Source organism: Calonectris borealis, chromosome Z (assembly GCF_964195595.1).
Source record: "Calonectris borealis chromosome Z, bCalBor7.hap1.2, whole genome shotgun sequence".
NCBI classification, from domain to species: domain Eukaryota; kingdom Metazoa; phylum Chordata; class Aves; order Procellariiformes; family Procellariidae; genus Calonectris; species Calonectris borealis.
This window is the reverse complement of record NC_134352.1, coordinates 10,495,411-10,557,472: the sequence shown is the minus strand read 5'-3', so window position 1 is coordinate 10,557,472 and position 62,062 is coordinate 10,495,411. Positions and strand designations below refer to the sequence as shown.

The 62,062-nt window shown below is 44.5% G+C and overlaps 1 protein-coding gene across 1 annotated transcript; it reads left to right on the top strand.

Moving 5' to 3' along the window:
• The first annotated feature begins 5,295 nt into the window (after positions 1-5,295).
• On the top strand, positions 5,296-58,883 carry KIAA1958 (KIAA1958 ortholog). The gene is made up of 3 exons (XM_075136332.1): positions 5,296-5,320; positions 36,797-38,064; positions 57,655-58,883. Exons 2-3 carry the CDS (start codon positions 36,909-36,911, stop codon positions 58,698-58,700), a joined length of 2,202 nt encoding a protein of 733 aa, XP_074992433.1. The 5' UTR covers positions 5,296-5,320; positions 36,797-36,908; the 3' UTR covers positions 58,701-58,883.
• The last annotated feature ends 3,179 nt before the right edge of the window (positions 58,884-62,062 follow it).

Below are 62,062 nucleotides of genomic sequence, written 5' to 3'. Positions count from 1 at the left end.
ACAAAGGTGCTCTCAGCCTGCTCGATGGTTTTTATTCTGGTGCTGCCTACACCAGAGTAGCTCTGCTACACTATTACTGAAAACTCAGGGATACAAAGCCCTCTGCACGGGCCATGAGAGAAGGACTCCTCCTCCTTACTGCCGAACCCCCAGCATCACAGGAGAGTGTTGTAATACACCCCCTCCACTCGTCACACCAGTTGGCAAGTCAGACCGCTTGTCTTCCTGCGGGAAGGGAGGAAACTGCCACCCACCTTGCTGTCTTTGACTTCCAGTCCTCGTGGCTGGGTGTCTGGAAGCTGTACCTGCCCCGCAGACCCACCTCTTGCTCTGCCCCTGCAGAGCACTGATGTCCCACCAGGGAACCCACCCCTCGTCCAAGCCATTAACACGGACTTGCGGGCGCCGGCCTCTCACCAAGCCCTTTCGTCCGGAGAGGTGCGTGAGCTGGGCTGAGTGGGTCTACCTTGTGTTTAGTCCTCTGAGAGGGGACTGCAGGAGTGCTCCAGACTGACGCACGGGCATCTGGGGTGGGAAGCTGGCTCCCTGGATTTTCTGTGCTCGTATCTTTGACTCAGCTGGAGGCAGTCTCAGTGCAGATCCAGCTGTCTGCCTGCGCGCTGGAAGGCTGCCTAAAACAGGCTCCCCTCACAGTGGTACAGAGGAGGCAGCGTGGCACACCACAAGGTTCTGCCAGGCATTGCAGCTCTTCTGTGACCCAGATATTACTCTCTCCATGCTCCGGCTGACTGATGGGGTCAAATCTTTCTTGGGTCACAGCAAATGAAGTCTGAAAAGGAAGACGTTTCTTTTAACTCACACTGTTGTCTCAAGGGGCTGCCTTCTTCAGCAAGCTACTGGCTGTGCAAGAAATTTTTCCTGATTCAAAAGTGGTTGTAGCTTAACTTCTTGCACTGCAGGAGCTAGTTTGGTTGGGCACATGTTCCTCTGAGGAACATACCTTTGAAAAACATAGCAAAGTATTCCTACGGTGAGGAGACACTGGTTCGTGATCTGCATTTGGCTGGTGCCAGCTGTGATCAGCAGGCCTCGGAGGAGACATGCCAATGGCAACCTGTGGTGAAGTGATGCAAGAGCCTGGTGTGGCAGTGGCCTGATCCTGCCCCTCTTCCTGTAATGCAGTCAGTCCTGATTAAAACCTACGTGTGGTCAAAAGCATCATTCTTGGCCTTCCTCGTCTTTCACTCTCATCCCAGACGCTCTTGTGGTCCCTAGCATATGGGCAACCTTCTGCTAAAAGCAGAAGTATTTTCTGATTGCCCCTGTCTCCCTCCCAGCCTGTTCAGCACCTCCCAGAGCAGCTTCCCTCCTGCTGGGAGAGCTGGGGGATTTCACAGGGGTGCTGATTCGCCTTTGTGTTTCAGCTGGCAAACAAAGCTTCTGGCACAGGGTCAGGTTCACAACCGCTCGTGAGGGCTGATGGAGAGTGTATGTGCGTGCTGGCACACCCTGCTCAACTGGGCAGGAGCGAGCAAGCACGGCTGGGGCACAAACTGTAGGGATGTGACTCATTAATTGCTTCCTTGCTGCCTGGGTCAAATGGAGGGCAGAGCTGGGCAGCAGACACAAACCTCTCAGCATGAATCCCAGCTCACCTGCCAGTCCTGCACAAAGGGGAACAGCCCTTGCCCGTGCCACCGATGTGAGTCGGTACCCGTCTCTTCTCACAGAGGACGTCCCTGGGAAAAGCCAAGCTCCGCTCTGTTACTGCTTGAACAATGCGGTGCTGGAGGGATGCTGGGGGAGCTGAGCAGGTTCATAATGAACCCATGTGGTCATTGGGTGTCCGCGTGTTTTCTGTGAGGTGGTGGCATCTCTGCTCTGATGTAGCTGTCACTTGCCGTGACCATCAGACCTCTCTTCAAGCAGACAGGCAGGTGTTTCCAAACAGGAGGGCAGTGATTCCTTTCCCTCCTGTTTGGCAACTTGTACGTCCTATTTCACAGCCTACTGGTCCAGCCAGTCTTTCCCTGAAGACGACGCAGTTCTTGTGGGATCTGGGATGCTTTTGCCTTTGCCCACTGTTTTTGGCCTACTGGTGGCATTGGTGTTAGCGGGATAGCTAATAGGTATCCAACAGGCTGCCCAGCGGTTCAGGAGGAGAGAGCATGAGCTTCTGCTGAGCACCACCAGCAGTAGTTTTCCTGGCACTGGGGAGTGAGCAAATTCCTCCTTGTCACACAGCCTGATAAGGCTGATAAATGGTCATGGCACAGACGGGTAAACAGAGGTTAGTGAGTTGCCCAAGGTCGCAGAAGAAAGTCTATGTTAGGTCTGGGATGAGGATGTGATATACCTTCTTTCTCAGCCCACTGCATTAATGACAGGACCCTGCTGTCTCCTCCGAGCATGCGGACCACCTATGAAGAGATGCTTAGCACCTCCAGCAGGTGTCCATGCCAACAGTCAGAGCTCTGCCTCCATGTGTTTTATGTCAAGTGAGGAATAGAAGAAATGACCAGCAATAACACCACCTCACCGCGGCAGTCCCTCGGCTGTGGAGAGGCAGGGCAGTCTGTCCATCCACCCGCCCTGCAGCGGCCAGCATGGTCCTGTTAAGTCAACACCAGCAGCTCTCCTTCCCGGAGAAAACCTTGCTTTTGCAGGAACATCAGCACACACTGCTTGCTGCCCTTCCAGCGCAGCTACTAATACAGGCAGTGAGCTAAAATGAGTTCATCTAAAATTGCAATTCAGTGCTGAAGTGCTGGTGACATTACTAGGCTAGCTGAGCTTTTCGGCTGTGCGTACAACACGAACTAGAAACCTCTGATGCAATTACAGCCCTCTATACAACGCTGTGATGATAATAGGGCACAATAGCCAAGCAACCACGTCAGAGGTTTGAGAAGCATTTTCAAACCCTCTTTTTAATTAACGAGTGTAGACACAGCATTGACCTGGGGCTGCTCCTAACGATGAAGAAGTGAAGAAAGAGTAGAAAGAGGTGGGGGGAGAAGGTGGTAGGAGGGCAGGTTTTGAGACTACTTTGTCCTGCTGCCACAGAAGAGAATGAGAGAAAAAGAGAAAAGCAAAGAAAAAATGCAAAGTAGTTGGGAGAAAGGAAGGAGGGATCAGAAATGAGAATGAAGAAGCCATATAAGTAAGACACGTAATGGCTTTCAAACTGTGGCTTGCAGACTGCTTCCAAGTGCTCTGCAAAGTCAACTGCAAAAAGCAAGTTCACGTGCAATTCAGCAGTCTACACAGAAGTTATGGCTAGCAGAGTCAGCTCCTCTGCTGCAGAAAGGAGGCAAACAACAAGATTGAAGACTGGCAGCGAAAGCAAGCCCCTTTGGTGCCTGAGTGCACATGATGTGCCTGGTGTTAAGGCCCCCAGAGACGAGGAGTGTTTGTTTAGAAGGCAGTTCTCCTCTTCAGGAATTCCTTATTGCCGTAATCTGCGAAAATGTAGCTATTCGATCTTGAAGAGAGCTGAGCAGCCCCACCTCCGAGGCACACAGAGCACTGGTTTAAACTGTACGCCCCGTGCAGCTTCTGCCCAGGAGGTGTGTTTCATGGCCCGATGGGTGCTGCACGGGCATATCCCTTAAAGCAGCCCATGCCAGCTCCTGGCAGGAGCCTGTGGACACAGCAGAGTCCAGGAAGGTGGTGGTCTTGTCCTTGGTGTTGCCAGTGCTTTGACTCCGGGTCCCCGCACTAAAAGTGAGAAGATGTGGCAGCTGGGTGTCATGTGTTTGATCATTATGGATGGAGGCAGACTCTCCCTTTACTCCCTGGAGTAATTACTTCTTCCATTTAGGGTTCTCCATCTTTAGGAGTCTAACACTGAACCCTTAATGTTAAAGACCTCTGCTGAGTTGCAGTGACAATGACATCTTATTGAAAATAACAAGAGCAGAAGGGATGGCAATCTTCCCCAGGCGAGGTTAACGCTGCTACCAAATTCCCCTGCTGCATCACAGGCAAACCCGGAAAGAGCATTATTTTTGGCACGAATACACTTCCAGATTGCCTCCATTATACTCTTGCGTAAGCATTGTTGCCATCGTAGCTAGTAGCATGTGTTAGCCCATTCAAGTTTTGCAAATGTTGGCATAAGCAACATGAGGAAAGGAAACCTCTGGGGCATGAAGCAGCCGGCTTGGAAGGCTGATATTCTCCCAGCAGCAGCCAGGCCTGTCTCCTTCTGGAGTGATGCAAGAAGGCAGGGAAAAAAGCCCAACTGAGGAGATGAGCAGAGTTTGCTTTGGCATGCGCCTCGCTTATTGTGGGAGAACCAACACCCAGAGAAAATGCTGCAAGCACGTGGTGAGCCCTCCCATGATTAATTGCAAAAAATTCCTAATATAAGTAATGGTGCTGTTGAGATCTGTACTGGCAGACAAATCAAGAAAGTCGCAGTTTTCACAACAGATAAATCGCCATTTTTGTTCTCCTATATACAGACGAGGGAGGAGTGCACATATATGCGTGCATATGTATCAACCCCACATAAAATTAATAAACACATGGTGCTGTACTGATGATGTCATGCAAGAAAGTGAAGTAACAGTAAATTGCTTCTCTCTGTATCTGCACAAAACAACTGAGCAGCAGTCGTTTGGACACAGCTACTTCGAGTAACTCAGCTGGTGTAAGTCGACGGATCTCCATCAGAACAATTAGATTACATGATTTCGTGTCAGTTGAAAATGTTCCCTGTGAACACATCCTGGGTTTGTGTGCACGCGCTCCTCTCCCTGTTTTTAGGGGTAAACACCGCTACCCACGGCAGTGCAGGTGAAGCAACGCCCCGTGCCCGCTCCCACGCGGCGTCCATCACCCGTGGGGTTTCGCCGCCTTGTGCCACGCCAGAAGGCGCTGGGGTCTCCTCCGGACAGCCTCCGGTTCGCTCGTCCTCCCAGCCGCCCTTCGGCCGCGCTCCCTCGCACCGGCCGCAGCCCGGCCCGGGGGCGATGGCGGGGGCCGCTGCCGGCAGCGCGGGCGGCGGCGGGGCCGGTGTGCGGGGCGGCCTGCGCGGGCTGCCGTTGCACACTTCCTGCGGTGTGTGCGGCCGGCGCCGGTTTCCGGTAGCTGACAGGAGCCGGAGCCCGTCGCTGCCTCCTCCGGCGCGGAGTACCAGCGCGCAGGGCAGCGCGCACACACGGGCGGCGGGGAGGGGGAGGAGGAGGAGGAGGAGGAGGAGGAGGAGGAGGAGGAGGAGGAAGGGGGCGGAGGGACCAGAGCAGCCCCCCCTCCCCAGCCCCCGAGCAATATCACGGTAATCCCCCCCATGCAATACAGGCGATATTGCACAGCCTCCCCGCCCCACGCTCCCACGGACAGGCACCTGCAGGTACGTGACCCGCCCGGCTGCACCGTGTGTGTGCATGCGTGGGTGTGCGTGTGCGCGCGCGTGTGTGCGTGTGCGTGTGTGTGTGTGTGCGTGCATCCAGCGCTGCCCGCCGGTGGGGCGGGCGATGTCCCCCGTCTCTCTCTTTGTGCGCAGCGGAGGGCTCTCCGGGAAGCTTCCCCGGGCAGATACGCGGCCCCCCGGCCCCCCGCCTTTCCGCGGGGCAGCGTGCCGTGGCAGGGGGAGTTATGCCCCCCCGTGCTGCACCGGAGGTGCCGCTGCAGGGGGAGGTGGGGGGGCAGGAGTGCCTGGGGGGGGTCGGGGTTTGGCACAGCATAGGAAGCGGGGTCACTCCCCCACCCCCCCGTTGCATCCTCTTGCAAAAAGAAAAGCGACCCTTCCTGCCCCCCGCCTCGCTCCCGGGCTGAAATAGAGGTGGAGAGGGGGGTGCAGCCGGAGAGGGGGGTTTGGGGACTCTGGGGTCTGGGGGCTGCGATCTGGGGACCCTGGGGTCTGGCAGCTGCGCCGAGCTGGGGGCAGAGGGGCAGTGCCTGGCGGTGTGGTTTGGGCCCCCCCCCGAGGGTTCAGCTCCCTCCCCCCCGGCACCTCCCGCAGAATGGTAGGGGGGTGCCGGGGGGTCCTCTCGCCCCCAGCCCGAGCAGGCAGTGGGGTGCGTGCTGGGAAAGGCAGCCCCTCGCAAACTTGGCTTGTCACCGAGATGAGGCAGGAGCGATAAGGGAAGCCAGAAAACTGTGAAACAAGCTTGAAAAAGATGGTTAAGTGCAAAGGAAAAGAGTGAAAACGGTGGAGAGATATATTAAGCCTTCCGCAATTTAATTCCGGCTGTCAGAAAGAGAGCCACTTTCCAGCCAAAGGAATAACTGTGACACATACGTTAAAACTCACCTTCCATCTACAGTGTTAATGGTTATAAATATCCCCTGAACACAGCTGGTTATTCAGTAGTACTAGATGTAGAGTAAGGCTGCTTCCATTCGAGTGAATGAAGATCTGTCATAGAAACACAATACGCCGAGTAAAGATGAAGTCCTCGTATATGCCTGGCTTTCAACATTTGAATTGTTAATCCATGAAGTTTGCTTTTGCCTGCCTTCTCTGCCATTCCCCCACTATCCTTCTCAGAAATACAACCTCTGCAAGTAGTTCTGCAATGCTAAAACTGTGATAGATGCTAAAGCTTGACAGTGAACTGCCGGGGACAGTAACGTTTTTCCTTTTTTCTGTTGATTTGAAGAGAAATGGGACCAAGCCCTTAGTGTGCCTCTTAGCAGCAGTGAGAATTTGCATAAATCAAATTATTATATCCCTTTGCTACATTCTGGATGACAACTTTTCAGGACAGGGACTAGGCTTGTTTTTCTTAACTTTTTTTCTTCTTTAAACAGAGTAACCCCAAAAGGTCATTTCAGGTCAGGAGTGACCAGTGTCTGTTTCCCCCCGCGGCTGCTTCTGTTCCCCTCCATGTAATTCAGAGCTCTGACCAACAGGGCTGTACTCGTGTGGTACTGCAATTAATCTAATCACCCCAGCCAGCACCACGCTGGGGCTGCACGCCTGCCCCACAGCACATGTGCATCGGTTCAGACTGCTTCCAACTGACTGGCATTACCAGCAGCCAAGTAAAACTGCCTTGGGGGTCAGATCTGCCAGTTGTCTCAGGCTGATTCTTCAAACGTCATTTCAGGCTTGGCTAAACCTTTTTTTGCCCACTTCCAAAGCCACACAGACGTCAAAGTCAGAAGTCACACGGTTCGTGCACTCACCTGCTGTCCTGTGCTGAACCTGGCACGCGACCTGGCTGAGTGATGCCCACAGCCCCTCTTCCCCCTCTGCCTGTGGCTTTCAGCAAAAAGCTATTTTTCAACCTTGTGCTCAAGTTTATCAGCTCTTTGAAGTCCTTTATAGGTAAACTAACAAACCAACCTGACGGTTTAAAAACCTCGCACCCAAATGAGTAATAAAGAGATAAGAATTGGCAAAAAGGAACTAAGCATTAACACAAAGTGTTCAGGGGATAATAGATGGTTTTACATGCAGTGTAAAGCTTGTTGTGAGAGAGCGACGCAGTGGAGTTACTCTTTCTGGTGTTGCCAGTAACTCATCTCAAGAGTGTAACATAGGTCTTCTTTGTATTCCACTAAAATAGCTAGGTTTCCAGGAGGTACCATAAAACTCGTGGAAAAGCTGTAACAGCTCAAGTACTTCTCTAGCCATTGGTAACAAGTTAGTGTTTTGTTTTGTTTTGTTTTTTAAGCAAATATATATTGATGTTGCTCCTGTACTGATGCATCTATGCACCGGTAGTCTCTGTGCAACACCAGGAAGTTTCCTGTAACTGAACTTACTGAAAGTTTCAAAAGCACAGTATAATTCTGTTTCATTCACGCGATGATAACGGATTTATAGTCACCGAGTTCCCAAAGTGGTAGCGGTTCGCTTCGTTCACAGTTCACACCTGGCAGTCACCAGGCGCACCTTCGTTAAGTGGCCACCGATCCTCGCCTTGGTGCCAGCTTGACTGGGCTGCGCGTCCCCGCGCTCCTGCACAGCGGAGACTCTCAGAGTTTGGGCAGTGCCATCTTTCGGTATTTTCAGTCTCCCAACCTTGTGCCTCTCTGCCTCCCTTCCCTGTTAGTTATAAAATGCAGATAGAAGAGGTCTGAGAGTCTTAAGTGTGGGCAGACCTTGGCACTCATTTCCTCGGTGCCACTGTTTTTCCACATCTGCGCTCTGGGAGTGATAACCCATCCATGCACAGCTCACAGAGGTGGTGCGAAAATTAACTACTGTTTGTAAGGCACTTCACAGAAACGTATATGGCAATTAGTCCTCTCGAGGATTGTTATGCATCTGGTAATTCAAGTGTAACTAGCTGAGCATAAGGCTCCGCTTTCAAAGGTTATTGCTGCACACCTTTCTGTGAAGTAAAATGGGGTGAGATGAAGGTTAGTGACTTAAAGTAGTGCAAATTTTTATCGGCTTTTCTTGTTCCTTTTTTGTGAAAAATATTCAAAAAGGTGTCTTAGTTTGAGTCAAATGTTTCCATGATGGATCTGTATAATCGCCTAAAGGAACTTGAAAGACTTATACCTTAGTACTATTAATAATGAAGAAGACCCATGGACCACGACTGCTTCATCTTGAGTTACTTGACCTTGGCTCTGATTTGTTGATTTATGAACTTTATTTACTGGCAGGGTTGGTGAATTCTCTTGCAAGACAGAAATTACACTATGCCAGCCCTTTCTCGTTTCCATGGTAACGAGTACACTGCACAGATTCCCTAATGAAACCCTTGGCTGGCCACTGATTGTCTATGTTTTTCTGGTTTGGTGATTCTGGGCCCTGAAGTAAATAAAAGGTCTTGTTCAAATGACTGTCCAAACTCAAGCAGTCAAAATGGAAACAGAAATAAAATAATAGATGCCTTCAGCGTGGTGAGAATGTATTGCAATTTAGCCTCAGTCGTACATACATGGATGGGATATAAGCAGATAACTTTCAATATTGTGTTTTCTTCTGAGAAGGGTATGGTGAAGGACCCATCTCAGATCTTGTGTCTGACTGATGTGTGTGCAAAAAAGTAAGTTATTTTGCATCATCTGGGGGCTGTTCTCAATTACAGGTGTTTCCCACATTTTCTCGTCTGCCAGTTTTTATCACAGTCCTTGTACTGCTGGAGAGTTTCTTCATATTGCTCCATTCCCTTTTCTTATTTATTGTTTAGCAACAGGCAGGATCTGCAAGCTTTTGTTCACTTGACTGATGTTAGCTCAGAGACATCACATGAGTCCTGTTGGACCCAGGCATCTTAGGGTTTTAGTCCTGTGAAAAGTTACAGGAACAAAAGTTTTCCTGTAAGTGTGAAATCACAGGATTAGATTCATGGTATTCACCGAGCGAGCACTGTGACCTTCTGCAAGTTTTTATTTCCACTGCAAGAGTTCAAAGTAATTATTTTTAAAAAACAGTCACTGTACCTAAAATATTTTACATACGTGGTTTATAAATAGTACCTAAGATAACTGGAAGAGATAAGGGGAGGGAAGAGGTGCCTCTCCCTTTTTCTTTCCAGCTTTGTTTACTTAATCAATTTTCCCACCCTTTTTTGTATGGTCTGTCCTATTATTTTCCTCTTGACCTTCAGTAAAGTGAGTGTCTTTGGTCAGTGTGGACAATCAGGCGAAAAAACACCTCCAAAATGTTTTTTAAAAACAGGAACATAAACATATAGCAGTGGGCAAACATCCAAACACACATGTTGCTTAGCTTTGGCAGCTGGACTAGATGAGAAGTAGTTTTCTTTTTTCAAGTCACCAACGCTATAGTTTGAAAGCTTTATTGTTTAGTCACTTCACCTATGAACAGCTGCATCTTAAGAAAAGAAATAGACAAGAAAGGTATCCATGATATAATTATCTTCTATAGCAGCTTTATTCAAAATATGTGTAAAGCTGGCAGCAACTGAATTTAGTAATTTCAAATTTCAGCTATCCTGTCATGGGTTAAGGCTGGAGAAAAGAAAAACCGCTGATGGTCTAGGAGTTTACATTGAAATTCTTTCTGTGCTCTGCCAGAAGCAGCCTCTGAATGACCTGTGGTACTTAACTGCGTATTAACCCATCCTGCCTTAAAGATTGCTGGCTGGTGTGACAAACAGAATAAAACTAACTGGAACAAGTGGCGGGTTAGAAATCCGTCTTAAAGGGAAATCTCCAGTGGAAAGCTGTGAAATGGCTAACAGCCAGACACCACGCTTATTTCTGCTCCTCATCACTGAACATCTTTAGTTTTACAGGTAGCAGCATTTAAAAGCAGCGTTCTCCCCTGTGTGGAGGTGTGCTGGCCTGCCAGCAAGGGAGCTGCTGCTGTTAAAAGCTGCTGTTGGGTTCTGCTGTTTCGGCTGCGGGTGTCAAATGCCGTCCCCTGCCCCTGCACGCCCCCCCCCCCCCAAAAAAAAAAAAGCAGAACTTCTAATATGCCTCTGCTGACCCCAGCCATTTATTTTGTGGAGGTAAATTTCCACATGGTCAAGGGCTGTGGTTTACAAGCTGTTTTGGGAAATCACTTAACAGTTTGCCCAGAAGTGTCTCAAAATAAGTGCTGTTACATTCTATAAATATATAAAGATGTATCATATACAAATAATAATAATATACAAATATAAAATTGTGCTTATTTATAAATATATATGTAATATAAACTGTCCTGGACATATATAATATTTGTACTACATATAAATAATATAATTTATTTTGATATTGTATTATTATGTATTCTGTATTGTTTAATATATTATGATCTCTTATATTAATATGATATATATGTTTTTAATTATTGTTATACGTTATTATTATTATCATACATATTCTATTCTGTAGTCAGATGAGAGAGAAAAGATAGGTCTCACAGAGAGGTGTCTGACTTACGGGGTGAGGGAGCTGTAGTTCTGCTGGGATCTGTCCTGCTCCCGGTCCTACCCAGTGTTTTCCGGAATGATAGAGTGGAAGGAATAACGCACCTCCCTCCGTATTCCACCTGCGCGGAGCACGAGGCCGGAAGGAGCCGCAAAGACGTGGCAGCACAGAATCAGATTTCAAAATCATCTCAACGGGTTGGAGATCTGGGCTGGAGACAACAGGGTGTGAGGTGTAAAACGCAGGGTTCAGCTCTGTGGTAGGATTAGGGAAATGCTGAAATTACAAGCTGGGTAGCAATTTTTTGGCCAAATTTTTTTTTAGCAAAAAAAAAAAGCTCTGCAAAGGGGAAGGGAGTAACTTTGCTCCATGGCCAAGGTGGATGGGACAGGAAACAATAATTTTCAGTAGGAGGGAAGGTCAGGGCTAGGCATCAAAATGTGCTCTCTGAGAAGGCGGCTCACAAAGCTCTGGGATAACCTGCGAGGATGCTGCCATGAGAAGTCCTCACAACCAGGTTCCATGAGTGTCTGTCAGCAGGGAGCGGGGAACTGTCAGTCTGCTTAGGAGGAGCCCTAATTTTTGGTGATTTTTCTTTCGTGATTAAACCCCTAGTCTGTAGGAAGTTTTTCTCTGTAACAATAGTGTAATGGATGTTTCCCAATAGGGCTGAAGACAACCAGAAACTCCATTTTTTTCATAGGAAATAACGGGGGGAGAAAGGGTGCCTGTCTGAAGTTGCAAGTGACTGCAAAGCACCGCCTCGTAACCTAGAGCAGCGTGGCCCGCTGCGATGTGTGAGCGGGCGCGCGGAGGGATGTCAGTGGCATGAAGAGGAAAACGCCGCGGCGAAATGAAAACGCTTTTCCATTGGCATATCTTCAGCTTTGTCCTTGTCACGGTTACCGACACCTCCCTAGAAGTAGTCCCGGTGTAGGAAAGTGCTTGAACAGTTAGACACCTCCTCCCTTTTTTGAACAGCACGCTAGTATGGTGTTTACACCTTATCTGGGCTACAATCAGATGCTTCCATGCGGTCGTGCACAGGGAGTTTCCAGAATGACAGCCAAAATTAGGGAAAGATCAGCTTTTTGCATGCGCTTAGTGTTTTCTTAACTTTTCTGTTTGTTTCCTCTCCTTAAACCTGAAGCCGCTGACTGTAATTTCTATACTTCTGGTGTCTCTGCAGTCTATGGAGGGGAGAGGATGTATTTATGTTCTCTGCTAAGTGTTCTCCTGAAGCTGTAGAGAAAACCCTCATCGCCCTGTGATAGTTTGCAAAATCCGCTGCAACACACCATAAGGAGCCAACATATTTTAGCTGGTAACGTTCCAAATGTCATAGCTTAGAATTTGCAAAATATTGCAGGATGGAACAAAATTAATGAACGATTCTCAAAACGTAGAAGCTGACACTTTTTTTTAATTTGTGAGATTTTGATCCTTGCTGTTGAGCCAGTTTTGCATGGAAGATGTCGATGTACTCATTCAGTGGAACATTTTCTGTTCCCCATCATGTGAATTGTCCCCCTACAGCAGCCCATAGTTATACCAGGTCATGCCACTCTACGCTGTGAGGTTAAATATCTGCTCAGATTTTATTGTAACTGAAAGCTTTTTATAGTCTTTTTTTTGTGTGTTTATCCAGGAAAGTGAGTATTTCCTTTCTGAAATTTAGATTTCATACTGTCTTTTTTTAGCTTTGTTAGGGGGAAAAATCATGTCTGGCTTCTTTTTTTTTTTTCTTTTTTAGTTAAAGCATCTTTTAACCTTCTTGTCTGTAACTATAAAATCAAGGGTGCCTTTTTAAAAACTGAGCTGTTACTCACAGACTCAGCGTTAAATTTTTTAGACCCAAGAGGCACGCATTTATTGTGCAACCAGTAAACTACAATTGAAACTGTTCTTAAAGTGCTTGGCATAGTCTGTGCCAGATGTGTGAATACTAGCAATTTTAGCAGACTTGATTTGGCAGACAGATTTTACAAATCTGTCTTGATTTGAGGGAGAGAAGATGGTTATTGTGGGGGTGAGTGAAGAAAGCCAGAAAATTATATATGCTATATACATAAATCTGCAGTATGTATTTTTTTTTTTTCCCTTGTCTTAGCCTGGTCACGGTTACTTGCTTACCATAAATACTCGAAGGGTTCAGTCCTATAACATATTAGATGTTATGGTGCAATCTAGCAAAACACAGGTGAGTGATCCTCCCAGAAACAGAAGCACTAGTCAATTAATGCTTGCAAATTTTAGTAGATAATTAACTTCCATGCATTTTTTTTTCTATATTTTTGCCCAAATTGTCTGTGAATATGTTTTTCTTTCAGATAGGTTTTTTGTTTGATTAGATAATCTATTCGGAAAAAATGAGACTGATTTCAATATGGAAATGTACAGCAGCCCTTCTTTGTAATGCATTCACATGTATGAGAAAAAAGGCTGCCTGGCAGAGAAAAAAATTAAAAATTTTAAAATTTGGATTTACAATTTCTTTTGGACTGCAAGAGAATACATTATACTGAGCATCACAAATAAGTCATGTTTTGAAACAGCTTGACAACGTAGTGGAGCATTACTGGAATAAAGCATCAGGCAATTTATATGGAGGGTGGTTATTCACCCAGCCCTTTATTTGCAAGAAACATTCGACACTTTAATTGAGCTCTCTTCAATATGCTGCATCTGCTTTAACGCACTGTATTTGCTGTATGCATTTGAACAGTCTCATAAAGATGGTTAAAATTTGCTTTGGTCTAGCCAGGAGTCAAGGAAAAATAGCAGCTCGGAGCCATATAGCAAAGATATGCACTATTAACCATTGCAATTTAATTTTGTGTGTGTGTGTGTGTTAACATTCAATACTTTCCTGTTGGATAGTTAACTCTGTAAAGCTAAGTGACCTCTTTCCAGTCAGGCATCTCTAAAACTGTCTTCACCTCTGCTGACCTCCTAGATACTGATTAAACTGTTCAGCTGTGTTTGATTAGCTTAGTTTACAGACCATTTAACTGGTGCAGAAGTATTTACATGGGATAATACTGTGAAGATTAAGATAGGGGAAGCAAAAACCTGGAACCACTTCGGCAGGTTTTATGAAACAGAGAGGTATGAATCCCGTGTGTGTGTGCGTATTTTAAAATCTCAGGGCTTGCCCTTTGGGTTCAATGATTTATTTTCCTTCTGGAGGAGAAGTCGCTCCTGCAGTGGAAGTGATGATTTCCCTCATCGCAGCAGTTCCCCTTGTGGCCGTATCCTGCCCCTGGCTGTGAGATTCACACTGGGCAGGAGGAATACGCTTTTTAACAAGATACGAGCAGAGCAAATTGCTGTGTGTTTTACTTCATTAGTATTGATGCACTACCACTGTCCTGGCACAACTGAAAAGTGGAAAGTCTGAGTGAACACATCCAGACTCATTGTTCAGTGTCTTTCCTTGGCTGCCTCCACCTGGTGAATTTTACTACTTGCCTGCACTGTGCAGTGTAGGAAGACAGGTTTTCTTGTTCCCATTGGCACAGCTGGGTAGATTTGTAATATTACATTATATCCATCCTTTTCATGCCCTTTTTTCCACTACTGATGGCCACTGGACAGTGATCTTCATTGACATCTTCCAAGGGAGTTGCCAGTCTTTTTTTTTTCTCTCTTGCTTTTTTGGCAGACTGTAGCTTTTCAGAAGAAATTGGGATGACCAGTGCATATTCCCTTTCCTACCCAGTCATCCATCAGGAGGGACTTCATTGTGCCTCTCAGTGAGGAGATGGAGGAGCATCCGCATGCGGCTCTTGAGACTCCTGTCTGGAGGAGGGAGCTGGAATCTTTGCTCAAATGCAGTTTTGCCCTGGCCCCCAGAGATGTCATTGTCAGGCTTTTGGGTCTGGGTTGGCAAGTCGGTAGGAAGGCTTGAAGGACAAACCTGCTTGCCTTGGCGGTACTATACAAATCTTACTGTAAAACCAAGGCAGCCTTTGGTAGCCTTGGGGAGGGCAATAGGTGGGGACACCCTGGCTGGGCAGAGGGACCAGGACTTTTGTGCGGATGAACCTATCGTTCCTCTGGGTTTTGTGTGAGTTATCCGTCTTGCACAGTGCACGGTTTGGAGGTGCAGTGAGTTTCCCATGCAGGCTTGCATGGGCTTTTTGTCCAGGGCTGATGTCCCAGGACATGTGCTTCGTGGGCCGGGTCAAGCACAGGTCTGCAGCGCTGTCTGGTGTAAAAGCCTCCTCCCAGCCAACCGCCGACTGGGAGAGTTGGACCCAGGCCCCCATGACTAACACCAGAGCCTTCTGACAGCAAGGTCCTTCTCACACAGTGGGAAGGTCCGCTGTTCCCACTGCATACTGCTTTTAGGTGAATTAATACATGCTCTCTAAGGCATGATGTGTCTTATTGACACTTTATTGATGGTCAAGTAAATTAAGTCATATGGGTCATTTTCATCTGCTTGATTCACCTTTCCTCTCTATTTAATGACTCCTTTGAAAGACTCTCACAGCCATCAGGGGTCTCATGACCATTGGACAAGTGTGATCCTATCTGGTTGCATTTGTTTTAAGTGCTGCACTACTTTTAATTATGCTCTGCCTGTGCAAGATACTTTCTCAAAAATAATAGAAGTGTATCACTTTTGCTGTATTTGTAATTATAGTACAAAGAATTCAGAAGCATGTCAAAGTAAAATTCCTGCTGATATGACATGCTGTTTGAGAAAGCGTCTTGGTTTTGTTGTGTGGGGTTTTTTTTTAGTTGTTTCAGGCATTACCATTTTTCACATGGTTTGACCCATTAGATTGTTTGGTAGAAAGTATTTGAGTAGGCCGCAAATTGAATTTCTTTTACATTTTCAAGACACTTAAGATAGAAATAGAAAAGACAGCACTAGATAAACATGCTGCATATGTAATAATATTACTGCCAAGGAAATTTAATTCAGTCTTCAGTGATGGGTTTGGGCAGATGTGTTGCATTCAGCTAGAGATAAGGTAATGCATGCAGTGCAGTCTCAAGTAAGTAGGAACAGAATGAAACTGATATTTTGCATTAGTTGTGTATTATTTATTGTATCTGATATAAGTGTACAGCAGACACCTGATACTACCACCATCTGCCTGGCATCAGATAGGCGTCTGCATGTGGAAAGGGTAGGGTGGTGCTGTCTGGACTTTCTGTACAAGAGTTGGCTCAGAAAAGCTTTTATTTTGTAAACAACTACTTTGCTAGTGCTTTTCTGGGTAATTAGCTTTCTTTGCTAAGGCTATAGTTTTGTCATTAAAAATCAAGATTTGCATTAGTAGGTGGCCACTAGTGTGCAATGGACCCAGTATTTTATCTCAATACAGTGAAAAGCAGCGGTTATGATCAACTGCTGTAAGAAACCAATATTCCTGTGCTCTGAGGGTCGGAGGCAGCAGGAGGACAGTTTTGGGATAGTTCAGTGTCAGAATATACTGTGAAGGGGATGAAAGTCTCAAGTTTTGAAAAAGTACTTTGCCTGAGTGCTCTGAAGAGAGAGATGTCAGTTACATCCTTACATGGTGAATGCGAGAAGGAAGAAAACAACACAAAAAATGCAGAGAAGTTTCCAGCCGTTCAAGTAGGAAATAAACTGATGGAAGAAGCTACCTGGTGCACCAGGTAAGCTGGTGGTTACACACCTTGGTGCTGTTTAGGTGGGAGATGAGGTGGGACTCTCAAACTTGAGTTTGCCTCAAAAGCTGCATAACTCCTGACTGGTGCTTCCAGAACGAGCTTACCATGTTTTGGTATAAATCTCTCAAAGGAAAACCAAGTTTTGAATCAGATACTCTAGGCAGGAGACTACAGTTCCTTCTGAAATGGTGTGGTTAGCAATGGTCTGCCTTGGTCCTGTCCGCTCTCCATCCAGCTGCCCCTGAAGACCCCAAGGAGGGCCAGGTGGGCTGCCCACAGCGTGCTATCCTTTGCACTACAGAAACGTGGCTCCCACTTTATGGAAGGAGAAACTGAGTCAGAGAGACCTGGGCTAAAGGGTGTTTTGCTGCTGAAGGGCATTATGTGCAGAGACCACGGAGCTCCTGACTGCGCTCCAAGACGAAACACACCTCCGGGGCGATGAGCCGGGGTTGCCTTGCTCTGCCCGAGAGCGCTGACAGCCACAGTGGTTTTCCTTTCTGCCTGCAAAGGGAAGAGCTCCAGAGGATGAAAGAAGGACGTCACAGCGTTGGGCTCGAGCTCTGCAATCCTGCTGTATGTGTCTGCCCCGGAGTTTGGAAAGGTTTGTGTTTGAACAGACCACCTTCCCCAAGGCTGGATGCAAGGACAAGACCTCTGTTTTTTAGGCTTTTATCCTAATCATATGGCTTGGTTTTCAGCTTGCTCAGTCGTATCAGGTTTATCATTAAAGGAGAACAGCCTTTTTCGCCACTGCCACCCCATTGCTCCAAAATCAGGGTTGTTTCCAGAGCGCAAAACCAGTGATCCAGTCCCTGAGGAATGGGGACTGCGGGTCTGGCAGTCTAACAGGTCAGAGGGGCACAAAATGGGGAGAATAACCTCTACCCTCCCTCCTGCACTACCGACTTCCCCAAAGTCATGTGAAAATGGCTTCTTTTAAGGGGAAGTGTGCGAAATGCTTGCTCAGCTACAGAGGTGGGCAAAGATAATGAGCAATGTGTTTTGGTAAATGCATGGCTCCGCTGAGGAGTGTCATGTGCTGCAGCCCGGATGAAAGCTGCACTTCTCCAGATGGAGGGAAAAAGTGCTCAAGAAAGAAGGTGCAGGAATGGTTTGTTATCTTAACGAGCGCCTGAGCCATCACGGTTGGCTTCCAGGCGATGCCCGAGGTCAGGAGCAGGCTGAGCCCTGCTGGGTTCATGCTCTTGAGCTATGTCATGGAGGACACATGTGGAAAAACAAGGATAAAGGACGGGGGACGTGAATGAACAGCTCCAACCTGCACCTGGATAGCACCATGAGCTGTCCTGGCAGTTCAGCAGGAACCTGCTCCTGTTGCTTTATTGGCTCTCACGTCTGCGAGGGCTGGGATAGAAGTGAGACACAAAACACCCTTCCCCACAGACAGGGTCAAAGCAATACGTTTTTTTGGTAAGAGGAGGGAACAATATTCGACAGTGTCTTTTGGGGGATGATACCTTACCCAGTGATACCTTGAGGAGAAAGGGACTATAGCTAGTCAACAAAAAGGCAAAAAATGGGCAATGGAGGATCTAACCAGCGCTGCCTGATGCTCGTCAGGAAATGCAGCTTGCTGTGTGCTGCATGTGGACCTCGTGCGCTCTGCTGCACCTGCAGCATGCAAGCCACCAGGCTTGCCTATGTGAAGCAATATGCCTGCATTTTGCTGACAGAAAGTTTTTTTGCTCTTCCTTGTGGGATGCATTTGCTTGTTATGCTAGGGAAGCATGGAGTAACCTGGGCAGACAGACAGAATGACTGTGCATACCGCGGGGCAAGGCACAGTGTTCTGACAAAATCCTATTTTATTCTGGTTTGTTTTGTGTTCGTAAAGGCCTCTGCAGTGCGTGCTAGGGATTGGGTGGGCTGGGTGTGGGAGGTTGCAGTCTGCTGGGGAGAGCAGTTTTTCAGGAACTTTTGCTGCTGTAAATGAAACCCATGGCCTGTCTGGTTGCCAGCTTCTTCTTCACAGTTAACAGAGAAGGTTGTCTAAAAACTGCCATAAAGGGCAATCTTGATTTTCTGTGCTAAGGGTGGTTTGAGAAGATTTACAAGCATTGTGAATTTAATTTTACAGGCATCTGTGCATGCACTACTCACCAAGAGTCCTCCCAACTGCTCCCTCTCTGCTGTGGGGAGCACACGCTGCTCCACCTCTTGCACCCTGACCAAAATCCCCCCTGATTTCAAGACCGTGCAGACTATCGCACTAGTGAAATACATCTTGCTTATGTTAACCTCAGTGACAAAGGAGTTTAGTGTGGCGTGAATGGGGAGGTGCAAGGAAAATCAAGTGAGTGCCCTCACTGTGCATCGCTCAGGATCTGGCATATGACTGGGAACTGGGAATCCCACTTGGCTGTGACATGCATGGCAGCAGCACGTGCCGTGACGGTGCAGGAGCTGGATGGAGCTGATGAAGTTGACCCAGGTACGAAACCTTCACCTTACCTTCCACCAGTCCCTCTGGACGGGTCTAGATGTCTCACGTATTTCTCTGGGCCCTTACGCCTAATGGTAGAACTACTAGCATTGTTGGGGCAGTCAGATGCTACGTGTAAGCATTAAGAATATGTGAGCCTTGCTGGAACTGGCAGTGAGTATTTCAGTTAGACAGTTGGGTAAAGAGTGGATTTCTTAATAGTAATTATTAAAGGTCTTTAACTTTCTGTGGAAGCACTTGTTAAAGCAGAGGCAGGTGATGGTGTTCCTCTGTTTCACTGAACAGTTTAGTTCAGTGATAACATTACCACTTGTATTCTTCATGGACTTTGGTTGAAAATATATCTCTGTTTTGGTTTTTTGGGGCTTTTTGCTGACATTCATTTCTTAATGTCTTTTCCTAATGTTAACTGCTGGTGTCATAGATGTTGTACATTCCTGGCATCAAAAATATTCCGTAGGTAGCAGAAATGAGCTGGTTGTTTTTAAAGCGTGAAACTAATAAATACAGAGTGACACCAGGGAGCCCTGAACGTACCGCTCTAGCCAAGCCCAACATCGCATGTTGCACAGCTGTGGCTGTGGTTCAGATCTGCACCGTGTTCCAGTGATAATCACCCCACATTTGCAGCCAGCCAGGTGAGCAGGCCAGTCTCACCGAGCACCGCCTGCCTAGCAGCGAGGTAGTCCCTGCTGCCGTCTCCCTCTCTCACCCTTGCCGCTGGCCTGAACTGGTCTCCATGCATTGGAGGGCAATGGGAGAGAGGGTTGCTTCTGTATGTCTTGTATCTTCACAGGGCTGGCTCAAGTATCACTTCTAGTTGCTGGCACAGGACCAATGCTGCCTGCCAAACGATGTATTTGTCCCAGATACTGGGACCCCCCAGTCCTCACCACCCCGCCCTGCCCCGCTTCGTGTTCTCACTATTGGATTGGACTCCAAATGTGAACAACCTTACCTTTAAATATCTTTTTTCTCATGGCTAGTTACCAAACACAGTGCTCTTAGCTATGAAATGTTTAACTTCTGCAGCTGTGCTGCAGAGAGAGAAATCTTTTGACCGCCCTTTCCCTATCTATCATCTTTCAAAAGTGTACATCCAAGAGATTTTAATTTCTTGCCTTTTTGTCTTTGGCAGATTTATTCTCATGCTGCACAGCTATTCTAAACATAAGCCTTTTAAAATGCTCTGCAAGGCTCTATCTGGTTTAGAAGTATTCCTAGGTCCGTTTGTTCCAAGCTGGCAGACAGTAAGTAGGTTAAATTTCCCCTCACATCCCTGCATGTTTTGCTTGCTTTAGCAACCGTAGGGTTAGACTCCACTGTAATGTGATGTTGGTGCAGCTTGAAATGAAACCTGATTTTAGCAAAGGTGGCTGCACCTCCGAGGGCCAAACCGGAGACCATACTTTATGTTTTTACCTGATCTAAGAGCAATGACATAAAAGATGTTTAAAGGGAAACAGAGCTGTTCAGTTTTATCTCCTGCTGCTGCTGGGCTTTATGAAGCTGGTAATGTGGAGCTTGCCCTTTGCAAATATAATTTGGAATGCCTGAACTTCTCAGATGTCCTCTGTGTTTTGTAAAGCCTTTGAGTGCTTTGCTTCAGTGCAGTTGTTTTCATGGACGTTGGCTGTTGTAAGTAATTTGGTTACGAACAGGCGTGGTTACAGAAGAGCTAGCATTCGTGCCCCATTAGAAGCAGCATTTCAGCACTTGGGTTTCCACTCTAGCAAAATGGCTAAATTTGAAAAGGTGGTTGCAGAGAGATCAGCTTGTCAATATTGTAGATGACATAAGGAAAAAACATGTATATCTGTCCTGCAAGACTAAGTGTGTTCATCTGTTGGGTGTGGGAGCATTTCTTTTTCTATCACTACAGGAAAGTGTGGGTCAGAAATTGCTTCCAACCTTTTGTCTAGTCAGGACAGGGGCATGTTGTGTCCCCGCGGGACACTAAGTGAAATGTGCCCTTCCATTTGGCACACCAGCAAAGTCCCCACGTAGGGGTCTGCGTTGCTAAGGGCTGGTTTGCAGTATTGTTGTTGGCTTTGTACATGTAATGGGACTCCGGCTGGAGGTGCCAGCTCGCTCTCACCCTTCAATGTAATCTCAGTAGACAAACGCTATTGAAACCTTAGACTGAACTGGCAGCATCAGCAGGGTTAGGAAGCTGAACGTAGCAGGGAAACTGTCACTTTTTCAGTAATTTCAGTGATAACACTCAATCTTAACTCCCATCCTTCTCTTTGGTGCCAGCATGCACCTTTTACTTGCAATTGGGCAGGTGGAAGTGGAGCAGGGTGGGAGGACAGGGACTGCCCTTCAAATCTGGCGGATCTTGTTTTCTCCTGTCTTGCACGTGGCACAGTGGCTCTTGAGATGCATGCAGGTGAAGGTGAAATGCCGTCAGTGTCAAGCAGGGGTGTAAATCAGCTCAAGGCTTACATCTGGTGTGAGGCAGGGGGGAATTGTCCCTCTGGCTTCTTTCTTGGGTTGCTCCAGCATTGAGTATGGATATTGCAATTTGCAGCAGAGTGAAAGGACATCTTGCTTTGGCAAAGTCAGAATAAGGGCTATCCAGAGGGAGGTACCAACAACATCACTGCTGAGTTTGGTGGTAGTATTTTTCACTGCTCCGCCCGCCATCTCTCTCTCACTGGTGATGGTTTGCAGTTGGAAGAAGCCAGCCGTGTTCGCAGACACCTAAAGAATGGTGCAAGGCATTAATACAAGAATACACAATACAGGTTTTTTTTTGTTTTTGACTCGCCGTAATAGTAAATAATCAGCAGCTCTGACTGGAGCAGCTTTTTCTGAGGGAAGAGGAGATGAAGCTGTCCAAGCGCATTGCCAAAGAAGTCCTTTTGGAAGAACATCAGCAGAAATTAAAGAAAGCCGGTCAGGGCAGTTCAATACACTTAGCCCCTGTATTAATGTCAGCATGTTCTTTTTCACCCTTTCTCCTTTTTGTTTGGTTCCTAATTTATAAATAAAAGCTTGTGTCATTCCTCAGTATAATTCCAAAATAGCCCTTCTAGGTTCTGCTTTATTCCTCCAAACAAGACATGTCCAGATATCTGCTGAATATGCATAAACAGTTATGTGTAAGAGACCCGGCTGGCTTCAAATGCACACACACTCCATGACACGGTTGCATGAATGGGTATCTAATCTGTCCATGTCCTTGCTGAAAATGTTTACAAAAATTAGATCAGTAATTACATATGTTAGAAAGCTCTGTGTTACCTAGACTGTGATCTTCAGTTACTCTTGGCATGTATTCCAGTGTTTGTAATTAATTGCTAATAGGTTATTCATATCTGGAGAGAGTTAAAAGAAATTAGATATTGATACCAATGTCACTGGAATGACTATAGCGTACGACACGTCAGCTCACATTTATGGGATAAAGGTTTCTTTTTTTTCTTTTTTTTGAATGAGCAATGGCTGTATGTTTTCTACTAACTCTATTCAAAGGCTGGAATAAATGCAACCACAAGAAAGAATTAGTTGGAAACACTGTCAAGTTGATATAGTAAAATATCTTCTGGTATCTTTGAAACCTACTGTGTTTTAAGAAATATTTTGGTTTATCGTCTGTCTTTTAATTGGCAAGAGAAGAGAAAGTCTGGAGTACCACAGATGGAAAGATTTATATTTGTTATCTTTGGAGAGACTAAGAAGTTTATCTGGATGCATTTCTTGAACGAGGTTAGTGGTGTGCTTTTGAGGTGTGTACCTGAAAATAAATTACTATCCTGCTTGTAATTATTTTTATTCAGCTGTTTTTACTAGCATGCATTTTGTCTAGGGCCATTTGTCACTCTAATCATGAAATAAACAGATGAGCAGAAATGGGTAATTTTGGAAGACATTTCCTCATCTGTTTGGTGCAATAGATCCAGTACTAATGAAGCATAGCAAGAACAGCCTTTAATGAAGACGTGCAATGCAACAATGTAACAATATATGTAACAATATATTAATGGTTTTTCTTATACACCCCCTTCCCTTTTACTGGTCCCATGATAGAGAGTCTTATTTTTAGTTGCTCTGCCAAACATTCAGCAGTGTAAGTAGTATGTTGTTCTGAACTCCAGTTGTCCAAAGGCTACATTTCTGTTTTTGAATCTCCAAGAGGAAATAAGTGAGGGCTCTTGAGGGTCCTCCATGGCAGACAGAGCTCTTCTTCCAAAGTCTTCTTTTGTGTGCCAGCCGCCCGTGCCTCTATATGTATAATGTGAATATTCTGGGCTTTCTCTCTGTTTCTTAGTCATGCACCGTCCCTAAATCTCCATGTTGTACATGCCAAATCTTGCGCTGATGTTAATAAGAACTGAGCTTGCGTGAGAACACAAATTTAGCTCTTTTGGCCAAAGAGTTGGAACTTGCCTGTCTCAAGCTTTGACAGGTTTTTAGACAATCGGGGTTGGATTTTATATATGTTTACATGCCTACAGAGACCTCTGAAAATCCCACTCAGTGCTTGTCCATCCTTTTGGTTACAGAAATGCCTCTAAGAACTGGGGCCTGGGTTGACTGCGCCAGCCAAAGTCAAAGGGACCTTTTCCATGTCCATACATTTAAGCCTCTGTAGCTCCAGTCCCACTGAACTCAGACCTGCAGGCTTTCGAAATGCCGTGCAGAACAGCCTCGGTAGGCTCCGTCCCTGAGATCCCTGTGTCGCACTGGGGCCCGCTCCCCGCTTTCTCCATCAAGAGCAACAGCAGGTCAGGCTGCTCGCCCTGTGGGGTTGCCACCAACTCCTCACCTGTCTGTAGGTACAGCATTATGAGGCTTCGATCTCTTTGGGCACTTTCAGGGAACCAATCTCAGTAATCTTAAAATGTAATCTGTTTTTAAACCTTGGTTTAAATTTTAGGATAATCTGAATCGATCAATTATATTACGTTAGAGGCACGCAGCTAGAAACGTTTCCAGGGATAATAGAAAAATTGGTGCGTAGCTGGGTGGAGCATTTCTAATTTTTTTTTATCCACTGGCTGTTGACTACAGGATGTTACCCAGTATTTCTGACTGGCTTACATTTGAATGCAAATCCTTGCTTTTACTGGCTCATCTCTAGGGCAGCTTTCATATTACTGTTTTTTCTACATCATGTCAAAGTCTTGTCTAGGAACTTTATTAGAGACTCAGCTGCATGTGATCTGTTATGCACAGCTGGAGACAAGCCTGTTCATGGAATAACTGCTGTCTTTATGTTTCTTGTGTTTTTTTCAAGTCTGTTCTTTCTTGCAACTCTTTTCTCCAAGTTGTTTTTTTTTTTAAGATTTTAAAACGAAACTGCAGGGCAGGACCTCAGTCTGATACCAGTAGTTTAATGATAAGGATAATTGTTGATACTTACATTACACAAAATGACCTGTAAAGACAGTTTTGGAATGTTTTTCTTGCTGAGAATTAAGTCCTTGGAAAATCATTTAACATCCAAAACCATCTCTGTGTTTAAAAAAAAGGGGGGAAACCTAAACCCTTAAATTCTAGTATACAAAGTGGAATTTTATCCTCACACAGAAATGTTGAGTAGCTGTGATTGTTCTAATTTTCTCCAGAAAACAACCCTTCTGTTTTGTGTAGGTGGTTAATAATGTGGTTTCACTGGCTCTATTTAGCCAAATAATGCATGTTTTTAATATTGCCATAGTTGCACTATTCCAAATTCCCTTAGTTTAGAAAAGCCCTGAAATGAGAGAAATCCTACAAATAAAAAATAACAAACCGAATCTGGCACAGTAAAGTCTTTCATCGACAGAAGCTGCTTGCGTTTGCTTGTGAGGAATAGCATGGTATAGTTAAGTTGTCTGGGCTGGAACTGAAGGCATTGGTTTTCCTCTAAGAAGATGGGAGAATTTGGTCTTATAATTTGTGTGCAAGTCAATGGTAATATTCCTGGGTTTTTTTAGTAAATTACGTGCAGTCTTTCTCTTAACAAAATTTCTAGGAAAATGAAAGACCAGGGAAAACATCTTGCCTGCAGGCTGTGTGTGCTTCATTCTTATTGTAATTCTAAAATTAGAGGGGGTACACACACTTCATTGTAAACTCAGGAAATTATATATTTTAAATATTTTCCAAACGTGTGGTGCGATATCTCCATTAGAGAATGATTGTCAACTGCAAGCTGAGGCAAATGCTAGCGTCTTTGATATAGTGCGGTTTTGTATTCAGGTCATCCTGAGAAATGGTATAAAGATGCAATTTTGGAACAAATTTTAACAAACAACACAAAATAACCAAGCCATGATACTTAAGCCCCCTGGTAGCTAAGTAAAAGCTAGGCTTTTTTCAAACACTCAACACTTTAAAATCATATTGTCAACATACTTTTCAGAAATTATTTACCAGAAAATGTGTTCTTTCTTTAAAAATGTCCTTTGCTGAATACAGAGCTAGTCAAATGTGAGAGATGGCTAAGATTGACTTGAGGCTGCAGTAAAACTCCCTGCCACGTTTCACTAATCCTTACGCACAGGCATCTTCTCAAGTACTCCTCTGAGCTGTCCCGTTGGTTGCATGGTATAACAGTGTACCTTGGTGTCACCATCATATTTACCCTGACGTTGCTGTCATTGCTGCCAACAGTCCTATTGACAAAGCTCATGAAAGGCACTGTGAATACCGGGTCTTTACCCCGGCACTATTTCAGCAGAGCTCTTTAACTACTGAGGCGTTGGCTGGATGCAGGGTTCCTGGTCACTGTCATTTCTGCCTCCACCCCACAGCAGCTTTTATCCCAGAGGCTCCACATCGAGTACTAGAGGTATCTGAGAGTCCCTGCTTGGTTATTGCAAGACCCAGTTTTGACAAAAGCAAACCAGGGACACGTTGCGTTTGGTCTGGAAAGCCAGATTGCTGTTGTCACCCCCCGTAGCTTGCTCTGAGTGAGGATGCCAGCTCCTGTATGAAGCATAGCTTGCAGTTATTAGAAGTGGAGCTAAGAGTCTCCAGCACTTAAAAGAGATGCTGGATTGAGAGAAATGGAGCAAGAGGTCTTATTCTTGTTTCCTGGAGGCTTGACCCCTTTACCATGCTTCAGCCCTGCTGTGAGGGCTACAGGGGTGGCTTTGGGCTCTCATGAACAGTTGGAAATTCCTGGGGAAAATCTGAGCCTGGACCAGAAGCCAAACAGCTCCAAAAAGTCTGTTTTCCAGAGCTGTAACACACCTCTATAACTGTGTTTGAGCACAGCTTGTATATTTACACGTGATTTGCAAAGCTCTGTAAAGAGCTTTAGAGAAAACCCCATGAGCAGGCACTGCTGTATGTGGGGTTACCCAGTCATGCTGAATTCCTCAGCAAATGTTGTTGGAGCCAGAGCACAGTAAATCACTTGTCCTGCTGTTTTTTATTTTGGTTTGTTTTTTTATATTAAATTTTGGTAGACAAAATGTGAACTCAAAACAAGAGAATCTACAGGGATCAAAGGACTGGTGACTCAGCTAAAAAATGCCATCTATCAGAGATAACGATACAAGAATTATATGAGTGTAGAGGCATATTTGAATAAGTTCTGGCTCCCCAAAGAACAGAGATCAAAATTCACCCATCCAGGGAAGTGGCTGCAGTGACATTACTCTTTGGGCAAGTCCAAACTCATAAAATAGATGTTTGGGCCTGATTCAATGACCACTGAGCTCAATGGAGTCTTTACCTCGGTGGGTATTAGGTCAACCTCTCCTAAGCAGGTTTGATGGTGGATAGTTTGGCTGCATCACAACAGCTGTTCTTTCTGTGTAGTGGTGGTCCTACCTGTATTGAAGGAATGAGCAACAGTGCAGCAATAAAAATGTCAGAGCTGGAAACCTTCATTTTGACTTTGACTGTAGAAAGACACTTTATGAAAAGGACGGATTGGGTTTGACGATGTGGAAAAGTTCAGTGTCAGACCCATTACAACCTCAAAGGAAGGTAGAGCCAAATTCAAACAAGTGGTAGTTGCAAAGCTTTCCATGGGCTTATATCCAGGATGGATTTTGCCCTGATCTTCATTCTTGCTCCATCTTCTCCACTGTTGCTAGTGGAGAAAGCCATGAGTGCAACTTAAAATGTTTGCTCTCTCCACAGTTTTCCTCTGGAGAACTTTCCACCATTGTAGGAGTGAGCGCTGGAGTGAACAGTGAGTAAATCATTGTTTCCTCTAGGATGATGGAGCATTTGTTTTTTTAAAAGCAGGATTTGAGCTGGTCCAGCTGGTGTATTTTTATTTTGAAAGTTCTATTTTATATAGAACATATATGTGTCTTGGATCATATATATATTTGGTCATTTTTAGCCACTGCAGCAGGCAGCATTCTGAAATGTAATTTGATAGTAGCTTAAAGAGAGGAGAGGCAGGGCTAGATTCATCATAGCTGCAGGAGGAGTCTGATGCTTTGGCAGTTCAGTAATGCAGGACTTGGCTTGTGGGTTCAGTTCAAGGACATTTAAAACCGATTGTGTTTTCCCTCCATCAAAACTCTGCCATTTCTAAAAGTCCATCGAAAATTGTTACATGGGAGCAATCTTCTGAAAACTGGTTGGTGACATAATGAAGACTTGAAAGATCATTTCTACTCCTTTTCCCTCTCCAGGCTTAAGGTATAGCTAGAAATAAATCCACATATGTGCACTGAGCACACAGTTGTGTTCATTCAGTGGTACATATATATGCAAAAAAGACCCCCAACAAGCCCCGAACAGTTTTGCAAGGGGGTGCTTATTCATTAAATTCTGACATGGAGATGCAACTTGAACTGGAGTGCTGAGGCAGAGATAGTGACTGCGCAGAGATGAGACAGCTGAGCTGGATTTCACCGGTGATGCGAGCAGCTACCAACGCTGCCCAGCATTGCATGTTGGTGAGGTGAAACACTGAATCTGAATGCCGCTGACGAAGTGTGAGTAGAGGGGGAAATTATTTCCATGTTAGGTCCCTGCAGTTCCCTCAGCCTGTGTCACTAACCTGGGGGGTCACAATGGTCATTGGATACTTCATGTAATAGACTGTAAGTTTGCAGAACTGCTAGTGCTAAAATTTGCTTTCACTTGTCAGCCAGAAGAACCCCAGCTTTCAAGCCAGCCTGCAGAGTCCATTTCACCTCTCAGGTCTTCGCTAGACCACAGAGAGAAATGTCTGCATTAAGAAAATGAGTTATGTTTCATTGAGGCTTTGAGAGAAAGTTTCAGGGGTGCACTTGCTAAATACTGAATTGAACAAGCAGGATTTCTCTGTCTTCCATGTTTACACTATTCAAGCACTATAACTGTTTTTACACTATTCAGTGCTTTCAAAATCCTAACTTTTCTGGGTTCAGGTGTACACTGCTTAGTTCTAAGCAGTTCTTAGTTCTAAGCAGTGTGGAGGGTTAATATTTTACAGGATTACCTGAGTGCTACAGAGCTTCTGGGAAGAGCATGGCAGAACATGTCCTTTATGGGATATACAAGGAAGACGCAAGGTGAAAAACATGAAGTGTAGCACTGCCAAGTGCTTTGACTTCTCTGGAGCCGGAGGTGCTCAGCAACTTTGCAGATACATTCATGAACTGTAGAAAGCTCACTCTCCTTTCTGACATGTTCCTTGGAGGGAAGATACCTTCCTCAGCAAGAAGAAGCAGTCCCATGCATTTCTGTACCGTTCTCTGATGATCCTACTTACTGCAAATGAGGACAACCAAATCAGGCCTATATTCCTGAGGACTGAAGTTCAGGAATAGCTTCAGGGGAAGCAACAGCACAGGGGTGGCTTGGTAGAGGATTCATGATAAGGAATTAATATGTCTGAGCGGTTATCAAGAGAGTCGCAGTGAGCTGGGGGCGAATGGAGCGAGGAACAGGTCAGTCTGAGGAAGCTTAAATTGAAACATTGAGGCATCTGGATGAGAAGAGACGTTCTTAGTTGGGGAGGTCCTGCTCAGATCGCTCAGATTTGCTGCACTATCTGTTCTGCTCCCTTTTCATCCTGCTTTTCCTTTTGGTGCTCTTTTGGTCCCTCTATGACTCTTCAGCCATGCTGTGCAGGAGTAAGGCTCACATAGCTCCTGTTTAGTGGGCGCTGAGGAAAAATACAAAAATAGAAGCAGTGGTGCTTGTAGCATTACATTTGGATTAAGGATCGAACCGCCAAACTGTTCCTCAGTCCATTCTGCTGTCAATGGATGGATCATTTCAGTTTGTGAATGAGGCAGGCTCTTGGGAGGTTCATCACCCTGTGGTAGTCTTCCATGTGAAAAGGCAAGGAAACCCCCACACGCTGTCCCAGCCAAATCCTTTTCTTTCTCAGCCAGCTGAAGGGGTTTCACCAGCAAACAGGTTTTGCGGCTTTCCTCGGGCTTGCTGTGATGACAGCTGCAGTTGAAGGCGTGCCACACTTGGCAAGGAGAGCGTCTTCCCTGAAGACTAACCATCAGCTGAGGAGGAGCTGCGGTCTCGTGGAGCAAGTGTGACAGACAACGGCGAGATTTTTCTGAATGGAGAACAGCACTGCTTGCCCAGAAAGATGTGTGGTTGTTTTTTCTTCTACTTTCCCCTGCACCCCCATCTCAGGAAAGCGTTCTCAGTGCTGCTCACTGGTGATAGGAATGATAATTGTGTTTCATTGTGGGTGAAACCCTGGCCTGCTTATTCAATAGCAGAGCTCCTACTGACTGCAGAAAGACCAAGCTATAAGCACAGAAGCTCTGTGACACACAAAAGGGAAGGCACTTGCTACACATAAATGATTGAATTGATATAAAATTCGGGATGAGCCTATTGTGGAGGTGGAAAATTAGCATGAAGGTTTTGTTTTGTTCCTACTGTACATCCCTATTTATTTCTAAATCAGTTCTTACAGAGCTAAAAACATGAATAAATAGTGTAAGCTCACATAATTTGGAAATAGTCAGTGATTTTGTTAAGATGAGAGGTTGTTTTTCCCTTGAAGACACCAGCTGGAGACTGTACAAAAGTGATAAGGAAATAGTGACAAATGAGCAGAGCTGGAGGAATTATTCTCTAGTTTAAGAATACACGACATTGCCAAACTGTCTCACAAGCTTGCAGAACTTGCCAGAATTTGTGAGCCTTTCCTCTGTAATTTATACCCTTTTGTTTCCTGGAAAAAACATTCAATTAAAAACATGTTTTCCTAACTAAAGGAACCATGTGCAGTTTGTATCGGAGATGGAGGTCTGCCCCTTTCCCTCATGGTAAAGTGGGACCCCTAGTTGATTTGTACCTTGCCTATAAAATGTCATTATTTTCTACACACTTTGTTTCTCTCCCTCTCTGCTTCTTCTTCATAGTCTTTATTGCAAGCAGAAAGTAAATTCAATAATATTTGAGTTGACACAGAAGTTTTGTACTGCTGAAGTCTAAAATTAGAGAAAATGCACTGACCTATTCCCAGCTCTTCCAGTTTGCTGGCCTATTTTGAATGAGTGATTGTCCATCCCAGTGCTTTGACAAGTTGATGACATTCTTAGCAATATAAGTGAAAAAATTAAAACACTGGGGCAAAGAGGCTGAGCTTTAACTCCATTGTTAGTAGCAATATCGTAGGAGGTAGCAGGGAAGGTAATTAGCAGTGGCATGATTTTGGGTGCCCTGTTGCATGGCTGGGGCCTCTGGCATTTGGAGAGCAATATCTGGGGGAGGCAGCAGCTCCTCCTGAGTTTGCTTCAGCCTCTTACTTTGGGAAGGAGAAATACTGCCTGCGATCCTGGATTGACGGCTAGCGAGGCCTATGGGACCGCAGCAGGACCTTATGGGGACCTCAGTACTGCTCTGCCTTCTCTGATGAATGGACACTTGGATTTCTGCTGTTGTTGACTTAGTCCTTTAGCGATGTTAAGCATCTGGCTTAAGAAATGCTAATAATAAAAGAAGTCCTAATATTGTCCATTGGCTAAAATCTTGAATGAGATAACACTTACACCATGATGGCCAAACCTTTAATTCACAGTGCTCTCAATCTGTTAGCTAGCAATTGTGTTTCCTTACTTGTAAGTACGAAAACAAAGATCCGTCAAAATGAAGCAGTGCTTCCCCCTCAGATGGTGATGAAGTAACAGCCCAGTAAGTTTGGCCAGGGCAGAGAGGCTGAAAACAAAGATGATTTAAAACATTCTGAGCTTCTTTTGCTAGTATGAGAAAGCAAAGCTCAACACACAGAGGTTTGGGACCTCTGAATGTAGAAGCTGATAAAACATTGCTTCTCCATAAATACCCTTAAAAGTCAGGTTTCAGCTGTTGTAAGATTAGTTTGAAATCCATGCTATGTAAAATGAGTAAATGCAGGCTTTTTTACACCTGTCTTTTAATGTTTTAGCATTCAGGTTTTAGAGTTTTTATACAGCTGTGAGATTAGAAAGACTGCTTTTTATTATTAACAAAAGTAATTTTCGCATCGTAGTCCTACTTGAGAATCGTCGGCTTTTAGAAAATTCTCAGTAGAATCAGCCTTGGGATCATGTCCCAAGAGTTAGTTAATGTAGCCATGGCTACACTTGAACAAAAATCAGCATGGAAGTTCCTGAAATGCTAATAATCAGTAGTGATAATAGAATTTCAAACATACATTTATGTGATGCAAGTTAATGTGTGTTGACTTAGGTCTAACATTACCCTGGGAAGGAAATCTATTGCTAACTGCCTGTGAGTTTGTGGGAGGATAGGATCTCAACAAGGTTTCTTGCCCTCTTTACAAAAAAAATGCATCCATCACCTTCCCTGAGCTGTAGGTCCATCAAACACACGTTCCAGTGTGCAGACGCTGCTGGAGGACACACGCTTCCCGTGGCACACCTCTGCTTCATCCCATTTTTTTGCATTCAGCTCCTTCACTGCATCCTCACCACTGCTGCCTCCTTTGTGGGGGAGCCACATCACAGACTTCCCCGATTGTCCTGAAGAACCTCCCACGAGGTCCTAACCAAAACTCCACTGCAACACCCTCACGTGCAAGGAGGGAAAGGAGGAGAGGTAGTTGAGGTAGCCAAGTCTTTGCTCCCCACCAGTGTTCGTTCATTCTCTGCATGGGATAAAGGAAAGGGTTCGAGGTGCCACAGCTACCAACTGCTGCTGCTCCTGGGACTTGCCTGGTGTCAGTGCTTCTTCTCTGGGCCATAAAAAAGGACCTGTTCCTACTGCTGTGTGTAAAATCAGGAATAACTTTGTCTGCATGAAACTAGCTATGCCAAGTCCCATCCTAGAACATGGAAGAGGGGTGCTCTTTAGAAGTTGCTATTCTTCATTCCCCTTTAGTCACCAAGTAGATCTCCTATGGAAAAATCCTGGTTCTGGATACAGAAAATATTCCCTTTCCCAAATCAAGTGATGTTCCAGTTAATGCATTAACGGATCTCAAGGAATGCTTTTGCAACAATAACGCTTTCTGGCGTAGCATGTATTCTGTACACATTAGTCAATACAGCGACATGTTGTAAATGGGGTCGTAAAAGCTAAACAAGCCATAACGTCAAATTCATAATGCAGGGTGCAGAGAGCTGCAGTGAATTTCCAACACCTAGACATGCTTCACTCTGAATTAGATACTGCTAGGCGCTGAACTGCAGAAAAATGCTGTGGAAGGTTAAGGCTTCGCCATCTGTAATGGTGTTAAAATACCAGTTATTCACACTGAAGCTATAGTGTGTTTTTGCCAGCTATGTACGATTTCAGAGTATACGTGTTAGCAGGTTATTAAGCATGAGTCATCTTATCGAATCTTGCCAGTCTGAATGAATGACTTATATAATCTTTAAAATGTGCTTTAGCAAACAAGAGCAGACTGTGAGCCAGCAGCATGCTGTCTGACTGAGCAGACAAGGTCCCTCTTCAGGAAACCAGGCAGATAATGATGAATTTGCTGTGCTTTCTACAGCAAAGTCCCTCCCTGCCAAAATGCCACTGTCAACTTCTGTGGCAGTTGGCGAAACAAAGACGCATTGCTTCTGAATAACTGATGTGTCTGGATTTTCAGCCCTGCACAAAAAAAACAGACCATGGCAGTTGACCTGATCTCATTTCCCTGTGCAGAAAATGGTTCTTCAACCAAACTGGGCTTTCTACCTTCCCAAGATACATCCCTGGTCGTGCAGCAACTGAGCAGCTCCTTGCTTTCCCACGGGTTTGCACTGATGTAGCTTCTGACTATAGCCCTGACTACAGCTCTCCCTCCTTTCCCCTGTTCACTTTCCAGATTGTCCTCTTTGCCTTGTGGGGGTATGGTGTCACTCCTCCCACATTTTGGTGTTTCTTCTGTGGCAGGATGCACTCTACGTCCATATCTTTGAATACACCAGTCAGCAGAAATGCGGATGCCCTGGGGGTTTTGACCCCTGTCAAGATTGACAGAGTATCTTTAAAAGGTTTAAAACAAACGACCAAATATAACAAACAACTTTTAGATGTTTAAAAGCTGTATGTTTGAAAAGGGAGCCCTCTCCAATGCCTAAAAGGCTTGCAAGGTGGGGACCTACTGTATTTACTATACTGCACAGGGACACTGGTCACGCAAGGAGCTTTGTGTTGCAGGTGATGCTGTGAGATCTATACCATTGCTGAGGTTTCATGTGGGCAATAATAGAAGCTGGAATTTATTGTAGTTTTCTCTGTGCATGCACCCTGGTTTGAGCTACTGCAAAACAATCTTGAATCTTGCACCATTTTTACTCTGTTTCCTAATGATGTGCTTCTTCCTGTTCATCCATTACGCAGGACTTCCCTCCATGTCATGCTTAATTTCAAAGATGTTGGAAAAATACCTAGGAGTTTGCAAAATATCTAGAAAGTCCCATGCTGGCTCCATCCTTGACCCCACCAGTAAGGCACAGTGCCTGGGTGGGGAGGAGAGATCTCTGGCGGACCTCATGGAGGGAGTACTTGTCCATCCTGTTTCCAGTTTGGTTTGCACAGGCCACCTTTTGCCTGGTGAACGAGAGTGGGTGGGCAGGGATACGCAGGCTGCAAAACCATTGAAACGCAGCCTCCTCACCTCCCTCGGCACAGAGCAAACATGGTTGTCCGTGGCTAGCTGGCAGGTGACTTTGAAGAGCAAGTGAGTAGGCGGGTAGTAACTTGTGTTGGTTTTAGGGAAAGCATTCTCCAGGGGCAGTTAGCCACCGTGTAGCTGTCTTTTCAAGCCATGATGCAGTTCATTTTGCATCTAAAAAGGCTTGTGTAGAGAGGACAGGGAACACTGGCGTGAATGCTGCATTTCAGTTCAGAAAAATGTGAAGGGTTTTTCTGCCCATACGAAAATATAACTGACATGAGAACAACGGGAGCTCCAAGTCTTGCAGGTCATGTTCACATAGCACAAAAGGGAGAAGGTTAGGGAGAGCCTCCGAACAGGCCTGCAGAAATGAGCAGAAGGTCCCAGTTACTGCTAGCTGTCTGAGAAAGTCACCAGAGGTGAACGCTCTGTCATAGGTATATACAAAGAGAGACGCTCAGACTTTGCTATCATCTGACAGTGCTGCAGTTTGTTTGGTATCCCTTGATTACTTTAATGAAAAAAATTCCACTTAGGTAATTAATAATTCAAAATATATATTTACCAAATTGAAATTGTATTGAGATGTAATCCCTTGTTTGAAAAAGTGACCTCTAGCAGGTAACAGCTGGCAAGATAAGAAACATGGATATTGTTACCGGAATATAAATGTACATTTAATCTCTATTAATTTAGCTGGGCAGCAACCTTAAAACATTCTCAGCCCAGTCTGTGCCCAGCAACCATGAAATTTTGAGTTGTTTGAGCTCTTTTATTACTTATCTTCTCCAGCAACTCAAATAACCTTAATGTTAAAACCTAAGACAAGAGTGTAAAGAAAGAGAGACTGTCCAGTTCTGTGTCAATAACAGTGAGGACCCTGGGTGAGGGCTATGTTTGGGGTCCATCTGTGAAGCACTGACTTTCTTACAGACCTCTGGAGTCCGAGTTAGCTGGACCTGTTGAAGACAGCTAGAGCTTCACGGTTGACTTTGATCTATTTCAGGTCCTTGAGGATCTTTACAGTAGGGGGTAATAATTTCCTCAGAAACGGACTGCTGCGGGGTGCAGTATCCCAGTAGTGGGATCTGTATGAAAACTGGTTTGTGCCGTGTTTCTCAATGTGATCATTGCTCTAGGATTGTACAGACATTTAATTAACTATATCTCATTTTGTTGTGGTAAAAGAAAAAAAAAACATTGTTATTGCAGTAGTTAAGTATTAAAATGCCTGGATAACAGGAAAATGGGCATTGACTGCAGCTTAAATCTGGAAGTGTGTGGAATACAGAACATTGTAAGCAAAATAATAGTTAAAAAATAATTATTAACAGCAAATGTTCCTGTGAACAGCCTTCTACAGTTGATGATTTAAAGGGATGATTTAGAGCAGATACAAGAGACCAACAGACATATACAAAATGAGCACTCCCACTGCAACCTTAATTTTTTGTGAGGGCCCTGAGAGCACGCATGGGTCTTAATAGCTATGCCCAGCCTGCTGTGGGACCCCCACCCACCCCCTGCCCATGGCCCAGGAGCCCCATTTCAGCTCAGCCTGGGTCTGTTAGTCCAGTGCCCAATGCCTGGGGCTGGGGCCGTCCCAGCTGCCTGGCCCCCAGCCCCAGCAATGCCCTGGTGTTCATCAAGCAGTGACCAAGCCTCACACCATTAATTCCAGACACACCTTATAGCCGTTCTTATATACCATCAGAAGTTTACCAGATTGTTGAATTTTGATACCAGATACCTTGGTAAACCACTCAGGAAAAAGAAAGCTACAGTCCAAGAAGTTACCTGTAAACAATTTCAGTATTTTTAACTGAGTTATGTGACAATTCCTTGCTCTTCTTTGTTTACTGAAAGAATGGTTAATCTTTAAATTTACTTTATTTTTTCCACTTAAACGAATGAAACAACTGTAAGGTCTCCTAGAAAGTCCTAGTGTTGAAGTCTTGAGAAGTTGAGGGCTTGCAGTCTTGTGTGGGATGAGACCTTGCCTGGAAAGTATCTGTACCATATAGGCAGGAAGCAGTTTCTGGCAGGAGAAGATGAACATGCGACAGGTTTTGTATTTTTATGTTTGACCTGAAATATTGTAGAATTCATGACCTTGGCCCCAGAGGTCCATGCCTTGTGCTGCAAATGTCTAAATAGTTCTGATGAAAATGGCAAGTGTTTGTCTGGAACAGAATTGTGATTTAGATCTGGGAAAATAGACACTATGGTAAAAAAGCAAAAGGTTAACTCTCAGATCTTAAGGAAGGTTACGACTTAAACCTTGCAGGTCCCTTAAGCTTCTCTTAAGCCTTTGGACAACTGATGACTCTCAGTATGGCACAGCAAAGGGTGAACTTGTTTGTTTTTTCCTTATATTGAAAATTAAAGTTTCTGGCCTTCATTTTTATGCTGCTCAAATTCAGTTGAAAAGGAGATACTTGATACCTTTGAGAAATGTGAATAAATGATGTAAAATGTCATAAAGTTTCATCAGGTGCAGAGGGAGAGTCTGAGTTGGTGCTTGATTGCCGCCCTGATGTTCAAGATTAATTGTATGTTTTAAGATTTTATTTAATTTTCATTTCCTAAGTATGAAGACACAATCACCATCTTTTGGGCTGCATTTGCATTTTGTCAGAGATTTAAGCTTCAAATCATATTGCCACTGATCTGAACTGGTTTGTTTAAAAAGCTGTTTTATCTTATTTTAGTTGCGTATTGCAGGGATACTCCTTCCCTTGGGTTTGAAGGCAGATTTTTTTGCAGGCAGAATGAGGAATGAGGCTGCTTAAAAGCAGGCGCTGTTTTGAGAAACATGCTTTGGAACGCATGCAGTGAGAGTGAAATGGGTTTAGCTGAGCTTACGAATGTTTCACTTGCCCGTGCAAACGTGATCTTGCTTTGGGAGTGCTGAAGAGCGGGATTTTGCTCTCTGTTTGCAGGCGAGCAGCAAGCATGAACCTGGCCACACGCGACCATGAGTGTCAGGACCCTGTGATCTGAACCGCGTCTTCAGCTGACTTCCCAGCGGCGAGGCGCTGTTGATCCTGTACCATGGAGGACTGCCTTCACACCTCCTCCGAAAACCTCTCCAAGCTGGTGAGCTGGGCCCACAGCCACGGGACCATCTGCAGCCTCATCCCCAACCTCAAGCACCTGCTCTCCGAGGGGGCCCATGGCAACCTGACGGCCATGTGGGGCTGTAGCGCCGGCCATGCCTACCACTGGCCCCTGGCCGCCACTTGCCGGGCCGGCTCCCAGGAGCGTGTCTGCTTCCAGGACAGCCGCAGCTTCAACTCGGACAGCCCCAGCATGCTGGGGGTGCCCTCGGAGGCGCAAGCCAGCCCCCTGGAGCGCTACCCGGGCCGGCCGGGGAAGGCCAAGCTGGATTGCACCCGCACCCGCGACTCCTGCGACTTCTCCTACTGCAGCGAGCCGTCGGAGCTGGGCGAGCCCGTGGAGGAGTACGAGGATGAGGCCACCCTCTTCGACATGGTCTGCGAGTCCTCCGTCACCGATGAGGACAGCGACTTCGAGCCGCACCCCCACCGGGCCCCCGTCGGCCCCCGCAAGCGGCCGGCTGCTGGCCTGCCCACCGCTGCCCAGGCCCAGCCCGCCGACGAGGGCGGCGGCGAGGTGCTCCTCAAGAAGATCAAGCAGGAGCTCCCTGAGGACTACTACATAGTGGCCAACGCCGAGCTGACGGCCGGCGCTGACGGGCCAGCCCTGGCCTTGACGCAGATGTCCAAGCCCAAGCCACAGGCCCAGGCCGGGCCCTCCTGCCTGGGGCCCTCCAGGGCCCTTCCCCAGCCGGCCGCGGGCCCCGACCCCGACCCGCAGCGCCTCTCTGCCTCCCCACCCGGCCCGCCCCGGCTGGCCACACAGAGGCCGCCCCGGGGCCCCCTGGCCTCCCCAGCACGGGGGGCAGGCGGCGGCCCTGTGGCTGCCCTGCAGGTGCCAGCCACCAGCTCCAACGCCACCACCGCTGCCGGAAAACCCATCAGCATCCCCCTCTCAGCCCTGCAGCTGCCCGGTCAGGAGGAGCCGCCGGCTGCTGAGGAGACCCTCCCGCCTGCCCCGCAGCTGGCCCCGGGCGGCGAGGCGGCCGGCTCGCCCTCGGTGAGCGCCGAGCCCGAGGTCAGCTCCAGCCAGCAGCAGCCCCCCGCCGTCCCCGCCGCCACCCCCGAGGCGGCGGTGCAGTCGATGCCAGGTAGGACGCTGGGCGGGAGTCACGGGGCGGTGGCATTTTGGGGGTGGCCCCCAGGCACGGCTCGGTGAGGGGGTGGCCAGGGAGGAGGTGCTGCATTGCATGAGGGTGCCCTGGTCCCACCGGCTCGTAAGTCGGTAGATAGAGAAACGTTCCCTTCTTGGAAGAGGATTTGGAAGACCTCAACTGAGCAAAGGCCAGGAGCAGCCCCCGTGAGGAAGTGTACCGCTGCCATAGGGAAAGGTCTCTTTTAGGACACGTTTATGGGTCCATTTTGGGTGCTGTTGTGTCATGGGAGGGGGCATGCAGCCACTTCGCTGTGTGCGGGAAGGGGCAGGAAGGACATGAAACCCGGCCATGCACTCTTTCAATGAACTAGAAAGAGTGGAGCCTAGAGTTGGGGGTTGGGTGTTGCCTTCACCCGGTCAGAAGAGTGATGTTTGACAAGGAGAGGCAAAGGAGGGCATAAGGAGAGTACCTGGAGAGCGGTTTGTGCTTCTATAAATCTTTATTGAACGGTTTCCCTGACTTGTAAATCAGAGCAGCCTGCAGAGATGAGAAGGACAACCACAACTTTAACTGTGAAATTGGTAACACTTAAACTTTAATCCAAGAGAAAAGAATTTTTTTTTTTCCTGTTCTCAGTGGAAGTTCTCATATCCCATGTCCTTCATTTTTTTCATCTCCTGCTGGTGCCAAAGCACCGAGAATTGGCACAAACAGATCAACATTATTGGATAAAAAGCATGTTAAAACAGCGTACTTCTGCTGAATGATTATCCCATGTGCAGAATAACTCAGTGTTAGCCGTAGGTCTTCTGGAGGGGGAGGAAATCTGTTTCTTGAGCAGACTTGCCAGCTCCCTCAGGACCTGAGTGTAGACAGTGCTGGCTTTGCTCTTCCAGTTGGTGAGTGGTGCCATCCTGGGAGGAGGCGAGCGCAGGAGCGAGTTCTCCGTCTGCTCCCTTGCTGGTTCAGCCTAGGAGTGTCTAGTCAGACAGAGCAGAGCCAAACAGTGGAGGGGGAAAAAAAATTGCCTATATGCAGTCCCTGTGGCAGCTACTGTGAGCACTAAAAACAATGACTTTAACAGCCTGGATGATACTTCAACCTGGACACCATGAAACCTGATTGAACGCTAGTAAATCTATTAATTGGCAAGAGCCTGCAGATCTTGTTGCCAAATAAAACAATGGGCAAAGTTAAATACCCAGTTTTGCTAAGTAAAACCCTGCTAAGCATTAGAAGGTAGAAAGGATGATTATTGTCTTAGTTTTACAGCAAAGCAAATTCTTCTTTGGGACCCATTTCTGCATGGCTGCATCTTTGAGATGTTATTTTGCAGTAGTCCTGTCATGTAACATCCCTCATGGAAACTCCCTTACAAAACTCCACTTGGTTTAGAACGGACTCTGCTCAGCTAAATATGAGATATGGGATGCCTGATGTCAATCCAAATTGCATGGTAAACCTACTTATTCTGCGTTCCTCAGTTTATAGCCTTTCACTGCTGTATATACTAGAGCTGGTTTCTACCAACCTGCCCCTGCAACTTGCTCAGTCTCAAACTTGCAAGCTGGGACAATGGAATACAAACCTAGGCAGAATTTGTCCATGTAGGTGTGTGTTATCTGGGAGAGTGATTTGCTTTCAACAGATTTATTAAAAAAACCAAACCTTTTCAAACTGCTTTTGCCAGGTCCTCAGAAGCCAAACAAGGTCAGCAGTTATTACTGCTTAGGGTTAAACCTTACAATAATGGACACAGCACCACATTTTCATTTGTATAGTTTCCAGAGCAGGGTTGGTCTATGTTTAGTGTCTCACTGTGAGGACACCCACTCCGTAAAACAACCCGCAAAACCTCTTAGCACTTCTTGCATGGACAGCAATGTTATCTCAGTGTGCTGTCCAAATTCCAGTTCAGTCAGTTATGTATGTTCTCAATACTTAAATTTCTTGTGGTGTTCTCAAAAAGTGTTACGCAGTTCCCCTCCTCAGCCTGGTATAGTGTTGTTGTAATATGCTGTTACTGTACTCAGAGATAGCTGCATTTTAACTAGGGTAAAATGATTGACATACGACTAAAACTTGATACTCACGTCAGTGAAGTCTCCGATTTCCATAGAGCCTGCTCCTTTGGGAAAGAAGTGCTGGCATTAATAAATCTTAGAATTGCAGAGAAGTGGGCAATGTTGGCAAGTGAATTTATTACAGATGCGTAGTTCTGCACAGCAGATTCTTGCAGATAAAATGTGGAGGTTTGATTAAAGAGTAGAGTAGGGTGATTGCTCATGAACAGTAATTTTGTCAGGTTGTCTCTTAACAAAGAGCAATGTATACACATAAGTGGTGCATGATATATAAAATTTGAGCAATATTGAACTACAAGAGTTTATCTATGCTATGTAAAAATGTTTCTGTCCTAAAGAGACAGAAACAAGGATGAGTATAATTCTTATGTGAAAAAAGGCAGAAAATAATTATACCAAGGAGCCTAGAGCTTTTGTTAGTTTATAGACTCGGTGCATGCTTGACAAACAAACAAAGGTACAGTTGAAAGTGAGCAAGGAATTTAAATTCTGCCTTGTCCCCTACAAAGTGATGCTTAATTTTAAAATAATAGGTGAAGCATTGCTCCTGGTCTCATTAGAACTGGTCATATGTTTATAAAGTCTTTGCAGGACTAAGGCCTTAAAAAAGTTATGATTAAAGGGTGCGATCCAACCAGCAAGAAATATTACTCTGAGTTTTAGCTTAAGTCAGATATCCTTGCATTTTTATCAGACACAGCTGATAGTTCCCATGCATGGAAATCTCGTAGGTCATGAAAGTTTGAGTGAGATTCTCCATGAAATCAAAAATATTGATGATATATGTTAGCTTAGGCCAGTTTAAGCCACATTATACTTTTGGACTAGTTTATCTTTCAAACATTTCTTTTTTTTTTTTCCTCTTTTATTCTCTTTAATTAAACCATGGCAACTGAATATGTAAGCAGGACTTTACAAAGGTATTTTTTGTCTAAAAAGTGAAGTGGCATCCCAATGAAGGTTAGACACTGATTTCTGTTGGGTTCAGGTCTCCATCTAAGCATTGTGGAATATACTGAATGATACTGAATTATTTTTGTTAAACTTCAGCCCTAATAAGTGGACATTCATCTGTGAATTTTCAGATTGCTCTTTACCACCTTATTAGCAAAGCCTTCAAGAATATATGTAGGTATTATTTAGTCCTTTTTTTCATGTGGAAAAAATGAGACGACCTACAGCTGATAGGAGAGAGATGGTGCCCTGGCCTGTGCTGAGGGCAGTACTTAGCCTTGCTGACTCTGAGGTCTCCGCTCTGAGCTCCTCCCCGTTCTCTTCTTTTCTGTAGCTGGTATGTCAGGATCCCAGATCAGTGCCTGGTGATCGGCTTAGGCTGGTGACTTGGGCAAAGCTGTAGTTCTGGTCCTTGCTCTCATCACAGGAACGTGCGAGCAGGGATTGCCACCCTTCATGACTGGCACCTAATGTGGGTTGACTCTCGCTCTTCTCTCAGTGTGGACATCCCTGTTGGTTCCAGGTGTTCATATAATGTCTCTACCTGAACATGACCATTATAAAATGCAGTGCATCTGGGGGTTGTCTATGTTGATGTAGAGCTTTTAGGTGGAATATTTTTAAGTATTCTTCTGCAATCAAGAAAACTAGAACCTCTCCCTTTCCACCCCCCCTCTGCAATTGTGTGGGTTTAAATTAAGTGGAAGCTGAGATCCTCGTGTGATCATAAAAATCATGGATTAGGAGCTGGTAGATGAGCATCAAAACTTTACAAGACTTAGAGGAGAAAGAAGTCCCCCACACCTCATGAATTGCCAATTTTCACTAGGTTTAGCTTAAACTCACAAATCACTGTTTACACTGCAATGAAAAAAAAGTGTCAGCTAGCACATTCCAAAGAATTGCAAACAAGAAAAAATAATGCCTTTTTTTAGAAGTATATAAAGCATCAGCCATACATACAGAAAGGCCAAATTAATCCCTGCTGTAATTCTTCCAAGTCCAGTGGAACTGTGCCAAGAATGAATGTAACACAAGGCAAATAATCATGTTGGAAGAAAGTTACAAAACTGTATTTAAGCTCTTCCAAGAACACTCAAATAATTGCTGATCGGTCTCTGTATTTGTAATTTACATACAAAGATTGATGACTTTTAGCTAACATGACTACTGATGCTTGCCTCCAGGGACACACGCTGCTGAATGTAGTCAAGCGAACAATTAGAGATATGTAGGGGTGAGACAATCTCTTCCTCTTTGTGTTGGACTGAAGAGTTCAGAGTCCATTGGTGACTCTTTAGGTCCCATAATTGATATCTATTCTTGCTCTAGTAGCTGAAATAAAAATAGTAAGTGCTGAGATACGTAATTACAAAAAGCATAGTAATTTTTTTTTAAGTTGCAAGGGCTTGGCTTATTTAGAAGAATAAAATTAGATCATTATAGTTTTAATCATCAGAAAAAGGAAGCTAGTGAGTTGATTAATCACCTCCTGCACTGCCACTGCCTTCTGATCTTGCAGCGTGGATTTGCCAGCCCACTCGCACTCTTAATTATCTGCATCCAAATGCTGTGAAATTATAAACTAATATTTTGGGGGCTTTATTCTAGAAGTTCTGCTAATAAGGCTAATTACTTATCTTTACAATATTGTAAGGGAGTTCTGTTTAAAAGCAGGACAGTATCATAAAAAGGACAAATTCAGCCTTAGCAAAGTAGTCAGCTATTTGCTTTTATCATCTGGGTACACGGCATGACAATCAAATTAAAAAAAAATGAAACCATAGTACTAATAATTCTAATACAAGAGTATGATTTATGAAGCTGTTCCTACAAAAGCTTTTATCAAGTTATTAATTCTTGCAGAACACTGAATGAAGACTCATCAAGTATTACAACATCTTTAGATTTTAACTACACTTAAGAAATGTATTTATCACAATTTCAAGATTCCACATGTATTTTCTTTAGTGGAAATGCGTTCCAGATGCAGAAGGCTCCTGCCAGCCTCTTTGCAACCTTGAAGACCAGCAGTGGACTTGTCACGTAGAGGACGATCTTCTTGCTGTCCTAAATATTAAGTATTTATCAAAGCGGCTATGCACACAAGAGATTAGGCTGCTGCTTTTCTTGATGTCAGGGCTTGTTTCCCCTGTTCACCACGGACCTCCTCCAGGTGGAACTACCTGCAGCACACAGAGACATCTCCTAGCAGCAGCATTACTGGATATATATATACATTTTGGAAGAAACCGTTCATGAGTATTCAGGCTGAAAGTAGGTTGGTGTGGGAGACGTTCGGGGATGGGCTTTGAGTTGTATTCCTTCAATAAAAGCTGCATAGTCCTATTGATCCTCTGTACCAGGTGAGGAATGGTAGTTTCCGAACAGTCTGTGGAAGTTGCTTGCCTGTAGCTAGGAGGGATTTGAATCCATACCCTCAGAAAGAGCTGTTTCAGCCAGGCCTCAGCAGTTTTTAAGGATTAAGTCTGTAAAGCATGCCAAGTTCAGCTGCCAAACAGTGGGGAATATTCTCTGGGATTCTGAATAGAGGAATTGCATCACTAAGAATTATTGACACTTCATTTAGATATATATTTTTAGTTCAAAGTACCATAGCACAAACAGTATTAAGTAAGATGGTGTGTCATATTGGAAGAGAAACTGCCCACTTCAGTGAATGGTTGTGTTCTGGAGCATCACTACTCATTTTAGACTTACAAATGTACCCTCTCCCTCATTACCCCAACATGAAAAGCAGAAAAGCAAAAAATAAAAAGCACAAGTGAGAAGTAGAAAACAATCATTTTTGCAAGACCAACATGATCTAGGTGCTATGCTCTCCCTTTCACTAAAAGCGTCTTAGACTACTGTTCTGTGCGAAATGCTGTGGTTTGGGATACTGGTATATAAAGGAAGAAAATAAGGCCTTTGCTGGTTCCAGCTGTCCTGAAAACATATGGAAACAACAAAGGAAACTGGACAAGTCTGCACTGGACATCACTTTATTTTTGGGAAATAGAAGGTTATTTAACATTGTTTTTTTGATCAAAGATCGGTTTTGTGTGGTCTTTGCAATTGCTCTGTTTAATTTTGGTGCTATTTTCATCTTACGATTTGTGAGTCTCTAAGTAAGAATAGAGGGGCAAGGCAGGATCACATTGGGATCTGCAGAGGAGATGCAGCACAGCAGCCAAGAGAGACACTGACCCTGGAAAGGCCTCAGTCATGTACTTCCCTTTTGCACTTTGGATGGGGTGCTGGAACAAAAAGGGAATACAGGACTTGGCGTTTTAGGTCAGGATACTTTCTGAGAGTGTTTTTCCACTTTGGATAAGGCTGGTACTTCAGCAAATATATCTACAGAAGAAATACTTCACATATGTATTCAAGGTCTAAGCTTTTAATAGCAGCAGTAAACCTTAGGAAGAACTGTTTTCACCTGTCTCCATGATGGGAGCATGCCATTTTTGCATAAGCTGTTCTGTGAAACCAGCACAGAGTGACTTCTCATTTCTCTCATTTTCCTCATACCTAAATTATTTCCCTCTTAGAGAGTCTTGTTCTGTCATGTCATCTTCTTTTTGTGCTTGCAGTGAACCTAGAACCTGCTTGAGCATGAAACAGACCAGTAAAAATCTCTGAGTGTATTTTCTGTCTATCTAAGTAAGATAACAATTTCAAATACAGAAATTCTTGTTTGAATTTTTCCAGAAAAGAAAACAGAAGCATGATGGTAGTTATTTTGTCATGGCTAGCACAGCACATGTATTGCTTGCTAAAACATCCAGGTCCTGGAAGCACTGAAACATGCTGAAATCCATCTTTCTTTGATAAAGTATGCTTAAATGAAGCATATGCCCATGCTGTCTGCAGGAAGTGTTGAACCAGGCTGTTAAATCAGAGCCTCAAGAGAGAAAACTGAAATGCCTGCTTTCCCTGCTGAATCTTTCTTCTTTCTGGGGCACTCCACAGACCTGTTACACAAAAGCTGCTTTCGACGTTGGTTGTTCTGAACAGCTTGAATGCAGCTAGTGGCCTCTGTGGGACAGGTGGACAGAGGTGTATTTTCGTTTCCCAAATGGGTCTGCATTTGTCTGGAGCCAACCAATGCTGCCCTGCAAAAATGGCAGGATGCTGCTGATCACACGAGCGTTGTGTTAGAGGCAGCGGTTCCCAGGTCCTGGCTGCCACGGAATCCTGCCCCTGCTGGGAGCCAGGAACAGGGCGTCCTGAATGTCAAGTAAAAAGTGGTGCTGAGGACCTTGCTGAGTCTGATGAAAGCTTTATATTATGTGCTTAATTATACATTGACCATTAAGTGCCATGGCTGCATCTTACTTCTAACATCTACCTGTCGCTCCCATTAACTTTAATTAAACAGTAAGTGCATACACAGAGAGAGAAATACTGTATGTGTTCCTGTTGATTAAACTCAGGATATCTTTAGACTGGCAGTGACACTGTGGTCTGTTGTTGCTTTTCATTAACTAGGTCTTCATGATGAAAACGTCACTTGAAACCATCAACTATGGATTAATAATACTTAATCACTTGCTTGCTGATTTGTCCTTGGTGAAAAAAAAAGACAGAAAAAAGCTGGCCCGTTTTTTCAGAGAAGGAAAAAATTGATTCTGAGCTATTCTGACCCAGGTCACATCACCTCAGTGTAAAAGGTGAATGGTTGATTACTGAATTATTTCAAGCAGGACATACCTGTACGCAAAGATCAAACCTGTGAAAGACAGGAATGTTCATCTGTGATCTTTGAATAGCTTGCTTCGATCTCCTGTTTACACTCATCCCCCTCTCTCTTAACTGGGTATCTGCTTAATCTCTGCTTTACTGCTGTGGTCAGGCATAGCAGTCTGAATGAGCCACAGAAGCATGGATGTTTTTGTACTGGAATAATTAATTGGAATAATAATTTAATAATAATTAAATTATTCCACAACTTGGAGCACTCTTCTGATTGCGGTGAGCTCTGTCCTTCAATCATGTGCCAGGTTATGGGGATTTTTTTCTGTCATTGATTCTTGGGAAATGGAGCGCTGCCAGTTGTTTGGGACTTGCTCTCTCCTACTGACTATACATTCAAGAAAACAAATTAACAGTCGGGAAAACTATTCTTGGCATTACAGCGCAGCATTCACGCCTGTATGTTGATATATGCTTTGCTTTTTGCTCACAGATTTACATTTATTTTTTCTCTCTGTATAATGAAGTGTCTTTTTGCTTCTGTTTCCTCTCCCCTGATTTCAGATAGCCCTCAGAAAACTTAAGAGTTTGACAAATAACTTGTCTCATTTACCATTCACTTGTACAGCTGTTAAATACATCAGACTGTTTATTGTGCTACTGCATATTAAAATAGCCATATATATGTATAACATACACCCATAATTATATCCATTAAACCATACCCCATGTCACCTCTTACATAAATTAGTTGGTGTTGGTTTTGGTATGAACTTATTCAGTAGCAGAGGAACTGATTGTTCGTATCCTATATAGAAGAACAAATTATTTTTATGGAAATAACAATACAATCCTGACAGGAAAATGTTGACAACATAATTACAGAAGAGAAATAATAACCATATTCTGAGCAGCAAAGAGGTGTGTATGTGTGTGTATGCTCTGCGTGTATGTACCTAGCTAGAAAAAATTTGAAACTCCTCAATTTATTTAAAGAGACTTTACTCAAGTAGAGCTGCAAAATGTGACTAAGTATCTATTCAATTAAACTATGGTAAAGTAAGTTTAAACATGTATTCAAGGACAGAAATAAACGAGTTGTGCCATGAACAACAGCCTGGTTCCTGACAAATGCACGTTCCTTATCTCTTTGTCTCCTCTCTGTGCAGAATTTCCAGCTGCTCTTGTGCCTCTTGGGACTCCTTGTCCTGGCAAATGCCTGGACATGCCATGGCTAGTCTGGAACAAAGTGTGTGCGCTTTGGTCAGCCAGGGTGTGTGAGCAGCTGCCTAGCAGAGTGTCTAACGCCTGAGGTTGTGGCCTTTCTGTAAGTTGGGATGTATTCATGTCTCTGCCCTGTGCCCAGCTGTTGAGCCTCCCCTAACCTCGTAGGACCTTTACATCTTTGAAGTTCCACCCCTTCCTAATATGGTGAAAGTTGTGTTTGCAAAGTGAAGTTTGAAGTTGCCATTTTTTCTTGAGTGCGAAGAGGAGAGGACTCACAGCACAGGCTCAAAACAGAAAAGCAGGCTAAAAAATCCACCATAGGCGCTATTTCACTTTAAGTTTTGCACTTTGTCCTCTCTGGAGAATTGTGTAAAGAGCTGGTCCTTAAATTCTGCTCTCTGACCCAGTGAAGACAAAGGAAATCTGTGCGTTAAAAGTGTGCATTGAAACTAGTTAGGCAAGGTTGTAAATTGTGAGCTCTTCATAGAGTTTGTGCCCTTCATAGCTTGCTTCCCTCATACTGGAGAATACACAGTGTGGAAAGGTAAAAGCAAATTGGTCTGGTTGGGCAAAATCACCAACAAGAGAATTTCAGAAATAAAACTGTAAGCTCAGTAACAAGGCAATTTGAGTACTTTCCTAAATTAAAGATGGGGGTGGGAGAAAAGGTACGGAAATGCAGTTGTTTGGGATGCATGAGCTGCAATCTGTGTTATCAGAAGTCAATGGCACGAGCTCCCAACACATGTTTCGTATTACACCTGCAGTAGATAGTTCAGCCAGAACACAAAAGGGTACCTTTTGATTCACTACCAATGGCACTTTAATAAAATAGAGGGAGAAATGTCTGCAGTCTCTAATAAGCAATATATCAGCTAAGCGCTGTCAGCCTGTGTAGAGAGCTCCACAGCATGATTTATTATGTTAATTACAGTCATGTGGGCCTCATGCTCTTAAGTCTGAAACTGCTCACATTCTCAGCTTGATTTAAGAATATGCTTTGGCCAAGACTTAAAGTGCAGCTTATTATGATTAATGTAATAAAATATTTATTACATACTCCTTTTCTTTGTTTCACTGCTTGTTGCCCCAGTTAGAGTGCCTCATTCTAAAACAGTGATATAAATTAGATTTCAGATGTTGAGGATCCTCATCTGGTTTTAATCTCTCTCTTCAGTGTTGTTCTTTTTTTCACGCCCCTTTGTTCTGATTCTCCCTTCTCTCCCCCTCGTCTTTATTTCCCTCTGATATTTCCCAACTCTGCTTCTCAGCTGCTCTCTGGAGTGAATCAAAAGCAGGCAAGCTTCATAGGCCTGGCTCATCCTTCGAGACCTCTTGCATTGCTTTCTCAACTATGCTTATTAAAGTTAGCTCTTAAATGCAATGACATTAAAACTGGTGGTAGGCCGTAGCTGAGAACACGCTAAGCCTCTGGTGATGTGGGGCAGCATGTAAAGAGAACACTAAACTGTGAGGGGATGCATGTTTCTGTCCCGTTTCTCATTATTCTTCCACAGGGCTTGCAACTGCAGACAGGCACAAAATTCCACTGCGCAAAATTTTCCAAAATGCCCTATAAATTTGTACCTATGATTTTGTGCAAACCAGCCCACTAGTTAAATTGGCTGGCTGCCCAATCGGTGCTTGCAAGATCTGTTTACACAGTAAATATGGCTTTCTCTGTGTGATCACGTAAAGGTGGAAATCGTATGGAAAATGTAGCTTCTTGTTTTTCTTTCATAAGAAATGGATTTTTGCTGTGAAAATTTGTATTTTTCCCCTAATGCTTCATTGATTTTTAAATGATAAGCTTAATTCAACAAAGGACGTGCTTCTTAGATCTTTACAGTTTTTTCTCTCCTCATTTTGGTTTTTTCTCTTAGCAACTTTTGAATCGAGTCATCTGATACATGTAAATCTTATTCAGTTGTGCCCCTCTTCCACCTTCTAAACATATAATGACTTAGTCCTTCTACATTTCTACATATAAGCATATACTTAAATATGGGGATCCCAATCCAGAAAGCACTTAAAATGTGCTGTATTGAATTGGAAACTTATTTGGGAGAAAAACAGATATTGTGTGTGCAACACTTTCTGGACTGGTGCCAAGCCAGCCAAGTCCTCTTAGAAAATGAGTGCATCACTTCTGCCGTGCATTATCCAGCTTCCAGTTTTCAGGGTAGGTTAGACAATCAGTGACATACTCCTTTAATTCCTTCTGCCACAGATCATGAAGTAAATAACATGCTTTGAAAGGGCAACATTTCGCTGTGTTGCTAAAAAGTCCTGCGTAAAAAAAGAATTCTATTTTCCAGAGTTAAATATTTAACCTGAAGAAAATCATTGGCAAAAAATGTCTCTTGTCTTTAGCCTTAAACTGAAATCAGTACTTTGACTTTTCTAAGTGGAGTTAGCCGTAAATTGATTGGAAATTATTAGAAGATTATATAGTTGAATACAAAGATGCATGCTCAACCTAAAGTTGACATTTGCTTCACATTGTGGGTAGTGTTTTGCCACTTATCAACTCCAGCAGCACTCCAATTTCACTGATTTGATTTTTTTAACCTGGGCTCTGAAAGAGGAACAATTATGTGTTAGAAGTTAACATAGCTGAAGAAAGTTTAGTCAGTTATTTTGAGAGGAAGGGGGTTTCACATTTTTTTAAAGTTTTCTAATGTTTCTAGGTTTGCAGTATAGAAAACTGCAAGCATGGCTTTTATACCCTCCACCTCTATGAAGAGTTGGGTCCCTGGACCTCAGTCAATTATATAAGGGTCCAAATGATTTGTTTTTATAAAGCTCTGTAAGGGTAATAGCTAGCATGGAAATGAGAGGGATAAGGCAGGGCAGATAGACCTGGAGTTTGTTCCAGACTCGGTTATAATCCAGGTGACTGACGTGGAACAGGGCAGCTAAAATGGCAGACTCCAGTCCAGCTGTGAGTTGAGAACATTTTGCCTGGACATCACCTAAGTACCAGATATATGGTTTCTCCAGTGCTCTTGCAAAATACCTTCTGCTTCTGCTGTTCTCCATGCTGTGCCCCAGGGAGCAGCTGTAGTGTCCTGCTGTGAAGTGCTGCAGTGCTGGACAAGCCTGGGAGAGCTGGACGCCATTTGTTCCTGGCAAATGGAGGTGGGATCTGGGTAAATATGAACCGAGTAGCTCCACTGATGGGATACAGAGGAAATGCATCCCATTTTGCATTGCAGCAATTCACACCAGTGTGTCACAGAACAGCTTCAAAAGGAGATAGGAAACCATACAGTCTCATACCCCAGAAATACCACTTTAAGTGTTCAGTGGAAGAAGTGAAATGTGAGGTAAAACTAGCACGCAACACTTCTCTTTTCCACTAGCCCTGGCAAAACCAAAACCAGACAACTAGATGAACTGGAGATCACACTTGAACAAATTAAAATATTTTTTATTTAGAAAATGCATTTTTAGAACCTTTGTGTTGAAATAGCGCAGATGTCACGTACAGTCAGGTGGAGAAGAAGGGAGCCTGGTACAAATCAAAGTCTGCTGAGTGCTGCTGGTTTGCACCATTCACTAGTGGTTGCTAGTATCCACTGCGTAAAAGGTTGATCAAGTCAGTCATAGGAGGACATAATTTCTTAATCCCTTGTCACGGCTACAAATTTTCTCTCATCTGAGGATCATGCAGTAGTCCCATTAATATTGATGTGAATTTTACTGTTGATTTTGCCAGCAGCCAAATTGCACCTCATATCTTTTCAGGCTGTTGTGGTGAGAAAGTAGTGAAAGTGAACGCAGATTGAAAATGAGCACTAGTGTCTGAGTGAGCATCCGTTTATCAGACGATTCTGTACCTTGCAAAAAATGTACAGGTGACTAAGATTTATTTTAGTGACTCTTACTTCATGGAGATACCAATGTATAAATATTCCCATGCTCATTTGCTTGGAATCTGTGTCCTTTGATTTTAGAATCATAAAATATTTCACTGATAATTGTGTTGGAGGAGGTTAACTGAATAGAAGGATTTTTTTTTTTTTGCCAGAAAACATAACATCTTTCATAAATGGATTTCAATTAAGAGATTTCTGTCATACTACACATTTTATGTGCTAAAGAAAGCCTTTTCTGAAAATGTTAAACTGCAGAGTTTGACTTAATGTAGTGGAAGTAGGGAACTTTAATTGTTAAACAGAATTTAGGAGCAACATCAGATGCGTAGGGCAGAAATTCAAGAGAAAGTGCAGGAGCACTTTCTTCTACTTCAGTAATCTGCAGCTAACAAGTTAATCCTTTGATCCTGCAGATCTCAGAAGCTGTTAGATGTCAAAACCTGATGAAAGTCTCCAGGGAGTCACAGGGTTTTTCCCTCTGTTTTGACTCTGACTCACCAAGCCTAAGCTTAAAGAACTGTGATTATTATGGCACAGGAAGCGCACTTCATTTGGCCTTAGGACTTCCTAAAGAAATGGTTATTGTTGGATATGAAATAATTACATTAAAACATATGTATTTTTAACTTAAGCCTTTGACTACTGCATGTGTGTAGGAGTTGCCCCAGGGAAGTTAGTCCATACCAGACAGTAAAAGTGCCAAAAATATCATTCTCCGAGTGTTTAGCACTCCCTGCCTCTTAATCTCAGGTTGTTTCTGCGAATGCTCAGAGGCACTTCTGCCGGGGAGACCTCCTGCTCTTACTCTCACCCTCGGTCTTCAGTGGCAAGACAGAAGAATGGCTTTCACTTAGTTATTCCTGTGATACAGTGAAAACCAGCTGTCAGCTTTCTAAATTTTGCATGCAGAAAGAGGACTCATCCTCGGGGGTGCCGTGGTACAACGGTGGCATTCAGCCGCTCCTAACAGAAGAGGTGTAGCACTGCTTCCAGGAGGGCACGTTTGTCAGAGGGTCCCCCAGCCTTTCCCCCACCGTGACTTGACCATACCTCCCTTGCACAACAGCACGACCTCTGCCCACTGCAGTTGTTGACTTGAGAATGTCGTTTGCCTGCGGATACCTTCTTGAAACAGGAGGGGACAGGAAAAAAGAAAGGTAGGAGCAGGCTGTTTTAGAGGGCTCTGTATGGCCATGGCCCATCGCTGCTTTTCAATAATTGCAGAGCAGGTACAAGAGCCAACCTGCAAAGTGCTGGGGCGTGGAGAGAGAGCACTTAGTGTGGAGATACGTGGTGCTTTGTGTGCGGTTAACTAGGGTTTTTCACGTGAATGAAGGCGTTTTGGTGGAAGCAGGTCTCCTGCAAAAGCATTTTCCTAGTCAGAACACAAATCGGGCAGAGACTATTCGGCTGGTGGTGTGATTACCACCAAAAAACCCCCCTTACTTTTAATTTCTTCTGAGATTTCACTGCCTAACTTAAGCAGAGTTTAAGACTGTTGACTCCCATTAATGTTACAAACCCTTTCTGAACGTTAACAATCTGCATATGCCTGTTGTGAAAGCAAGTGCCTTCCCCCCCACAATGCATAATTACAGAGGTTATGTCCTTTTCAGGGAGTTTGAGTGTGTGTATGTGTGCAAGCTGAAATAAAAACAACCCTGAGTTTGATAACTCCGCTGATAATGTTAAGTCTTGGCTGCGTTAAAATCAGATTATGAAAAGATCAGAAGACAGCTGTTGCTCTGTGGGAGGGATCATCTCATGGTTGCGGGATAACCTGGGACACTCGGTTCCCACTAGGTTGTCTGTTTAATCTCTGCCAGGTCATTTTATCTCTTTGGCTACATTTAAACTGGGACATCTAAACTACTTGGCACTTTTTCAAACTCTTACTTGGGAGTTTACCCCGGATCCCACCATAGAGCGGGTTTTACTGACTTTTTCTGCCACGTTCTGGTTTTCTTGCAAATGAAACTCCGATGTGGGGATCAGATAGGAAACACAAGAGCTCCCACCAGGTCCTTTGTGCAGTGATGCAACTAGGGGGGGGCAGGACCTCAGGAGATGCATCTCTAAGTCAATTTATTTTTTATGTTTCTGCTCCTAGTCTGTAACACAGGGGTAACAGCACTACCAACTCCAAAGGATGCATTATGACAAGGAAAACGTATTAAGGATAGCTTGGCTTGGTAGATCAATGATGACAGTAATTTTTGGTTGGTTGTAACAGACTGTTTTACTAGCAGAGACAAATTAGACCATAACATGAGAGTATCTGTCTTCCTAGAGCCTAACAACAGACACCTACAGAAGACTATAAGAAAGGCGCAAGCATATATGACACCTCCCCACTCTCCTATCCTCCAGCAATTTGCAGCTCAGGGCCTTCCTGCTACAGAGGTGTTCTCTAGTATTGAGGAGTGCTTTGTGATTTTTTTTCAGTGCTTTTACTTTTCAGTGCTTTTTTTACTTTACATTTTTCAATGCTTTTTTGGAACCCATGCACGCTGAAGAGTTGATGATACTGTGAGCAGTGGAGGCCCAAGAGCAAACAAGTTTATGCTTGCAGTGGTCAAGGAACTAATGTAGATCCCCACCTGTCTTTTCAGTAGTTTCCAGCAGTACCAGAGAAAATTAAAACATAAGCCCTGGCCAAAAGAGCTTTTGGTCTCTGCTCAGCAAGATACAGCAAAGTGAGACCAAGGAAACATCTGGGAACTGTTACAGTGGAAACACACCTGTCTCAGGACAAGAACATTCACTTTCAATACCCAGACCCAGAGATGAAGTCTTGTACCTCAACAGTTCTCCCCGCTTGTCAGATCCTTACCATAACATACACATTTTCAAAAAATCACTGTGATGGCAGTTGAGATGTCTTTCAGTCTTGAGTTCTTAATGATTGAATTACTTTTATGTAGCCTTTCTTTATCTGTTAGTCTGGGTGGATTTGTAAGGAATAAAATGACATTACACCAGTCTAATCTTCTCTGACAAGGTCGCAAGGCCATGTGTCTAGAGCAGAAGCAATCAGTGCCAAATATCCAGACTATGGTAAGGTTTTTGATTCCGTTTCTACTTATTTCTTGTAGGCAAAGTAGAAATGTGTAGACTAGATGGGTTTGTTGTAAGTATTTTTACGAGGGCCATTTGCAGACTGTACCCAGAGAATAATTTTTGTGGTCTCCTTCTCCTGTCAAAGGTTGTACGGAAAGGAGGCAAGGTGTGCCTGTTTCATTAGTGATCCAAATGGTATAATTGTACTGGGTCTGTCTGTTAACTGTCTTTGTAGCCACCCATACCCTTCTGTGTTTCGGATTTGTGGCTAAAACAGTGTTACTGACACACCAGTGTTGTGCCTGTTGATGAGCCGGACTTGCACAGTGTCAAGGCTTTCTCTTTTTCCCACTCTGTCCCCCCAGCAGCTAGGCCTAGGGTGGGCAAGAGGTTGGGAGGGGACACAATAGGGACAGCTGACCCAGACTAAGCAAGGAGATATTCCCTGCCCTACGACATCATGCTCAGCAATAAAAACTGAAGGGAGGGGTTTTTTGGGGGGAGGTGGGCATTGCTCAGAGAGTGTCTGGGCATTGGTCTACTTGTGGGAGGTGGTGAGTGATTGCCTTTGCATTACTTGTCGGTTGGGTTTCTTTTTCCTCTTTATTTCAGTTATTGAACTGTCTTTGTCTTGACTCACAGGTTTTCTCGCTTTTGCTTTTCCTATTCTCTTCCCTGTGCCTCTGCGGTGGGGAGTGAGCAAGTGGCTGTGAGGTGCTTAGGTGCTGACCAGGGTCAACCACCACAATAATATAGAAAAAGATTATGAAATTAGCAGAAAACACAAAGTTTGGCGATATTAAAAGCATACCTGGATACAGTTTATGTCTCCATGGTAGTTGGAGATGGATTATATGGTTTCTTTCAGCACTATGAAATCTCCTTGGTTAAATGAAGAAGTAAGACTTTAATGACATGAAGAATTATGTCTCCTTCCTCAGCTGTCCTAGGCTATAAAGAGCTGTCTTAGTTAAGTTAGGCTCAGCTGCATCGTCTGCTTTTGCTGTGGATGAAGAGAGTATGGAGATGACGACAGTGGCTCAGCTGACATCTGATGACTTTGGCTGTCTCAGACTCTGTCCGTTGGGTCTCACTGCCGCCCTGCATTCATCCCATGCTAGGAGATATCCCTGATATTGGAGCGGTCTTATAGGAAGAGAATAATCAGCTACCACTGCAGGCTGGATTTATAGTCAAAATTGACATAGTTCTCCTATGTGGCTGGATGAGAAGCTGACCCATTATCTTTCACATTTCCCACTTGCCTTGCGGAGTAACACACCAGAGCACTGCAGGAATGCGGTGTTTCTGGGGTACTGTTTCACTCACGCAACATCAGGGGATCTTTAATTCAGCATGGGTTTTATAACTGTTAGCTGCAGATCCGGCAATTTCTTTTGCAGATTAAGGAAAGATGCCATAACATAAATGACTGACTGGATGTCACTGCTGTGTTGTGACAGGCTATCCTCTAAGAAGTAGTGATTGATGACATGTATAAAACTGAGCCATTATATGTACTGTTTATACTGAAACAGTACTTAAAACGTGGGCTGTCAGTCAAAGCACTGATTACTTACACAGTGCTATAATAAGTGGTGATGGGTGCAGCGAACCAGGTACCAGAGTAAATGTTTGTTTCGGTGCTTCAAACAGCGTTGTCTCTTTATTTCCAGCCTGCATCTAGCCATAATAAAAGGATCTATCCTATACATTGCCTAAAGCATGAGACTTCACTGCAGGCTGCTGGGAGCTCTTTGATACTGACATCAATATTAAAACCAGTTTCTGAAACAGGCTGGTGACCTTTTCTTTTTCCCCTTGAGCACAGTTAGAGCAAACCTCAGTGTTCTGTGGCAGCATTTTTTCATGGGCTGCAGAAGCCTCCAAAGATTTCTGTTGCAGAGCCCCGCTTCTCTGTGCTTTGCAGAGGGTTTGAGGACCCTTCTCAATAGGTTTCACTGAGTGCTATGGATGCAGCAGAAGCCTTGCAGTGAAGACACAGAACCTGGTCCTGGGGGATATAAACTCGGCCTTGTTTCTGGCCTGCTGGCAAGTCCTGGGGTGAGTCACTCCCAGTGCCTCTGTCTGCAGCTGTGGTATGGAGGTGATGGGATGAACTCTCTTCAGAGTCACTCTGTAGATGGGTGGAATGAGAAGTTGCCCAGCTGTGCACCGACTTTCTGCACCTCATGAAACGTTGCAGGTGGCTAGGGAAGGAGATAGGGCCACCTTCCTTTCCCTGCTGCCTCCCCTGGTAACAGGCTTGCAGGGCAGAGTGGGCACAAAGAGCAAGTGTCTGAACACGGCTGCAAAGCATGGGTGTGCGGCATGGCCTGACATGGGCTGAGCCTGAATGACAGAGAAGCAGTGGGAACTTCACCTGGTCTCATACCACTTTGTGGTGTGTGTGTTGGGTGGGAGACACCTGGCAAGTGTTGCTATGGCACTGCTGAAAGGACACGAAAATGTATGGGTTTTGCAATGAGATAGAACAAAAAAGAACTTGCTTTTTTCCCCTCTTCTGCTTATTAAATGGAAGAGAGAAAAAAGAATGTTCCATTCACAATTACAGAGAATAGTCAAATTGTTGAATTTTTCCTTCTTTGCATTAGCTGTTCATTTTCTAAAACCATTAAGGTTTGTCACATTCATAATGACAGTTCCACCTATGTGCTTGTAAGCTGCATCCTTGTACAGACGGATAGTTTGCATATGCCAAGAAAACAGTCCTGAAGTACACACACATCACTTATATGTAAAAAGCTGTTCCTTTTTACGCTTATCTTATGATCAGCCCGAAAATCAGTTGTCGGTAACAACCATCGTAGCAGTAGCATCTGAATATTGTGGTTTGATATGTGACTGATTGTAAGGACCTTTGAGTATAGCCTTACAGAGCAATATAAAGTTGTTTCCAGAATTTGATTTTTCTGCAAAATGAAAAGAAATTATCACAATTGTACTTCCACTGCCAAGGTACAGCTTGATTATGTAGAGAGACTGTATAATCATGTTTTCTTCCATAACTTCTGATGTGAACATATTAACTACCTTTTTTATTCTTGTACACTTGTAAGTTACACGTCGCTGTGTAGTACTTTTACCTGCCAAGTCCTTTGTTAGGATGTGCTGCATTATTTTGTACTGTACATTTCTGTCTATATTTACTTAGCTCTTTAAAAATGTGTCTGATTAAACATAATTTTTACTGTCATAAATATGATGCTTTAGTTATTTTTTATAGAAAAAAATTGGAACCAGTACAACCTCTGGTTTCACAAATGAAGCAATTCAGAATGGACTTATTACTTGGATTGAGCCCTGCACACGGCATTGGGATCCACAGAAAAACCTTCTACCTTGCATTTGTTCTAAAAAGCAGATTGCCTCTAATCCCACTGTTTTCCACAAATCTCCATGCACAAAACTGTGCCCCAGTGTCATGAGGAGCTCACTTTGGTTTTGTGCCATACTCTAGTACATCATTTGTGAAACTGAAGTTGGCTTTTCAGTCATGTGACAGGTATGTAATGATGTTTTCCAGTGCTCTTTGTGAAGTTGATTTTAATTTTTTTTCATTTTTTTTCCTTTTTAAGGAAATTTGTTTTGGGGAAACGCACGTTGCACAAACTCACTGCTTCTGCTTTCTTTTGTCTTTCTCCTTTTCCCTCTTCCAGATCAGGATGAGAGAGCGGCGGAGCTCAGCAGGGAGCAGAACGAGAAAACCATTCGCAGCACGCAGACAGCTCTCCGCAATTTCCGAGAATTCCTCATCTCCAAGTACCCCTCTGAGACCCGGGAGATCTACGTCATCCCCTGCAAAGAGCTTGATGCCTACCTTGCTTCCTTCTTTGTGGATGCCAGACAAAAGGATGGGTCTGAATACGAGCCAAATAGTCTGGCCAACTATCAGTGTGGGTTGGAGCGGTATCTCAAAGAGCACAGGTATGGATACAGTATTACAAGGGATAAGGAGTTCAAGAGGTCCCAGGAAGCTCTAAAGCAGAAGCAGATAGAGCTGAGGTGTAAAGGAAAAGGAAACAAGCCACACAAATCCATGAAGCTCACCTTTGCTGATGAGCTTATCCTGCGCAAAAGGGGCTTGTTGAGCCGGTACAATCCCGAAGGGCTGCTGAACCTTGTCTGGCTAAACAACACCAAGGCGTTTGGACACTGTACGGGTTTCCATGGGTCCACCCTCAAGTGGGGAGACATCCGGCTGCGGGTGACAGAGACGGGGTTGGAGTACCTGGAGTGGATGGGGCCCGACAACGGAGACGTCAGCGCCAAGAGCAAGAGAGGCGGGACGGACTCCCGGGTGTACGCCACCCAGCACTCCCCACAGACCTGCCCCGTGCAAGACTACAAGGAGTACGCCCAGAGGCGGCCTCCAGCCATGCGCTACGAGGACGCGCCTTTTTACCTGTCCATCAAACCCGTCGTCAACTTGGCCGCGCTTCACTGGTACAATTGCCAAGCCCTGGGGAAAAACAAGCTTGCCAAGATGGTAAAGACGATGTGCGAGAAAGGCAACATCCCGGGCAGGAAAACCAACTTCAGCGTCTACCAGAGCTGTAGCACCCTCTCAGAAGCGCAGAGCAACCAGCTGGTGCTGATCTGCAATAACTTGAGCCAGCAGGCTGCCCAGTCCATGGCGAGCCATTCCAATACTGGCAACTTCATAGTGTCAGCATCCTATGACTCATCCTCTGACACGGCTTGAAAGAGGGATATCACCTGAACACTTTTTTCTTTTCCTTTTTGTTTCACGCGTTGAATTTGTGCCCAATAATACACATCAACTGTGATTGTACACTATTCCCCCATAGCCCTCTCTCCAGTGTTAATTCACTTTATAAAAATATATAAATATATAATATATTTTTCTTTCTACAAATAAGTCAATAGAAATAGTTTAGTATTACTAACATAGTATTTATAGTGTTGATACAAAAATGAAAGGTACTTATGGGTTATAATATAAATGCAGATTTTAAAAGGACAAAAATGGTTCTCAGGCAACACAAGATAGACTGGAAATACCATTTTTAACATGCACACACATCAGTCAGTGTAAATCCCCAGGGAGGCTTATGTAGCAATTCTATTTTAAAGCATTTTTTCAACTTATTTTAACGTGACCTCCCAGAGTGGAGGAGACAAACTTATCACTGGCTGCTGCTTCTTACCTGCTGGCTTATTCTTGATCAGCAAGACCAAGAAATAAGAGATACATCAATGTAAGTTCATGAAACCATTTACAACAATTTTTGTCTGTTTCTTATTTTGTTTCCTGAGGCTCATTTATGCCAGATGGGAAAAAAATTCTGAAGTCAGCTAAAGGCTATTTTTAACTTTTGTTTTTGTTGATGATTTTCTGTGATCAAAATGTTGCTGGTGTTTAGGCTAAAGAGTATTGTTTTCAACAATATGCAAAAGTATAATAGCAAAACCACTGTCATACACATAATTTTAACTGTTTAAGGACAGGTTGTTAGTATTTTGTCTATACTTAATGTAAAATCTACTGACTTAGAGCCACTCTTTCAGTATTCTGGGGAATGCAACAGCGCAGAAAAATCCACAATCTTATCCCAAACCGTACAGAAAAAATGCTTCAAATATGTCTTAAGCCATCATTGGAAATCCACAAAAAATAGCATAGAGAGTGTAACAATAATTTCATATTTACTACAGAAAATGAAAAAGCTGGATAGTTCTAAGTGCTGGAAAACAAATTTAAGTCAGCTACACATCATCTATTTCCATTGCAGACAATGGAAAATGTGCATGTGAATCTGAAGGCAGAATTTGGTCCTTAAAGCCTTGAAATAATAAGTGCTACTGTTCCAACATTGGACTTTGCAACGTAATTGTTCTTCTCTAAGTATGGAGAAAACATGAACAAATTCAGTATTTCAGTGAATGATTGTAATTCTTGACCTTTAAATTGATCTACGGTACTTCTCAAGTAATTCAGCTTAGTTTATGTTCCACTAGGATATCGTAGGGCTGTGATGAGGCTTTAGACAAGTCCGCTGGGGTGATCTAATGCCCACTAAATTAAATGAAAGAGTCAACCTCAGCTGACTTCCCGTGGGTGTTGGATCAAACTGTTACTGAGGGGCTTTTTTGTTTTGGGGTGGGTTTTTTTTGATGTTTATGCCGTTTGTCTTTATTCCTTCACATTCCTGCATATTCTTCGTATTCTTTAGATCTGCAACCGTGCAGTTACTTTAATCATCACTAATTCCAAAGAAAGGGTGAAACAAAGGTAGTATATAGAAATAAAAATAACCCACCTAGCGCCATTTAAAACCTGTTTTCTGTCTTGCTAGGATGAAATGTTCCTGTATGTGAGGGAGGTGGCAGAATGCCTGCACCTCACTTAAGCCTTATTGAAGGTCTGTTTTGGGGATAGGGTAGGTAGCAGATGTGCCACTGGAAGGTCTAAGAGCAGAGATTTCCACTATAATAAACATCTGTCCTCCCGTGAAGCTTCCTGCAGGTGACACGGCCTAGCTCTGATCTCTTTGTGCTCCGTGCATAGCAAGGCTGGTACAAAGTCTGGGTTTTCTTTGTGCCAGCTGTCCCAGGGTCTTGCATGCCGTGGCAGTGTAACCACCAAATTTGCAACCTCTGAGTTACTGGCCGCTGTCTCCCAGGGCTGTAGGGTAGGCAGTGGATAGGTGGGCACAGGCAGTCATTCATACTGCAGAGCTATGCTTTTGTGACTTGGTTTTGGGGCTTGAGACCAAATCATGATGCTACTGAAGTGAGTGCAAGCTGTGTCCATGACTTTCAGTGCCATGGCAAAGCTGACTTGTAGGTGAAGGAGGGAGAAGCACAAAAAGACTTTGGGTGCAGCCAGCAAGACGGCTGCCCGGCTTCTAGTTGAGGGCAGCCATCTGATTGCTGTTAGCACTGCCTTGCATTTTCACGGCAGTACTTTTAATGTGATACAGTTAAAAATAGTTTTGCAAGGCTGGTGCTGCTGTCTGTGGGATTTCTGTGCTGTTTCCCACTGAGGACTCACACAGCTGCTCTTGGTATGTGCTGGAGGTCGGGGGGTCCCATGCCAAGGAGGTCCCTAGGGCTGCCAGGTGAGAGCTCAACCATGGAGCCAACCTCTAGGAAAGTCTTTGATCAGTGTTTCTCCCCCGTTGGCACTCATCTCAGCACTTCCCAGTGGCAGCTATTGCAGGATCTTACCTACTTCCCCACTTTGCCTTTCCTGTGCTGCAACATGAGGCTGGGTATCAGCTGGCCTTTGTGGGGCAGCAGATCTCTGCTTCCCCCCTCTCCTCCCCTGTACAACCGCCCCTCTTTGCTGGGAATAACTGCCTTGAGCTTGTAGGGGAAAGAAGCCACCCCATGGTGTGGCTGTCTCGTGTCTCTCCTCAAGCCCCACAAGGCAGGAAACCAGACCTTATAACCAAATTGCTTCTCACACTATTATCAGGCTCAGAGCTTGGCAATGGTTCACATCTTCTGCGGGTATGCCGTAGGCGTGTTGCTTCAGAGTGGGCTATTTTGTGTGGGCTATTTAGTGTGGTAATTCCACAATTATTCTTGTCTCCGAGGAGGCAGATCACTGGCTGCGGATGTGCCGTGCTGGAGGCAGGTCTTTGAAGTGCTGCTTCGCATCAGGGCTGTAATTCAGCCCCAGCACAGCCCTCGGCTCCATCGGCAGGAGCCAAAAATGCTCAGAGTGACCCAGAAGAAGGAAGACGGGCACTCTTGGGTTTTGAGCTGGGCAGTCATAACAAGAATTTCGCATGACTTCTTGACTCCACATACTGTCTGAGTTGTTGTTTACCACAGTATTAGGATGGTTTTTGCTAATGTCCAGCCCGTGCACTGGGTGAGGCGATGTCTCTGATACCCTTGGCTTAGCAGGGCACATCAGCAACTTCTGCTTGTCTGGTTGGGGGATAAGCTGTGGAGTATGTGTGCTTACTGTGATAGCCTCAATATTATAGGGGTGGGTTTGTTCTGCTTTGCAACATCTCTAGTAACTCCAGCTTCCAGTTGGTGCTGATGGCAGATTGCCTGGCAAATTCTGACGGGGCAGCCCCAAATAGA

What these genes read in the sequence shown, in the direction of transcription:
- KIAA1958 (XM_075136332.1), top strand. Translation starts at nt 36,909, where the DNA reads ATGGAGGACTGCCTTCACACCTCCTCCGAAAACCTCTCCAAGCTGGTG. An exon ending in GGCGGTGCAGTCGATGCCAG is followed by an intron (nt 38,065 to 57,654) that starts GTAGGACGCTGG and finishes TCCCTCTTCCAG; the next exon opens with ATCAGGATGAGAGAGCGGCG.